Genomic DNA, 60,244 nt, shown 5'->3' with positions numbered 1-60,244 from the left:
TCCGATCCCTCCGATGATCTTTGTCTTGCAACTGTTGACCAGCTCATGAAGGAGTATTCTGATCTCTTTGAATTTGACCTATCGTCTGGGGCCAAGATTGCCATACGTCATCCCATTCCAACTGGGGATGCTCGTCCAATTAAGGTTCCTGTTCGTCGTCGGTCACCCAAGGAGATCAAGATTTTACGTGCAAACGTCAAGGAGATGTTGGAGGAGGGTGTTATTCGGAAGTCGCGGAGTCCTTGGGCATGTGAACCTCATCTTGTGACGAAGCCTGATGGGAGTATTCGTTTCTGCATCAACTATCGTCCGTTAAATGAAGTGACGATCCCGGACGTGTACCCTCTTCCTCACACTGCTGATCTCTTGGATCGTCTGGGGCGAAGTCGTTGGTTCACCAAGCTAGATCTTGCTTCTGGGTATTGGCAAGTACCGATGGCTGAAGAAGATATTCCTAAGACTGCTTTTCGTACACCATTTGGTTTGTACGAGTTTTTGGTGATGCCGTTTGGTTTGAACAATGCTCCAGCAACTTTTCAGCGGATGATGGACGAGGTTCTTTGCGATATGCCGGAGGTGACGGCTGACTTCATTGATGATGTCTTGATCCACTCGGAGGGGACGTGGGAGGAGCATGTTCGTGATGTTTGTAAAGTGTTGGATCGGCTACGCGATGTTGGTTTAAAGCTGAAGCGGTCGAAGTGCGTGTTTGGGTCCAAGGACACAACTTATCTTGGGTACCATATTTCTTGTGAGGGTTTGCAAGTTGATCCTGACAAACTTGTGGCTGTTCTAAAGTTCCCTACTCCGAAGTGTGTGAATGATGTGCAGCGCTTTTTGGGTAAGGTGCAGTATCTCGGTCGTTTTGTGGATCATCTTTCCGATCGCACTACACCATTGCGAGTGTTGCTGAAGTCATCAACGTCATCTTTCATCTGGTCTCCCGCTTGTGAGCGGGCGTTCGTGAATCTCAAAGAGCTATTGACGACTCCTCCGGTTTTGGCATATCCTGACTACACTCGACCTTTTATTTTGCGCGTGGATGCTTCTGACATTGGTCTTGGAGGTGTGTTGATGCAAGAGAACTCGAGTGTGCCTGGTCAACGCCATCCCATTGCATATATAAGCCGTACATTACAACCAGCGGAGATGAACTACTCCATGACAGAGAAGGAGTGTTTAGCAGCAGTCTGGGGTTTCGAGAAACTTCATGCATATTTACATGGTTCTCGGACGTTACTTGAAGGTGACCATGCTGCTGTTACTTCATTATTAAAGCGGAAGAACCTGGTTGGTCGTACGGCTCGATGGGCTTTGAAGCTTCAGATATATGATTTCGATGTTGTTCATCGCCCAGGGAGTTCTATGGCTGATGCTGATGCCCTTTCTCGAGCTCCTCTTCCTTCTCCACTCACTTCTCATGTTTCTGACGAACCTGTTGTTCCAGCATCTGTGGATTTTCTAGATGAGGATTCTGTGCCGTCGGCGGTTGCTGTCCTTGACGTTCAGTGTCCATAGGGCGTAGAGCAAGATCTACCTTCTCTGGATGAGGTTCGCGAGGCTCAAAAGATTGAGCCGTGGATTCAAAGGCTTCGAGATGGGTTTGAGAATCCTGCATCACTTGCTGATGACTTGCCTTTTCGGCATTTACATTCTCAATATCGCCTTGAAGATGACCTTCTTTATTTTGTGGGGACGGATCCTGATGATCATTTACGGCTGGTGGTGCCTTCGGTGTTTATTCCGCGGTTTTTCCATGCCTACCATGATTCTTCTATTCTAGGTGGGCATATGGGACACCGTCGTGTCACCGAGAAGCTGCGCAGATCTTTCTATTGGCCAGAGATGCGACGTGATATTATCCGGTATGTGCGTAGCTGCATTTGGTGCCAAGCTCGTAATACTCCCCCTTGTGCTGCAGAAGGACGGTTAGAGTCAATTGCAGTTTCTCGTCTGTTTGAGTTGGTGGCGTTTGATCTTATGGGACCTTTTCCGCGATCGACTGCTGGCAATGAGTATGTTATTATTGCTTCTGACTACTTGACTCGTTGGGTGGAAGTTGGTGCTCTTGCTAGTGCCTCTGCAACTGCTGTTGGATACTTCCTCCTCAATCGAGTGGTGTTCCAGCATTCTTGTCCAGAGCGGATTCTTTCGGATAATGGTCCTGCATTTATGGCTGAGGTATTTCATGTTTTGACATCTCGGTTGGGGATACGCCACACTTTTACGAGTGCTTATCATCCACAATCAGACGGTCTGGTGGAATGGCTCGTTCGGACATTCAAAGGGATGATTGCGAAGTATGTGAACTTTCAACATTCGGATTGGGATAGTTATTTGCCGTCTCTTCGGTATGCTTATATCACAGGGGTGCAGAGTTCTGTTGGTGCTTCACCATATAAATTTCTATATGGTCATGATCCAATATTACCAACATAGCTGAGTTTACCTTCGCAATTGCCATGAGCTCCTGATGCTAGGTCATGGGATCAATATTTGACAAGCATTCTTCCACTTGTCCGAGCAGAGTCTGCTGAACACTTAGGCCGCGTACAAGTGGGACAATAACGGCGCTACAATTCCCATCATCGTCCACCTGCGGAGTACAAAGTGGATGATTTGGTGTTAGTCCGTTTTCCCCATCTTACGGTACGTGGTTTATCTAAGGGGCTCCTTGCGCAGTGGAAAGGACCGTATCGGGTGTTGCGGCAAGTTGGACCACAAGTTTATGAGGTTCGGCATGACGTTCAGCAGGCCGATCCTCCGGAAATTGTGCATGTGCAGCGGTTAAAACGCTTTATACAAAGGGATCAGGAGCAATTAATACCGTCTACAGATCCACCGATGCCTCCTCCTGACGTTCCTCCAGATCCCGGCCCATCGACAAAAGAACCCTAACGGCCTTCCATTATTCCGAGAGGAGGGGATGATGTGAGGGCCAAGTGTACGGCTACGATGCCGTATACTAATATTAGCGTAGTGGATTTTGGTAGCCGTCGGATTGGTTTCAATCCGAACCACTCGCTCCTGTATATAAGCTAGGGTTTTTGAGCTAATTAATATGCACATTTCTGTATTCCCTTTCCATATTCCATGCACTCACATATATGTATATATATATATATATATATATATATATATATATATATATATATATATATATATATATATATATATATATATATATACATACATCATATCACCTTTGGATGGATCAGCCTCAAAATAAATCCTTTCTATTAAGAAGTGTCCACAAAATGGCTGTGCACCCTTGCTTGGCTTGCCACTGAAACAAAAGAGCTAAGCCCCATCTTTCTCTGTGAATCTCTCCTAGGATTGTGAATTTGCCAAACGTTTTACCTGATGAGGTTGAGATGGGAATGGTGGAGCACCTCATGAAGTGAATGGAGTTTTATCAATTGTGGTTTCGATATCTGGATGATCTGGATCTGGGAGCTTTGTTACTGCCTCTGCTAGCAACTGAGGCTCACGAAGAGCTGCTCGTGGCCGAAAACTAGCTTTCTAAAGCAGACCAAAATTACAATTCGTCCATACATTTCAAAATTGGCTTACACAGAACTCAGAAGAAAATATATTTTCAAAGCTAAGTATCGACAAAAATTATCCCACCGAAGTTTTACTCTGGGCCTTCTAAAAGCTTTCTCACCATTATCTTGTGGATTGCATGAAGCTGCTGAGATCTCACCATGATTCCCTCCACAACATCACGCTGTGCCCTCCACTCCTCTATGACCATCGTCAGCTTACTCAGGTACTCGTTTAGATTCGTCACATCCGAGCGCCCGAGCGTGCAACAGATGGCATGCAGAATGGATATCTCCTGTTCCAGGTTCCATTGCAGCAGCTCCCGCGAGCCACTGGAGACCCCTTGAGAGCTTTCCAGCATCTTGAGCACGTCCACTCGCTTGGAAGCCTTTTCAGAGTCGAGCTTGGAGCAATGCGCTGCGCTGCTTCGTTCTTCACACTCTGCCTCGGCCGCCGCCAGTAGCTGCTTCCGATTCTCGACGTTTCTTACGCTGCTCAGCCACTCCGAATACTCTGCCTCAGCTTTCTTCTGGAGATCCATAGCTCTCGCTTCTTCCTCGATGAGCGTCCCCGCTTTGGACCCTTCAGCCAGTAGCTCCATTAATACGCCTTGGTCTATCATCTTATCATCATAATCTGGATGCATAGCACGACCAACCTGAGAAAAATCAGGTCAGCTATATGAGAGAAACTCACCATCTAAGCGCTGCCAATCGTTAAAAGAATCAACCACCTGTTCCAAAACTTTGTGAAAGTCGGGACATTCCTGGTGAGACGCGAGGTCCCTCACCAGCTCCTTCACCCTCAAGTGCGCGAGCTTGTACCAGCTCGAGCCCAGTTTCTCCATCACCTTCACTGCCGACGACAGTTGCAACTCCAACACCTTCCTGTCCGTCGTCGCCACCGCTTCTTTTATCATCGTCTTCCAGAATACCACCAGATCACTCTTCTTCAGGCAAGTGACGCACGAGGAGCGCCGATCAGACTCCTTGATGGCTTGCAGCGCACAGTCCAAGTGCGCGAGGTGGTGACAAGCGTCGCATCTCAAGTAGTTCCAACTCTTTCTCGCCTCGACTTCGCCGTAGCAGATGTTGCAAGTGCATCCCGGACAGAAGTCCCGACCCGAGCAGCAAGCCTCGATCTTACAGCTCCCACAGTCGAGCAGCACGATCTCGGCCGTCTTCTTGTCCATGGGAAAGCTCTCGAGCGTAACGTTGTCTTGTTCCTCGGCGATGCACTGGAGTACCAGCTTGTGAGCCGCTTCGAGAAAGCACGACGGACGCTGGCGTCTGCACGACCAGCTGCTACACATCTTGACGAGCTCGTTCACTCCAAAGCTTGATGGAGCCACTTCACCCCGCAGGACATGGAAAAACATGCGCAGCGCTTCCCTGGAATGCTTGCGAAACGTGTTCCCGTCACGGGCCTTTGCAGCGATGGCCTCCTGGAGTTGTTTGATCTCGTTGGCGCTCTTGTCATCAAAACGCGATTCTTCTTCCAGCAGCTTGCTCATCACGTAGGACTCTTGAACGAGGGCGTGACTCCTTGTGGAGGCCAGTATGGTTGCCAAGCTCACACTGTCCGGGATGATCATGTCGCTTACAAGCGGTGGAGATCTCAAGTTTTCTTCTTGAGTAGTCTCGTTGTCTGGAGGGGGAGTTTCATCTCGAGTTCCATCGCCAAAGGCCGAAGGCCCAGGTGTCTCGTTGTCTGGCGGGGGAGTTTTATCTCGAGTCCCATCGCCAAAGGCTCCAGGAGATACTTCGTCCTAGAGAGAGCAACGTGAAAGACAAGAAAAAGCGCAAACTTTCAAACCTCGCTGATAACCATCGTAGCTTCGTAGCCTTCGTCGAGTATCTAGATGAAGAACAGCACCGATAGAAAGAACAAAGATCTCTTCCAGAGGCGAACCTTTTCAACGCTTATTAGCTCTTGTCTCTTCGAGACTCTAGTCGGGGACCCCATTTCTAGGCCTCTGGACGATCGTGTTCGCTTTCTCGTAGATCGGGCATTGACCTTCTGCCGCTTACGCTGCGGAGCGGTGGTACTCGAAGTAGGAGTAGCTGCGATCTTATCCTCCGGCGCGGGAGCTCCACCCGGCTCGCTCTGCAAACCTACAAGAGAGCTAGAGCAAACAAGAAAAGAAGAGAAAGAGAACATGCTACCGCTGCGTTCGAAATTCCAGCGGAACTGCGATGGCGATGGCGTGCCCGGCGTGGATTCCAGATATGCCCGGAGCTGGACCTGCGATCGAAAGCACTGGCCATCCGGAGAGTAGAAATAAGTGTCGCTCACGCGATTCCCCACTCGCCATCGCCATTCCGGCGGTGCGATCGGCGGCCCCGTCCCGCTCTTTCCAGCGAGCGGATGGCTGCGAGCTCGCCGGCCGGAGGAGCCTGCCATGGCGAACGAGGAACCCTAGCGGGAATTGCCACGTGGATGGCACTTGGCTCGGTTTACTGCCAACTAGGCGCCACGTAGCGCGGAGAGGTTTGCAGTTTTTGGGCGCGGCCAGTAGGGAAAGAGAGCATCCATCGCGATGGGCTAGGCGCAGGGTGTAGCAGCGCGATGAATCCTTCCAATGCGGGGCGAGAGGAGGAGCGGGATCGCGAGCGCGGTGGCGGCGCCGATCGCCACCACAACAGCTTGGAGGTGACCATCATCTCGGCGCAGGGATTGCGCGACACTTGCATCTTCGGGCGGATGAGCCCCTACGCGCTGGCCTGGATCGATCCGGAGGTGAAGTACTGCACCCATGTCGCGCACAACGCCGGCTCCAATCCAGCTTGGGATCACAAGATGTACATCCCCCGCCCGGGCTCGCTGCGCGGGGTGGAGCTGTGCGTCCAGATCTTCAGCCGGGGCAGCGGCACCAACGATCCCATCGTGGGCAGCACCAAGATCCCGCTGGGCGACGTGAGCGATGGCGGGCTCCAGTACATGGCGTGCCAGTTGCAGCGGCCGTCGGGGAGGATCCACGGCCTCCTCAACATCTCCGTCCAGACGTGCCACTCGGACCGCGAGGCGCTCGAGAGCTCCACCCTCAAGCGCAGCCTCGAGGTGTCCGGGTCTTTCAAGGCGCCCAGGAGCTCCTCCTCGTCGGACGAGGATCGCGATCAGCTGGACACCACGCCTGAGGATCACCCCGAGGAGAGGGAGAGAGCCCAGCTCCACGATCATCTGGCGAGATTGCGGGTGGATCCGGGCACCACTGCGGTGGCAGCATCCACTTCGTCGTGCGCCCCGACTCCGGCGGCGCCCGCGCGGTCCCGGAGAGCGTCGGCGATCCTCACAGCACCCGACATTCTTGATCTGGGCGAGATCGAGGACCCCAGGGATCGGCCGCTGGGCGAGAGGGACCGAGAGCGCGAGCGGGAGCGCGAGCGCGAGAGAGACCGAGACCGCGAGCGGGAGAGAGAGCTGCGGGAGAGGGAGCGGGATCGAGACAGGGAGCGGGAGAGGGAGAGGGATCGCGAGCGCGAGCGCTTGAGATCCGGGCAGTATGGCGTCTTTGCCGGTGGCGGAGGCGATCAGCCCGGCGGAGGCGGCCACCAAGGCGGCGCTGGCAGCGGCGGCGGCGATGCCACTGGCGTGGATCTTGGGGGTGGCGGTGTAGAAGGCGGCACCATTGGAACGTACTATCTAGGATCTCAAGCGACCTCGGCTATGGATCATCTGGCTGGCCACTAAGTGGGTTGACGAACTACTATTCTTCCCAAGATCTTGGAGGATCTGACGCATTCTTCCTTGTTTGCTCGTGTGCCAGGTCCTTGCGAGAGATATTTGTGACGTCGCCATCGCGTGCTTGCTCGCTTTTATCTTCAAAGGAGAAGCGAGAAGAGTGACACCGCCCCATAGAGAAATTATTTCATTCATCAATCTTCACGGGTTTCGAGCAAAATATTGTTTTACCTAGGGTCCGCTCGATCGATGGCGGTGCGTCGCCGGCGCTAGGCGCGAGGCGCGCGGCGGGCGGGGCAGCGGCGCGGTAAGAAAGATTGCGTGACGGTTTGGGATTAGAATTCTCATCTGGGAAAGAAGACAGAAATTCTCCGATTTCTTCCTCCGCCCTGGTTCCTCGATTTCCTGCTGTTCTTGATCGATCCGGAGCGCCAATGAAGCAGCTCGTAGATCTCCTCCACCGGCGCAAGAAGGCTTTCTTGATCGCCGCGGCGCTGGCTGCCGGGGGCTGCGCGTCCTACTCGTATTACCGCTCGGAGTCGTTTCAGAGAAGGAAGAGGCAAGTAATTCTCATCTTGGATGGATTGGGGAAGCTGCTCCAGGCGGCGGCCAGCGCTGCCGACTCGGCGTCTCTCATCTCCGGTGATCTCAAGGATTTTCTGGAATCGAGCAACGAAGAAGGCGAGGTTCCTCGCAGCATCCGGCAGCTCCTCAAGATCTTGCGCTGTCCGGAACTCCAGGATCTTGTCGCAGTCACCACTTCTAGCGTCTGCAAGGTGATTATGGCTGATACTTCTCCTGAGGATACTTTTCCTTCCAGGGCTCATCGTGAGAAATCGCTAGACAGGAACAATCTGGTCATGTATAGGGACAGGCTCCAATTCAGGGCAGAGAGCAGTGACGGATGGAGGCGTGAGAGATATGAGAACTTCGAGGTGAAACGAACAGTTCCAGGGAGCTCTAGCAAGCCTAGCAGAACAATGAGGCACGAAGGACTTTCAGAGAAGTTGCTAAACAAGCTTTTCAGTGACCCCGGGAAAGGTTTTGCGTCAGCCATTGTTGGAAGTGCGGTGAGAAACTTGGTGGTGTGTTACTTCGAAGAGATGGAGCGCAAGGCGGAGCTAGAGAACGAGTCGGCTCCAGAGATCTTCGAGCTGGGAGCCAACGGGATCGTGCGAACTCATGGAAGATTGAGTGAAGAACCAGGGGAATGGAAGCCCGCCAGGCTTTTGGATCTGGCATGCAGCACCAAAGGAAAAGCCCTTCTCGCGGAGTGCATACAGATCTTTGTGGAGGCCACGGTGTCGACGTACTTGGACAAAACGCAGGAGGTGAATATGTTTGAGGAGATGGTGGAAGCGGTGACAAAACCCGTCCACCGAGTTCCGGCCCAAGAAATGATCGTGAGTGTTTGCAACGGGGCCGTGGATACGTTCGTACGAACTTCATACGAGGTTCTGTCCGAGAGCTCGAAAGAGACGACGCGCCTGGACATGACACCGGTGAGTTTCAATAGCAGCGAAGCGGTTTCGGCCTTGCAACAGGATCCTGGGAATTTTCTCGAGAAGATATTCGGTGCCTTGACGATTCCAAGCAATCGCATGCTCGTCATGGATTTAGCTGGAAAAGTGACAGCCGAAGCAGTGAGATCCTTCTTTGGCCTCGTCATAGCCGTCTCCGCTCCATATGTGAGAAGTTCCAGGGACGTGGTTCATTCCAAGGCGGCCGTGGTCAGGACTCGTTTCTCTCAAGACGCTGCTACCAAAGTTCTGGTGTGGGTCACAGTGTGCCTTGCCCTGTTCTTACACATATTTGTCAACACCAGCATCTCACTGAAATGAGAAACAATCCAGGTATGTGTGTTTTTGTTTGTCAAGCTCGTGCTTTCTTGGTTCTCATCTCCTTCATGCAGGCCCGGCATAGATCCAGCCCAAGCACGATGTTTAGAACGTCCAGGCCGAGCATTCCTGAGCTAGCTAGTAGCAATTCAATCTTACTGGGGAACTTGGTGGCATCCATGTAGAGCTTCACGGATATGACTCCATGCACTAGTAATCTGGAAGTGAAGTAAGTGATCCAGTTGAGAATCCATTCCGTGATCACGGCGACGCTACCGAGCTTTCGTATGCCCGTCATCCGGCTTATGCGTCTCCAGTGCAGGAACACCGAGTGCATCTGTTAGAAGCTAATGAAGTTGGTCCAGGTGAAGGTAGCAATGCAAGGGAAGTTTTAGTCACCTCGCAGAGTAGCGTGAGAACTAGATAGTTTATAGAAACGTTCCGGAGGAGTGCCAGGGTGAAGCAGTTTAGCAGCAGCCAGTGATGGACGAGAAGCGGAGGAAACCATCCTTGATAGAGGTGCCTGCGAATCATGTCGACTTGGTCATAGGCGAAGTAGCCACAGGAGAAGGCTAGCACCGAGTACGCTCCAGGCCAAGAGCGAGAGTACAAGCTTTCAAACTCCAGCATTTTTGCGACGGATCCAGTGCGGTAGAGCTCGACGAGCACGCAAGCTCCAACTGGAGGAAAGCCAAGTTTCTAGCGCAATGAAGAAAGAGATGTGGGAAGGAATTCTTCGCGTACCAGAGAGAGACACGAGCAACGAGTGCAGCAACGAGACACCAATGTTCGTGAAGTCGTGGGGTGAAGAAGCTGGTGTGAGACGAATTTTGTGCCTGGAGAGGGAGGAGCCGAGAGCTCCATTGAAAGACTGGAAGAACACGAAACCGGCGATGATGGGCAGTAGCCGCGATCGACCATTGAGCAATTCGCTAGCTACGACCAGCAGCCACACAAGCATCATACTTCCAAACAGCCAGGCGGCGAAGTCGGGGACCTTGTTCTCGCGCTCGGCCATGGTTGGGACTGTGATTTAGCTTGCGAGCTCGCCCTAAAGCTAAGAAGTGAGGCTCATGGGAAAGACGAAGGTGTATGCCGTTCGCAAGGGGAGGCAGCCAGGTATCTACGAGAGCTGGGATCAATGCAAACGCCAGGTACTCGATTGAGCTCTTCTCTTTCTCTTCTTTTCTAAAATCTTTCGTTTTGTTCTTCCTTTTTGGAGACTGATGGATTCAAAGGCTGTGAGTACAAGAGCTTCAGCTCCTTCAGTGACGCGGAGAGCTACATGAACGGGATCAGCCCAACCAAGACCGAGGCCGTACTTCGTTCGGTGATGGGTGATGCAGCAGTCGCCAAGCCAAGACCGAAAATCGCTTGCATCTCCGCTGATGCCGTCTCTGCCGAGGTAGCTCAACGTCTTTCTTTTGAAACAAAGTTGGAACTTTCTTTTGCTCCAGGAACTAGTCCATGTTTCCTCGTCCAGCTGCTCCAAGGTCAAGCAAGGAGCTGTACCGATTCAAGCCGGACGAGTGTACCAGGTAGAGTTTGATGGTGCATCGAAAGGGAACCCGGGAAGAGCTGGAGCTGGAGCTCTTCTCAAAGACCCAGATGGCAATGTGGTAAGATTTTTCCTGTTAAAAAATTGTGTTTTCTTGGGTACTCACTCGCAGCTTATTATGATCCAGGAATGTGAGATGAGCGAAGGTGTGGGTCACGCAACCAACAACGTTGCCGAGTACCGTGGCTTGATCCTGGGCTTGAAAACAGCACTAGACAAGGGGATTAAAAAGATAATTGTGAAAGGAGATTCCAAGCTAGTCTGTGAACAGGTAAAAGCTTTTCTTACAGTTCTTTCATTCTACGGACGAGTTTCATCAGATAATGGAGCACTGGAAAGTTCGGAATGAAGGGCTCAAAGATCTCTGGCAGGAAGCAATGTACCTCAAATCGCAGTTCTTGGAGTTTAAAATCCAACACGTCGATAGAGTGAGCGAAAGCCCAGGTTTTCTTGTTTGATCGAAAGTTTCTCCTGGCTGGTATCAGGAATTTAATCCTCTAGCCGATCAGCTGGCCAACATTGGAGTCACACTGCCAGGTAATGAAGCTCGAGTGTATTGAAAATGGAAGCCTACTTACATTTCTTTCATCTCGTGATTCTAGAGACCAAGTTCGTGAGCTCTTCAAGGAGTTGAGACGCTGTTATTTTTCTGGAGCGCGATCATCCTTGCTGGGGCTGTTGCGGGACTTGGATTTCCTCCTTTGGATCGTTCTGGTAGAAGAAAGAAGAAGAAAAAATGCTGCATTTTAAGGGCAAAAAGAAAGAGCGCCTTACTCTGTGCTCGATGTGCCACTGGATCGCGGAATACAAATTCATGGAGAAATTGATCCCGAGGTAGATGGTCGCGACGCCCAGCAGCGATGTCACCGTCTTGTACCCGATGTCTGCGATCTTCCTCATGATGCCGCGCCTTCGCTCTTCGCAAGAACCCTAAAGTATGAAATAGGGTTTATGGGAGCTTCTTCTCTATTCGGGTTTTAGGAGCTCTCATGGATCAGCAATCCACGACGATGGCGGCTGCGGAGGAGGCGCCTGCGCCAGTCGATCGCTTCGATCTCAATGTAGGTTCTCGATTCTCCTGGAGTATAGCGGATAGAGAATTATGCGGAAATTTTGCAGTCCAAGAGGGTCCAGGATGCGTTTGAGGACTGGGGATCCAAGACGACGATCGGTATCGTGGCGGGCATGATCTTTGGAGGGCTAAAGGAGGGTCGAGCATCCGCTGTGAGATTTTACTTCATTTGCTCCCTTTAGATTTTCATTCGTTTGGTGTGTTGTTGTAGCACTGGCAACCTTTTCTTCCATCCCAGGCCGGAAGTAGCACTTGGAACGAGCGGCAAAGAGTTTGGAGGAACGTTTGGGAGCAAAGATTCGTGAGAGTCGCAGGAGGAACGGTGTCGGGAGGCGCCAAGCTTGGATTCTTCACGTCCATGTACTGTGGCCTCCAGCACGCTCTTGCGATCTACAGAGACGTGGATGATGCTTTCAACACCGCCATCGCTGCGAGCGCCACCGCTGCAACCCTGGGACTTGTTTGTAAGTTTCGCTCTTTCGCAGGCATTCGTTTTCACTTCGCATTTCCTCTCTAGAGCCTCCGCATTTCTCGTTCTCGCTCGATCTTTCTAACGATTTGATCAAACAGTGCCAGGATCGTTGAGATGGCGATTGAGGACATCATCTCTGGGGATTGTTCTTGGAGCAGTAGCCGGGCTTCCCATCGGTGAGCAAAAAAAGAAATCCAAGCTTTCGATCGCTCTTCATAGCTGACTTTGAGCATGGTTCCACAGGCTACATCCAGACCTCGCTCAACAAGAAAGCAGAAGAGCTCATGAAAAACGCTCCAAGCCCAAGCTCGTAAAAAAGCTGCCGTATGTAGCGTGCTAGAAATACGATGCACCGTATGATTTTCGTACTGCTTGGACACGTGTTGGCACCCAACGCGGTGCACGGGGGCCAGGCCGCGCAAGAAGCTCTAGGGGGTGACACCTGCCCCTATTTCCGTACGACTCGATTCTCATGGTTTACCTAGGGTTTGTGCTCTTGCGTGGGGAAAGCGAGCCTTCTAGAATGTGGGCTATGGCGAGCGTGAGCGACATGGATCGCGGAATCTAGCTGCTTCGGATGCCAGATTGAGGTGTGTATCCAGCGCGCGGATTTGCGATGGCGGCGGCAGCGGCGGGCGAGGATGGGGCGAAGCATGGGGCGGGATCTATCGCTCGGCAGACCTCCATTTACTCGCTCACGCTGGACGAGCTCCAGACGACGCTCGGCGAGCCGGGGAAGAATTTCGGATCCATGAACATGGACGAGTTCCTCAAGAACATCTGGACCGCGGAGGAGAGCCAGGCAATGGCGGCGGCCATGGCGCCGGACAACAGCGCGCTGTGCCGGCAGCCCAGCCTCCGGGCGCCGCTGCCGAGGACTCTGAGCAGGAAGACGGTGGACGAGGTGTGGAAGGGCATCCATCGGCCGGGCGAGGAGGATCAATCGCAAGGCGAGAATGGGCGAGAGGCGGCGCATGCAACGCAAGCCACTCTTGGAGAGATGACTTTGGAGGATTTTCTCATCAAGGCCGGGGTGATGAACGAAGAAGCTGGCGCTGCTCAGGACCCAAAGCCTGTCGTGGCTACTGCGAATGGAGGCGGAGTTCCTCACGCTGCTGCGCTGGGTATGGAGTCCAACCAGCAGGGAGATTGGCTGGCGTCGAACCAGTATGGGAATACTGCGACGATGGCTGCCGCGATCTCTCAGCAGCAGCAGCAGCACCAGCAGCAGCAGCAACACCAGCAGCAGCAGCAGCAGCAGCAACGCCAGCAGCAGCAGTTCCTCCAGCAGCAAGTGGAGGTGGCGGCTTACATGAACGCTTCAAAGATGGGAAACGGAGGAGCTATGACTGCGCTTGGACAAGCTGGGATGTTTGGAGCGAGTTCTCCACCGAGCCCCGGATCGGACAGCCAAGGGAATGGTTTTGGGCTTCCTTCGATGGGATTCGGGATGGAAGGAAGGGGTCGGAAGAGGGGACTGGACGGACCGGTTGAGGTGGTTTTGGAGCGGAGGCAGCGACGGATGATCAAGAATCGCGAGTCGGCTGCGAGGTCTCGAGCTCGCAAACAGGTTGGTTCTCTTTCTTCCTGTCTACTCTTGATATTTAGCATTGATGATGTCAAAGCTGAGACAAAGATTTGTTTTATGTTTTTCCAAGGCTTACACAGTGGAGCTGGAAGCCGAAGTGAGCCACCTCAAGGAAGAGAATACGAGGCTCAAGAAGCAACAGGTCAGATCCTTGGACTTTTTGTCTCCTTGGTTTCTAAAACAACGAGGAAACTTGCAGGAAGAATGCGAAGTGAGGGATAGAAAGCAAGCAAAGGTACTGGAAAAGAAATCAATCTTGCTGAGATTTATTTTCCTTTCTTCGCAGATATTGGAAGCAATTGTATCCAAAAGCGAGCCTATGTGTTTACCAAAGCCAAAGCCATTGAAGAGAACGCTAACTGGGCCCTGGTAGATGTTAAGTCACTGCTCCTCTTAGCTATTAATGTGTACATTAACATTACATTAAGTTAACTGGAGTCAATCTCATCCAACGGCGTGGATGTGCCAGTAAACCATAGCCACAAGCTTCCACGAGCGTTTAAAGGCCGTTTGATCCAGTACGTGGACGGTCCAGATGATGGCGTCCATCCAAAATCCTCTATCCCAGACCTAGGTCTTTGGAGTGGAGGAAGAATGGCGATTGCTGTGGTGGACGCGTCAGGTACGTGCACGTCTTCTATGTTTTGCCCCGCGGCAGCTGCGTCGTCCTCGAGCGTCGCATTCGCAGCGTTGCCTTCTCCATCCTCGTCGTCGACAAGAATCAGCGCGTCGTGGAGGAAATCCGCGAGCTTGAAATCGCAGCGGAGAGGCGGCACAGGCACGGGAGCTCTCAGGCGCCGATTCTCGGCCGCTTGCATCGTTTCCGAGACCAAGGAAGCCTCTCCAGGTGGATTTCTCTAGATTCAATTGGATTCCAATGCCTGATCTGTAGCACTTTCATTTTGAGAACTTTTAGTTTGTCTTTTCTATGATGTTTTCCAATGCTGATCTTCGATTTTGTGATCTCCAGCTGGAGCTGTGGATGACACGACCTTTAAATCTCTAGTGCTCGAGTCTGAGATTCCCGTTTTGGTGGACTTCTGGGCTCCCTGGTGCGGGCCGTGCCGGATGCTGGACCCGGTGATCGACAGCATTGCCGAGAAATACAAGGGCAGGATCAAGTGTTACAAAGTTAACACCGATGACAGCTCCAAGACTGCAACGGAGCTGGGAATTCGCAGCATCCCGACGTGCATGATCTTCAAGCAAGGCGAGAGATTGGACACTGTCATAGGCTGCGTTCCGGAGACCACTTTGATTACCACCATCGAGAAGTACATATGAAGCAAACAGGGGGGTATAGCCTTTGACGTTTGCAGCTTGTTGCTCATCCGACCAGCCAAGAAGCCGAGAGAAAATAATTACTTTGGTCAATTGAGCATCTTCTGTATTATACTTTGTCTACCTTCATTGCCAAGACAAATTTTATATTTAATCTTGTTGATATACTTAAGGTCATATAAAAGGGGCAATGATGTTGTAGCTCTTTTAAACACTGTTAAAATATACATTGTGAGAAATTAATTAGTATATATGCATTTAGATCGAAGGAAGGAAATCATAAATTGTCCTTAAGTCAAATATACTTAACACAGTGATGAGAATTTATATTATTAACTTGCACTTGCTAGTATTAAAAACCCCTGCAGTATTAAATTTAATCCTTTAATATTTACTAAGTGATAGTTTACCATGTCTACCAAGACACTCTTACTATCATACCCCTTAGTCCTAAATAGACATTTTATATAATATATTAATATAATTAGCATATTATCTAACTAAGGTAATACATGACATGAATCTTATAAATTTAATTTTTAATTTAACAAAATTATAACAATCAAAATCTAACTGGGCAGCATATGCTATTGTTTCTAGTGGTCTAATCCTCAATTAACAGATTTATTCAATCACACTTAGTATGACCATCTGTAAATAATTTCTCCCATTAGAAACATAGACATTTCATATAAATATCACTCGAGCTATTTCAGGCCAAGGTAGATAAACAGATCCTCCTCTGACGCAAAAGTTAGAAGTCTACCGTCGGCACTATATTCCATTTTCTGCAAAACACCAAACTCAAAATCAACACATGCTCACAAAGAATCTTAGCGTACATTAGAATCAATGCGAGGAGGCTGAACGTTAGAATCCGACTGCTGGGGTGTCACCAGATGATCTACAGCATCCGGCACTTCCGCCTGATCAGAGGGGGGCATCGCTTTAGAATCAGACATCAATGCGAGGTAAGTTTCCGCTTCCGCGCGCGTCGCAAAACCCTTAAACAGAGCACCAGGGGTAGCGATGAACCTAGAAAAAATGTAAGCCCAGAATGAAGCAAGCGCAGCAAACCTGTGCACTGCAGTCCTCCCATGTGTGGTAGATCCCAGGCTGACACAGCACGGCATACACATTCTTGGGCGAGTGAAGACTTAGGGTTATTGGGTTTAGGGTTTTGTTGAGGCGCGATGAGCGGCAAATGCGATGAGTGTGGGCAGAGCGCCGCCAAGTACAAGTGCCCCGGCTGCGGCTTGCGCTCGTGCGGCTTACCCTGTGTGAAAGCGCACAAGGCTCGAATCGGCTGCACTGGGAAGCGCGATCCGACAGCGTTTGTGAAAATCTCGGATTTCGATGACAATCGGATCATGTCGGGTAAGTGGATTCGATTTGCACCTAGTGAGGATTCTTATGTGGAGTTGTAGATTATAATTTTCTCGAGGAGGCTCTGAGAGTGGCTGATGTTGCGAAGCGATCGAAATATAAGTCTTTTGTGGGAGGCCGCAAGCCGGGCGTGTTGAAGGAGCTGATCTACCAGGCTCGCTTTCGCAAAACCAAGTTTGTTCACATGGCAAATGGAATGTCGAGAAGGATAGCTAATACCACGTACTTCAACAGGAAGTAAGCTCTCCCACTTTCCTCCTCACGGATTGTTCTTTGCTAAAGCTTTAAATGCACTCTAGGCGGAAGTGCATGTACTGGAGAGTTGAATGGATCTTTCATTCCACCGACATTCGCCTTGTTGACGAGAAGTATGTTCATCCCTGCTCGACTCTTCAAGTGTATTGACTGACACGATTCCTCTATTTTTTCCAGTTTGGACGAGCATGTCAACCTTGGTACTGTGCTTGAGAAACATTTATCGCCCCAGTCGCACAGTCCGACTGCTCGACACCAATTGCGGGAGTTTTTGCAGCAACCAGTAGATCAGCTGAAGCTTCTCTTCAAGAAAGAGCTCGATGATGTAAGAACTTGTGTGTGTGTTTTGTATCCGGTTGCTAATTCTGGTAACCATCAGGCCAAAGAATCGTACTACGAGCTAAACATCAACGAATCTCTTCGCCAGCAGCTTTCTTTCAAGACAGTATTGGAGTTTCCAGAGATCAGGGTCGTGCTGCCGTCCGATATAGACAGGTTTTCCATGGTAGAAGAAGAGCCGAAGCCCGTCAAGCTTGCTGTTTCGCCTGTTAAATCAGTGGCGGAAGAGTTGGTCGAGCAAACTGGTAAGACGTTTCGAGAAGAGGAAATCAAGGACGAAGAGCAGGACAAAGAGCAGGACGATATGAAAATGTATGATTTCCTCGGAGATCTACCAGGACAGGCAGACTTGCTATGGAAAAGTATGGAGGTCCAGCCGCCAAGTTTGATGAATGACGTGGAAGACGGAGAACTCTCGGGCTAGTTTCTGGGACGCACAGGCTTTCTTTTCCAAAAGTTTTGTAGAATTCGCATTAGAGTTCGATGAAAGCAAAGAGAACAGATGAGATGAAGATGAGGAGACCAGAGGCCGACAAAACTATGAGGGGGATTCCAGCGCGTTCCGTCCAGCTGCTATCACAACTAAAAGGCCCCAACCTCAGCTCGATGAGACTAATCATAGACAGCATGAGGAAGATCGTCCCAGCGACAGAGCCTATGGCCGACGCCAGCATTCCGAGCCTCAAGAGGCGGTTGTTAATCTCCGCGGCCTGGGATTCTTCGATGTGTGTGCTGTTGGCGAATATGATGTAGAGCTTGAGTCCGTGAGCTACAAGGCTTGAGAATAGGAAGGAAGCAAACGCGAGAACTTCGTAAAGGAAAAGGTACTTCACTGCATCGGGTCCGACGGGGCAGTCTGTTTCCAAAGCGGCTGCTTTGGTGCTGGAGAACGAGAGGCCCAAGAACACAGCTATGGTGAAGAAGGAATTCACAGCTACGACTTCGTCCAGCGTGGTGACATGAACCTGGGTGGCTCCTTTGAAGGAAACCATTCTGCGGGAGGAGCTCGATGGGAGCAGCGTCTTGCCGTCCATTGGGAGAGAACGCAATAGCAAAGGTGTCGAATTACGTGACAAAGTTCTCGACAGTGACAATTCCGTGGGGACCGTGTTTACGTTCTGACCGAGTCACGTTGGAAGAACACGCTGTCTCCCGGGTGCCTTGTCAGTGAAGGAAAGCATAAAAGACAGCCGAGATGAAGATGACAACGCCAGTAGAGACGAGAACGATGAGCGGGACGGCAGCCTGAAGCACCCAGGAATCGCCGCAGACGAGGCTTCCAAATCTCAACTGGACGTAGTTGATGAGGGAGAGCATGAGGAAGACGGTTCCAGCGCCAGATCCGACTGCTGACGCGAGTATCCCCAGGCGAAGCAGCTTGTGGTTCATGGTTGCCGAGTCCACCGAAGCCTCTTTGCTGTTCTTGAAAACCATGAGGAGCTTGAGGCCGTGCGCCACGAGGCTCGAGAACTGGAAGAAGCTGAAAGCGACGACTTCGTAGACAATGAGACGCTTGAAAGTGGAGGGGCCGGGGATGCATTCGTGCTTGGCGTCGTTGGGAGAGCCAACGTGGAGGTTGGAGGTGGTGAGCGTGATGCCGACGAAGACCGCGACAGTGAAGAAGGAATTGACACTTACGACTTCGTCCAGGGCCGTGACGTGAACCTGGCTTGTGCTTGCGCTGAAATGCCGGCGAATGCTCTCCAGCTCCGATGGAGTTCTACAGCGAGAAGGAACTGCTTGAGGAGGATCAAGTCGGAAGAAGCTGTTACCTGGCTACTCGGTAGGGGATTTTGTCCATCGCCTCGCCATCATCTTCCATTTTTTGCGGATCGACCTCTTCGTCAACAGGGCACATAGGAGATTCGCAGATGGTCCAGAGGAATCCAATGCTTTTTTACGCCGAGATTAACGGGTGACTTACGGGCTAAAGGACGCTACCGTTTTCGCATGAAAGCTTAAAGAGGAAAGTCCAGATTTACGATGACACTTCAAGCAACGCATGCAAGCTACACGACTAAGATTTAGTAACTTCAGTTTACGGCAGTTGGAAGATCTGAGTTTCTTGGATCCGTATAAATTTCGAGCTCAGGAGATGGCACCGCCGCGTCGCGAAACCAACCAACCATGGGTGGAAGAACCACGCAGATTGTTGCGGCCGTTGCGTTTCTATGGCTGGCTTGTCTAGCTCGCGACCGCACTGCTGGTAAGTCATTCCTTCCTTGTATTATATTTTTCCTCTCGTTCTTATTGAGTCTTGTTTTGCTTGCATCCATCAGATGCACAAGGAATGGGAATCAACTATGGAACTCTTTCAAACGAGATTTTGCGTCCGCCAGAGGCTGTTGGACTGATCAAGGACCTCGGGTTTGACAGAGCCAAGATCTTTAGTGCCGACTCGTCAATCATCCGGGCGTTTGCAAACAGCGGCGTGAAGTTGTCGGTGATGGTGGCCAACCAGCAAATCCCGGAGATAGCATCAAGCCAGAGCAGTGCAGACGCATGGGTGGAAAAGAATGTAGCTGCGTACTATCCAAAGACAGCCATAGAATCCGTTCTGGTCGGCAACGAGATTTTATCAGACAGTAGCATTCGAGAGTCGACTTGGCCGAAGTTGGTTCCGGCGATGGAGAAGATTCAATCAGCGGTTGAGAAGTTTGAGCTAGCAGGTTCCATCAAGGTGTCAACGCCCCTGGCTTCCGATGCTCTGGGAAACTCTTATCCTCCATCGGCTGGCTCGTTCAAGAGTGACATTGCAGAGTCCATCATCCAGCCGCTTCTCGAGTTTTTGTCCCGAACGAACTCCTTCTACTGCGGGAACGTCTATCCATACTTTGCTTGGGCTGGCAATCCTGGCGAGATCCCACTCGACTACGCGCTCTTTGGCTCGCAGCAGGAGGTGGTGAGAGATGGGTCACTCAGGTACACAAACTTGTTTGATGCGATGGTCGATGCCACCATCTCTGCAATCGAGAAGCTCGGCTTTAGTTCTCTCGATTTTGCTGTGTGCGAGACCGGCTGGCCGAGTAAAGGTGACGGTTCTCAGCCAGGCGCTACAGTCTCCAATGCTGCTCGCTACAACAACAGGCTGATCGCGAAGACCCTCAGAGCTCAGGGAACTCCCAAGAAGAGAGGCTACTTTCCGACGTATATCTTCGCTCTCTTCAACGAGAACCTCAAGAATGGTGCGGTCACTGAGCGGAACTTTGGCGTCACGTATCCGAATGGAGAGCTGGTTTACGCTTTGGATATCGCGGGTGGTGAGCGTGACACCCATGATGACGCTGGTTCTTCTGGTGGTGGAAATCGTACTGAAAGTCCTCCCGGCGGTGAGAATGGTGGTGGTGGAAACGGTAGCACAGGACGGAAGGAATGGTGTGTTGCCAACTCTGATGCTTCTCAAGCGGCGCTTCAGGCTGCTCTAGATTATGCTTGCTCCAGTGGAGGGGACTGCACTGCGATTCAACCCAACCAGCCGTGCTTCTTTCCGGAGACGATGGTTTCTCGTGCCTCGTATGCGTTTAGCAGCTACTACAACAAGATGAAGAGCTCCGGCGGCACTTGCGACTTTAACCAAGCAGCTCACGTAACCCAAACAGATCCAAGTAAGTTTTTTGTTTTGTTTTTCTTTTCTTACGAGCTTCTTTACGCAGGCTATGGATCTTGTGTCTATCCCAGTGCAGCATGATCGACTCTTGGACTCTTAACTATTACAATGGCTTACGAGCGGTTCGTTTATCTTTTATAGACTTACATCGTGTCACGTCTTTGCTTTGAAGTTCCAAGCCAAGCGCCTTGACAAGCTTTTGTGATGGATTTCAGAGGATTGCCATTGGCTTGGTCTTAATTCTCTAAGTTCTGGTGGTTTCTGCAGAGAATGAGAACGATCCTGTGTGCTCGAAGGAATCGTCTACTGTCCTGTTGTCCATGGCGTACGCGGTGATCAATCTGCCTTGTCCTTGTAGACAACGCTCAGAAGAGCATAGAGAAAAGGGAGGAAATCCTGACGAGAATGGAACTTTCAAAGTACCTGAGATCTTCTTTGTCCAATGCCCTTGACAATCCTACGACTCCGGTCAAAGTTCCAAGCCTCCACTAAGAAAGCACAGCTCGACACAACATCCGACAAGACTTGCAACAAAATGACCAACGAGGGATACGGTGCTCAAGGTGCCAAGCTGCGTCCATTCACTTCTTACTACAACGAGATGTTCTTCAGAGTCGGGCCATTCGCCTTCACTCCACACTCCGTACTTCAACAGGAATTAAGCTTTCCCACTTTCCTCCTCACGGATTGTTCTTTGCTAAAGCTTTAAACGCATTCTAGGCGGAAGTGCATGTTGACTGGATCTTTCATCCCACAGACATTCGCCTTGTTGATGATAAGTATGTTCATCCCTGCTCGACTCTTCTCTCGACTCTTCAGGTATATTGACTAACACAATTCCTCTATCTTTTCCAGTTTGGACGAGCATGTCAAGCTTGGTACTGTGCTTGAGAAACATTTATCGCCCCAGTCGCACAGTCCGAAGATCAGCTGGCTTCTCCTCAAGAAAGAGCCTCGATAAGAGTTTCTTTATATCCGGCTGCTAATTGTGGTAACATCAGGCCAAAGACTATGAGCTAAACATCAACGAGTCTCTTCGCCAACAGCTTTCTTTCAAGACAGTATTGGAGTTTCCAGAGATCAGGGTTGTGCTGCCCGTCCGATATAGACAGGTTTTCCATTGTAGAAGAGTTGCCTTGCCTGTTAAATCAGTGGCGGAAGAGTTGGTTGAGCAAACCTGTAAGACGTTTCAAGAAGATGAAATCAAGGACGATATGAAGATGTATGATTTCCTGAGAGATCTACCCGGATAGGCAGACTTACTATGGAAAAGTATGGAGGTCCAGCCGCCAAGTTTGATGAATGACGTGGAAGACGGAGAACTCTGGGACACAGGGAAACGGGGTTTCTTCTCCAAAAGTTTTGTAGAATTCATATTAGAGTTCGATGAAAGCAAAGAGAACAGATGAGATGAAGATGAGGAGACCAGAGGACGACAAAACTATGAAGGGAATTCCAGTGCGTTCCGTCCAGCTGCTATCACAACTAAAAGGTCCCAACCTCAGCTCGATGAGACTAATCATAGACAGCATGAGGAAGATCGTCCCAGCGACAGAGCCTATGGCCGACGCGAGCATTCCGATCCTCAAGAGGCGGTTGTTAATCTCCGCGGCCTGGGATTCTTCGATAAGGTTGCTGTTGGCGAATATGATGTAGAGCTTGAGTCCGTGAGCTACAAGGCTAGAGAATAGGAAGGAAGCAAACGCGAGAACTTCGTAAAGAAGAAGGTACTTCACTGCATCGGGTCCAACGGGGCAGTCTGTTTCCAGATCGGCTGCTTTGGTGCTGGAGAATGAGAGGCCCAAGAACACAGCTATGGTGAAGAAGGAATTCACAGATACGACTTCGTCCAGCGTGGTGACATGAACCTGGGTGGCTCCTTTGAAGGAAACCATTCTGCGGGAGGAGCTAGATGGGAGCAGCTTATCGTCCATTGGGAGAGAACGAAATGACAAAGGCGTCGAATTGCATAACAATCGAACTTAAAGTTCTCGACAGTGACAATTCCGTGGGGACCGTGTTTACGTTCTGACCGGGTTGCGTTTCGTCCGGGAGAGCATTCGCCGGCATTCCAGCGCGAGCACAAGCCAGGTTCACGTCATGGCACTGGACGAAGTCGTAAGTGTCAATTCTTTCTTCACGGCATCAGCATCACGCTCACCACCTCTAGACTCCTTGTTGGCTCTTGCAACGACGCCAAGCACGAATGCATCCCCGGCCCCTCCACTTTCAAGCGTCTCATTGTCTGCGAAGTCATTGCTTTCAACTTCTTCCAGTTCTCGAGCCTCGTGGCGCACGGTCTCAAGCTCCTCATGGTTTCAAGAACAGCAAAGAGGCTTCGGTGGACTCGGCAACAAGCTGCTATACTCGCGTCAGCAGTCGGATCTGGCGTTGGAACCGCTCTCCCACATCAACTGCGTCCAGTTGAGATTCCTGGGTGCTTCAGGCTCCCGCTCATCGTTCTCGTCTCTACTGGCGTTGTCATCTTCATCTCGGCTGTCTTTTATGCTTTCCTTCACTGACAAGGCACCCGCGAGAGAGCGTGTTCTTCCAGAAGGAACTGCTTGAGGAGGATCAAGTCGGAGGAAGCTGTTACCGGGCTACTCGGTAGGGGATTTTGTCCATCGCCTCGCCATCATCTTCCATTTATTGCGAATCGAGCTCTTCGTCTAAAGCAACGATGACACTTCAAGCAACACATGACTAAGATTTAGTAACTTCAGTTTTTTCTTGGATCCGCACCGAGTTCGTATTAATTTCGAGCTCAGGAGATGGCATCGCCGCGTCACGAAACAAACCGAGTCGGGCTCCGTCAGCTGTCCTTCGACACTAACATTTTCAAAGGCAAGGAAAAGGAACGAGAATGGAAGACAATACCAGAATTCCAGCACGTTCCTCTGCTATAGAGCCGAACAAGCAACGAAAGAAATTGCATCACCTTCAGAATCTGGAGATCTTTGGCAGGTCGTCAGCCCCGGTCCTGTGGTTACTTACAAGAGGAAAAGTGAATATTAGGACATGAAATGAGACGGTCAAGTGAAAATTAAGACAGGATAATGAAAAGAGACATACCAATTTTCCAACAGGTCCAGTTTGCCCTCTTCGCATGGCTCCTCTCACCTCGCGATTGCCCTATCCAAGGCCATGGCCATTCCTGTCGACAAGAGGTGAAACGACGGGTGAGCTAGGCCTGCAGCAAAATCCAAACCGATCTCTGCCCAGAAGGTGTGATGACACTGGTTCTGGTGGTGGAAATAGTACTGAAAGTTCCCGGCGGTGAAAATGGTGGTGGTGGAAATTGTAACACAGGACGGAAGAACTCTGATGCTTCTCAAGCGGCCCTTCAATCTGCTCTAGATTATGCTTGCTCCAGTGGAGGGGGGACTGCACTGCGAGCCATGCTTCTTTCCGGAAACGATGGTTTCTCACGCCTCGTATGTGTTTAGCAGCTACTACAGCAAGATGAAGAGATTGCAACTTTAACCAAGCAGCTCACGTAACCCAAACAGATCCGAGTAAGTATTTTCTTTTTCTTTTTCTTGTGTCCATCCCAGTGCAGCATGATCGACTCTTGGACTCTTAACCATTGCAGTGGCTGCTGTAGGCTTGCATCGTGTCACGTCTTTGCAAACTTGGGTTTTTAAAGTTCTGGGCCAAGCGCATTGACAAGCTTTTGTGATGGATTTCAGAGGATTGCCATTGGCTTTGTTAGCGCTCTCAATTGTGGTGGTGTTTGCAGAGAATGAGAACGATCCTCCTCCAGTTTCTGTGGTCGAAGGAATCGTCTACTGTCAGGATTGTCAAGGGCACTGGACAAAGAAGATCTCAGGTACTACTTTGAAAGTTCCATTCTCACCAGGATTTCCTTCTTCTTTTTCTGTCTTCACAGATGCTCTTGTGAGCGTTGTCTGCAAGGACAAGGCAGGCTTGATCACAGCGTACGCCATGGACAACAGCGACGACTCCGGTTACTTCCAGATCAAAGTTCCAAACTACGACTGCCTCCACCAAGAAAACACGACTTGCGTTGCACAGCTCGTCACAACATCCGACGAGACTTGCAACAAAATGACCAACGAGGGAGACGGTGCTCAAGGTGCCAAGCTGCGTCCATTCACTTCTTATTACAACGAGATGTTCTTCAGAGTCGGGCCATTCGCCTTCACTCCTTACACTTGCAACGAGTAAAAGCTAAAGAATGTGTCAAGGATGTCAGCTTTTTTACATACACACTTTGGAGAAATCATGTCTAGATGCTCGACTCGCTCGATTTTGCTCCAAAGATCCGGTTGAGTATTGACGCCAGCCTGACGCCACCTTGAGCTAGACGTTGCTCCACGATTGGAAGACGTGAAGAGAAGTAGTCATCTATGTAAACAATCAGTGAGGAATCGTCCTCGGAAGAAAACTAGAACGATTTGAAAGTGACGACTGACCTTCGAGATAGCTTCCTTCGACGGCGTCTTTGTAAGCCCATCTGCAAGAAGCGTGTATACTTTCTGTGGCATAGCTGCACGAGGAAGAACAAGCAAAGAAGTGTGGTTAATAGCTCAAACTCGAGGAGATTATTTTACCTGTCAATACAAGCTTCTGGATCGGTCTCACAGCTGCTCCACGCATCAAAGTTTTCCTTCTGGAAGAAAAAAGATAACACGTTGTTTTCAAGCAAGCCAGAAGAAACTAGGTCGAGTTCTTACGGTTATGCTCATGCTTATGTTACGAAGCATCCTGAAAATGTCGTGGTAGTATAGACGCTTGGCTCTATCAATAAATTCGGTATCCCAGATCTGGCACACAAAAAATCAGCACAAACAGAAAACTATGTTCGCTGGAGGATTATGAACTTACATGGTGTAAGTTTGCCTTTCGTCCAAACCAGTGGACATGGACGCCATTCCCTCCAGCATCAGCCGTAAAGGCTACGTGCAGAGGCTATACACAAAAACGCATGTTTTAGATCCTTTCGAGAGAGCAAAGAGGAAAGAAAAAAGAAGACCAACCTGGTGGATGTCTCCAACATAGTGAGCCAGGAAGAGCAGTGCCTCGGTCAAGTTATCTGGATTTAGAAAGAACATCAGACACTCAACACTGATCCAGCCAAGAACTTACATGATTTGTGCAAAGAGAGCTTTGCTTCCTGAAATGTTTCTAGCTGCCGTGAGTAATTGTTGATGGCACCGGCGACACACATATCCTTTTCTCCACGAGAATCGTGGCAGTCCCCTACGAAAAACCACACAAGGCCATGAAACTACCAAAGAAGAAAGTTTCCAAAGAGCTTACGATCGTAGTCATAGCCACAGAGATTGTCGGGCGTGTCAATGTAGTGTAGCGGGCCAGTCCATCGAAATCTATATGATCTGCGAATATCATCCGCCCAGGAGCACAATTCTGGCAAATCTCGTCCAGGGAGAAGCTCCTCCAGAGCGACCTTCGATTCGGAGCTAAGAAAAGGCTGCAAAAGGAAAGAAGAAAACTATGAATCTCCAAACGAATTGGAACTAAGCGCTGTACCTCAGCGATCATACAAGTGAGACGATGGCCTTCTCGCCCCCACGCCGCAGCTCCCACTGCTATGGAAGCAATCAAGATCACACACAGCGCCATTCCATACGCCTTCTCCGCCATAGCTCCTTACGCGAAGCCCTTGAAAATCCCCCTTTTTTTGCGCTTAGAAAACGCTTAGATATGCTTGCTGCTACGGCAAGAAGAATCGACCGGTAGCGAAAAGGATGGAGAGCTTCCATTCGATCACGCATTGGCATTCGATCGCGTATTGGCAAGAAAGCTTCCAAAAGCTTTAGCTCGATGAACAAAGCCATGAGTAAACCCTAAATATCGGGGACAATGAAGAAGAGGCGATGGCTGGAGCGCGATGGCGATGGCGCCACCGGGCAGTCGACTGAGGATTGCATGGCGTTGGTCGCGGATCCAGAGGTGAGAATGCGCTCCATCGCGATCTCTGGAATGATTGCCGGGGCGCGCGGTGCTCAGCTGGGGCCTGTGAGGGAGGCAATGCAACGGAGGCTGTGGGAGGAGCAGGAAATATCGGTGATCCAGCAGATTATCTCCGCTCTCTCGTCGATCTTCGCGGATGAAACGACCACGTCGTGCCTGCAGAGGTACTATCTCTTGGATGGCTGCCCCGAGCCGATCAAGATTCGCATCCTCGCGTCCCTCGTTCGGATTTGCAAGACGAGCAACGAGCATTCGGAGGTGGTGGCGGCACTCCAGCCGGCATTGTTGCAAGATCTTTACGGGAAGAATCCGGTGCTTAGAATGTGGGGCTTGAAGTTCGCGACGAAGTTCTTTGAGCAGCAACGAAACAAGAGCTGGATCATCGCTGCGCTGCACAAGAGATTTTTTGATACTCATGCTTTCGTGAGGAAAGCTGCCTTGGATGCTGTCATCTCCCTCGACGCGGTGGGATTTAGCTTCCTCGATGGTTTGAATGCTATTGCGCTCCGGCTCTTGGAGGATCACGTCTCGGAGTCCGTTCGACTGTCCGCCATGGAGCTTGTAAGTTTCTTTGCAAGTTTCCTTGTCCTCTGATATATCTCGTTTACTTTTGGCAGCTCCGGCTATGGGTGATGGAAGTTCAAGCTGGAGAAATCACGGCATCGCAACAACGCGAGACAAACTATACTTATCTAGAGGTAAGCCTCTTTCGCGCTCTCGATTAGAACTTTCAAGACTTCACTACCCAGATTTGCACCATGCTCACAGACCCGTGCACGCGAGTAAGGAAAGAAGCTTGCCGTGTGCTTGGCACTATGACATCAGTAAGCCAGAAAATTAAGTTGCATTCGGTGAATAAGAAGTCAGTGCTAGTCACCAGTGGTGATCCTTTGATCTCGTGCAACATTAATGGTAAATCGCCACGGACGGCAATTGTGGCGGGTGCTTTTGTTTCTGCTGTCGAGGATGAGTTCCCAGAGGTAGTGGACTTTCTTTTATCTTTCTTCTTATTACCATCTCGTGTTCGCCTGTCCGCAGGTGAGATCTGCTGCTGTGCAAGCTCTTTCCAGCTTGAGTCTGGGTTCTAAAGAAGTCGCAAATGCCGGTGTACTTGGGCTTTTCCTGGACATGTTGAACGACCAAGATCCCGCCGTTCGCAGGGCTTCGATTCAAGCGCTATATGACCTTGCTGACTGTGGCGTTTTCTGCGTGGAAGACAAACATCTGCGTGTGGTATGTGAAATTGGTCTTTTTTGCTACATGGTTATCACATCACTGATGTTCCAGATTACTGCTACGCTGGAAGACCAAAACAACGAGCTCCGACATGCGGGTCTAAAACTTTTGTCTTCCTTGAAGCTCCCGACGCTTGTCATGTTCGAGTCTGCAGTCCAAACTTTGATGAAGTGCTTAGATCGTCATCCGCAGGTGCCTTTGGTATCTTAATTTCTTTACATGACACTCGATGCTTCAGGATAGGAAGAACGTCTATGAGGCGCTATTATGCCTGGGGAAAGGACACGGCTCTCATGTAGAGGCTCTAAAGTCTGAGCTTTTGACTCAGGTAGCAAGCTTCTTCTTGGAACAATGCTACTAACATTGCTACTACTTTCGCAGGTTAAGTTCGTTGTGAATGGAGAGAAGGGGTTAGATGATCCCAGGTTAAAAGCTATCCTGAACCTTTGCTTGCCAGCATTGCGATCGACAGGCTGGATTTCTTCGTTGCTTCCCAGTGAGATGCTCTCCTGCAAACGAATTACGGATTTTACAAAAGAGCATACCCCTGTTGAATCTGGTGACAGTTCCAGTACGGTGTTGATTATGGTGCAGCAAGCTATCAAATGTGCTCTACGTGCAGGGAGCGTTTCAAACGACAACCAAAGAGAAACCATCCGGTAAAGAACATCTCGTCTGCATTGTTCACGCTAACCTGTCAAATTGTATCTCCAGCGGCTGCAAGAAGTCCTTACTAGTACTGGAGCGCACTTCGCTCGTCAATTTGGGACTGCTGTACATGGACTGCCTGCAACTGGTCGCACAAAAAAACTCGGCAAAAGAACCTGACCATCAGAAGCTTGGCTCGGTACTAGGACGCATGCAAACCTGTTTCTCTGGATTCTCAGCCTCAGGTGCTCTACAGTTGCTGGAGCTCAACGCGTTTTATATTGTCATCCAGGTGGAAGACGACGCCGAGCTCGTCCAGCGCTTCTCTCAGCTGGCTTCAATAGTCGAGGAAAGTAAGAGCTTGTCGAGCACTTCGGTAGCGTCGTTCTCGCTCTTGCAAGCAGTGGAGGAAAGTTTACGCAATCAAACAGATCCGGAGAACGTGAGCACTCTCAAGGCAGCTGCTGCTTCTTTCTGGCCGAAGCATGATATTGTCAGTGCCAGTGTCGAGGAAATGCGAGCCGATCTCGCAGTAAATTCCAGCAGCTTTGAGCACCGGCTGAAAGTTTTGACGGCGACGTATCCTTTTCACTTCACTGCGAGCGGTGCTGTGCACCACATTACAGCCGGAAGTAGAATCTGGGTACAGATGGAGCTGGAAGGATTCCCGTCTCAGTACAGGTGCTTGGAGCTCGAAAGGAAATCCAAGGAAGACAAGTTAGTCGAGTTTAGCGAAGAGCTCGGCTTTTACAACGTGCCATCGGTTAGCAAAGCGGCCTTACGAGTTTCCGTCGTTGTGGAACTTGCAAAGGGGAAGCTTCCGGCTCTGCGCGGCCCTCAAGCTTGTCTAGCTCCAATCTCTCCGGAACGAGTCATCTATCTCGAGGGACGTTAAGTAAAGGTTCTCTCGTCCATATTATTCTTCTCAAGTTTTTCCAGTCGCTATACACGTCCTCGTCAAGGAACGAACTCTATACGAGAGGCGGATCAACACTACAGACAGCGTCCGGTAGAAAATTGCCATCCCGGCGAGAATGAGAAGGCTCCACCACTTTCCGGGGCTTGCGGGAAAGTTGTACTCGCCGTAGACAATGTAAGCTCCAGTGTGACCACCGTAGCGAGACCCCAGGAACTCGTTTTGAAACATTCCCTGTGAAAGTAACCCACACATCAACAATCCTTGGAATCCTGGAAGAAATCTTTTTACCCGCAGCGAGTGTGCATGGAACGAAATGTAAGACGATGGATACTTCCAAAACGCCTTCGGCAGATTGTTGTCGTGACGAACGTATCCTCCGACCAGCATGAACAGCACCTGTGATCGTTGCAAAGAGTTTTAAGAAAACTTGGAAATGTGGAAGACTGCTTTGCAAACCTGGACGCACGATCCTATTATCATTCCAGTGTAGGCGTTTGGAACAATGCAAGAGATGGCCATCATGAGGCTCTCGCTGACGATCAAGCTGAGGTACAAGTTGACGACGAAGTAGATGAACTTGAGTGCTCCAGAGTGGAGACCCGCCAGGAAGTACATGCTGCAAAGCGGGACGAGGGAGATGAGTAACAGGAATGGAAGCGACGCGATTGAGTTGGCAACGACGAAGTTGGCGACGCCGTAGTGACAATTAACCATTTCTCTCACGTGCATCTGATGCAAATAAAATAAAATACTTCAAGCCACCTCTTAGTTTATGTTTCCAGTTCGTCTACCTTGACCTCGTTGTACATGTAAGGCACGCCTCCAACAGACAGGAACATCATTCCTTCGAGAGCGAGAAAGATGCACGCTGCTCTGGCCTGGGGGCGGGGGGGACAACAGCGAGGATTAGAATATCAACATTTTCGGATCAAACCTCTATAGAGCTCTTCGAGTGATCCAGCCTCAGGAAAATTGTGCCGATTGAAAGCATGTACAGGAACGAGAGAAGTATCCGGATCCAATAAAATCCAAGAGCTCTCGTTGTGTTCAGCAACGATCTGTAGCTTAGAGTGAAAAATTCAGAGCGTGAGGCAGGGCGCTTTATCCTGTTCACCAGTACTCCTCCTTTCTGCATCACGTAGCAGTGTGTTCTCCGCGTTAGTATATAAACATAGAAAGCTCTCGAAGTTTTAAATAAGTCTTGCCTTCTTGACAAGCATATTAACTTTAGAGACCAATGCTGCATTGAAATCGGAACCTTGATAGGACGCTGATAGGAAATTAACTATCTGGTGATGGTCCTCCTTTGCAAAAGCTTCAGCTTTTTCCGCGTCCTGCACGGATTGATTGATACATGCCTTACGAGAATGAGAAACAGGGTACTAATACCTGAACGTAAAGAAATGGAGCACGAAGCTTCTCGAATTCGGCACCGATCGTATAAAGGAAGTGATCACTAGGATTATGATTAGGGGGGCAAGGAAATCCCGCCGTGGAGAAATGCTGAAGAAAAACCACGTAAGTAACATACAGATATGTTTGAGATGTTTACCTCCACTGCTGCGATGTTGTCACCAAAAAACACCATTTTCCCATTGCTTAGCAAGCACAAATCATCCAGAAGTTCATAAACCTGGCTCGAGACATGCTCAGTGCACATAATGACAGTAGCTCCACCTCTGGCCAATCCCTTCAGCTTGATAAGCAAGGAGAGCACAGAAGCTCTAAGAACGTAATATGAGTAACTTAAACCAACAAATATTTGAGAAGTAAAACATACCCCTCCAGGCCTTTGAATGCATCATCAAAGTAAATCAAGCTGGGACCAATAAGCAGCTCCACTGCAAGGTTGACAAGTCTTCTTTCACCCCCACTGATTCCCTTGTGAGGGCACTTTCTAACATATCTGTAAGCCAACTCAGTGAGACCCATTTCTGACATTACGTGCTCTGCCACCGCCAACTTCTCTTTACGGGGAAGGTTAGACGGAAGTCGCAAAAACGCAGACAGAATAAGGTGTTCTTTGACGGTAAGACTGTCTGGAAGAACTTCATCGTCCGGAGTGAGAAACGTCTGAAACAAACAGCAATTCGTGAGGGAAAAAGCAGAAAACAGTCAGCATACAAGGAATTTGTGTGGCTTTGCCAGTATATGCAATGCTAGAGGAGAACCTGAGGATTAGAAAGCATACAGAAGTGCCATATGTGAGCTGCTGCCTTCTTCCATTGATTCGAATGTCGCCTTGGTACTTTGCTTTGCGACATAGCCTCCCTGCAAACATACAAGGAAGCGAGCTGTGAGAAAACCGATGAAACTCTAGTAACACCAAAAGCTCTACCGGAAAGCGCTCGAAGTAGAGTAGATTTCCCGGATTGAGAAGGACCCATGATAGTAAGCATTCTGTATGGCTCTGCATACCCTGCGACTCCATCCAAGACGACCTGAGGGGACGAACTGCGCTGCTCAAAACTCACAGTGACATCTTTCCAGGACAAGCTCGCAGCCGACTCTGTATCGACTTGCGAGAGTGGTATGGAGGACGCACTCTCTGGAGGTGGACTCGTGATGGGGCTGGCCTGGCTTGTCAGCGGAGATGGAGAAGGCTGATACTGAATGCTGTACTGCCGCAAAGGTAAATTATCACCAGTAGGACTCTGCGCCATCTTGAAGCCAGTTGCTTGAGCTGAAAATCTGTTACTCCAGTTTTCTGCTGCTTCCCTGTTTGCTGGAGAATGCTGGGCAATTCCTAAAGTGGCTCGCCTCTAACAGACACTTCCTTCGCCTGTTATCTGGGAGCTCCACTCCATCCTTCCAATCACTCCGTGTTTGAAGATCTTTCATATCTTCCATTCTTATGAGCAACCAGCCGCATTTATCTGAAAGTCCCAAATGCCAGCTTGAGTCCACAAGTGAGCGACTTCCCTCCGGTTATCCAAATAATATCTTCCATCGTAACTGTTAGCATGCCCCTGATAAGACACCAGCCTTCTTTCCAAAAGGCTGGCAGATGTCGAGACAGAGACAATGGTCTTAATCCCTGCTTTTGAATGACGCGTTGTTTTCTTCTTTTCAATCCAGAAACTTTGCCTGTCCGTGTGAATGGAAAAAATAAACCTTCCATCCCTGTCTATCTGACACAAGGATTGACATACGCACCTGTTGGCCTTTACTCACCACCACCGCAGTTTTACAGAACAATTCGGCAGCGGCACCCGGAGAATTATCCGCTGTCTCAAAATTCACGAGCAGCGTTTTCTTGACTTGACTTCATTACGTACATCTGGTGAATTAGTACCTGATAATCTGGCCTGCAGAACTTAGAGAAACATCTAAATTCTTACAGCTCACAGTTTCTTACCAGGTCTACCAGCCGCACAAAATACAAGAAAGGTATATTGTACACGGTCGAACTTGAAAATGCTCACGAATCCATGTCATGGTCATTATCGTTGTCGCCATCGTAAAACTCTTCGTCACGCTGCACACTTTTATCTTGCGTATGTTCTACAGACAAAGCTCGAAAATAAGACTACTGACAAATGCTATACACCAAACTTACGGTCTAGTCGCTCATCGGGATTAAAATCCCCCTCGTCGAAGTCTGGGAAGTAGGTGTCTGGCGGAACCTGACCCAGATTTTAGAAAGGAGAAACACTAACACACTCGCACAAAAAAACAAATAAAATAAAATAGAAACATGTAGTACCTCATGCATCTGGACCCCTGGAGCATGCTGTATATGACGAAGATTTTCCAGCACTTGCATTTTTATGGCGCTGAGATAAGCCTTTGTATTCAAGTTATCCTATATAAAAACATGCATTAGGCCGATAAAATTTTCCATATCATTTTTGAATTACCAGGTTGAGTCCGTGATTGGTTTTCAAGGTGTAGTCGGGCTTGAAATACTTGATATAATCGTTGGACGGTATTTCTGTAAGCCATGTTCATGTAAAGGAAAAAAAAAGATTAATCTGGCATACTTACCATTCGGAAGCTCCGTATCCAAAAGCACACCCGTTTCCACGGTCCAGCAACGTGCAACATTTTCCTTGGTGTATCCTCCTCCACCGGTTACCTTAAAAACCAAGTGAGCTTTGCAAGAGCAAAAAGAAACGGTCCAAAGCATACCAGGAGAGGAATGCCAAGTTTCTTCACAAAATTCACGCACTCCGCATGCCCTGTTAGAATACGTAAGCAAATGTAAGACTGAAGTTGGGAAATAAAACCTTGAATGGAAAGATTAAAGCATCCTAGGCGATCTCCAGCAAGCGAATCAGCTCCACATTGCAGCACCACCGCCCCAGGTTGATAGAACTCAACGACTTTTGATATTACTACTCGAAACAGCCGTATGAAGCTTGAGTCGTCTATTCCATCTTTAAGAGGAACATTAACAGCGTAATATTTCCCTTCTCTCTCACCAACATCCTGAAACGGTAACAATCAAGACGCGTACAAAATAAGGAGAAATACCGACCTTCACGTCCCCAGTTCCAGGAAAGAAATAATCACCGAACTTGTGAAAGCTCACAGTCATTACTCTGAAACGATGGAGGCGTGAGCATGTAGCAAAGCTAGAAAGCGCAACAAACCTGTCAGTGAGGTAGAAGGCTTCTTCAACGCCGTCTCCATGGTGAATATCGATATCTATGTATAGCACTCGCGGGAAGTACTTCAGAAGCTCCAAAATCCCAAGAACCAAGTCATTGACATAGCAGAATCCCGATGCCTCGCACTTCTTGGCGTGGTGCAAGCCTCCGGCCCAGTTGATTGCAATGTCGCAGAGTCCGTGATTAAGCCTATGTGCAGCATCTGCTTAGCATTTTTCCACCATGGAGCATTTATCAGAGAGCAAGAGAGAAGAAGAGACGTACCAATGGTACCACCCGCGTAAATCTGGCAGAACTCGAAGAGGTTGTCAAATACTGGACAATCTTCTCCCATGTTATCTACATCGCACACACATCTAGAAAATCAAGCGACAGAAAACTCAAAGGAAGATCTTACACATAAGAAGCTCTTTCGCGTATTGGTCTTGCATTTCTGGAGTTATTCTGTGAAGAAAATCAATGTAGTCTGTAGAATGGAACTGCGCAAGCTCCGCGGGATAAGCTTTCCGAGGTCTCTGTCGAAAGAAAGAAAAAAAATGCATCATCACCAGACGAAAAAAAGCAAAGAAAACGTACATAGATTTCCATCTTGTGGTGGAGGCCATAAGCTAGAACAAGGCTATGCGTCATACACAAGCGATGGGGCTTCATCGGATGATTCGGTCCATAGTAGACGCTTCCAACATCACCTGGAAGGAATCTCGCGAAATCCGTGAGCCGCGAGAGCTGCGTAACGCGCTTACCGTCGTAGAAGTAGGACACTCGATCCTTCGCCGGTGGCATCGATCGGCCGAAGCGCTTTGACGCGCCCTAGCGCCTAGACACGAAGAAACAAAAACCCTACACTAGTAATAGGTCAAGCAAAGTTCTCACATTTTTATGCGAAGCCGTCTCTCCGCGTTCTTCCGGAGCTTGTGCTGCCGCCAGGGCCGCCGCGCCGCCCCATTCTCATCCTCGCCACCACGAATGGATGCGCCGCTGCCGCTGCCACAGCTCCAAACACCGGTATGTATCATTGGATCCGGCCCCGCTGCCCACACAGCCGCGATCTACACCTCCCGCGCGGAGCTCCAGCCGATCCTCTTCGAGGGATGGATGGCGAACGGCGTAGCGGCGGGCGGGCAGCTCACGACAACGACGGATGTGGAGAATTTCCCCGGGTTCCCTCAGGGGATCATGGGAGGGGAGCTTACGGAGAAGTTTAGAGAGCAGAGTCTCCGGTTTGGGACGAGGATCTTCACCGAGACTGTGGACAAGATCGATCTCTCTAAGCGGCCGTTCGAGATCTCCAGCGAGGAGAGAAAAGTCCTGGCGGAGACTGTGATCATCGCTACCGGAGCTATTGCCAAGAGGCTCGACTTCAAGGGCTCGGGGGAAGGAAGTGGTGGATTCTGGAACCGCGGCATCTCGGCGTGCGCTGTTTGCGATGGAGCGGCTCCACTCTTTCGAAACAAGCCCCTGGCAGTGATCGGAGGTGGCGACTCCGCCATGGAAGAGGCTTCGTTTCTCACGAAGTATGGCTCCAAGGTCTACATCATCCATCGCAGGGACGAGTTTCGAGCCAGCAAGATCATGCAAAAGAGAGCTTTCGACAATCCAAAGATCGAAGTTCTTTGGAACACCACCGTGGTGGAGGCCGTTGGTAACGAGAGTGGCAGCCTCGCGGGGCTCAAACTCAAGAACACCGTGACGAACGCTCTGACGGACCTCCAAGTTTCGGGATTGTTTTTCGCGATTGGGCACGAGCCGGCCTCAAAGTTTTTGGGTGGTCAGCTCGACACAGACAAAGAAGGATATATACTTACTACTCCAGGAACCACAAAGACCAACATTCCTGGTGTGTTCGCTGCTGGGGACGTCCAAGACAAGAAGTATAGGCAAGCGGTGACTGCTGCCGGTACCGGTAAGTTTTATAATCTCTTTCTTTTGTGATCACTGCTAAACTTTTTGATTCACAGGATGCATGGCTGCACTGGACGCGGAACACTTCTTACAGGAGTATGGAGTCCAGCAGGGAAAGTCGGATTGACAATGACAGGGCTCTAGCCGCCTATAAGCTCGCAAAAACGGTCTAGTTTTTCTAAGGAGGCACTCTTTCATTGTTTGCTCCTCTTCCTTCTCTTTTTGTTACGAGGAGAGAGGTTTCTGGCTTTTGAACGAATTCTTCTTATTTTTCTAACTCCTTTTCCCAAAGCTACTGGTAAGTAACGTGTGATTCGATCTTTCTGACAGTTCGGTGTTTACATTCCAGGCAAAAAGGCTGGCTTGTTACATACAGTTATATGGCTTATATATATTATAAGTCGATGGAATCAAGTGCATTGCCTGGGAGCAAAACCAACCCGAGACGAATCCAGATCAATGGCGACACGCATAGTCTGCTGCTGGATGTTCCCGATAATGGACAGATCCAACGAAGTCTTCGAGAAGGCAAAGCAAAACGTCCCGGACGTGTCAACCGGCACTAAGTAGTTACTCGGCGGCAACTGGACGCTCGCCCCGCCTTCGAAGTGGAAAGACACAGTCGGGATGGTGACGGAGGTCAGGGCCGAGAAGTCATAGCACGTATCAAACAGCGAGAAGTCGGCTGCCCGAGGCAACTTCTGCGTCGCCGACCGGAACGCGTCCCTCATGACCGTATACGCGTACGTCGGCAGCCGGGTGACGGAGGTGCCCGAGTCGATGATCACGCCCCCGCGTCCGGTGCTGCTCGAGAGCTTGAAAGCCGTGGAAGGGATGGACAGAAGCGTACCTCCGATGCTGATCCCGGACAGGCCAGCGTAGTAGAAGGTGTCGAGCTTGGGATTCTTGAGCAGCTGCGTGTAAGCAAACGAGGCCGAGGTGGGAAGAGCCGAGTCCCCGAAGAGCAGCGCGCTCGAGGCCCGGACGCCATTGTCGCGGCTGACGAGACAGTAGGAGAACTTCCGGCTGGAGAGCTGGGATGGAAACGAGAGCTTCCCAGCGCCGAGGCCGAGAAGCCCGGCGGCGCCAACGAAGAGTCCCTCGTTATCATGGCCACAGCCGAAGACCACCGGGCTCGTCCGGCCTCGGCTAACCGAGAAGGAGTCCGAGGCGAGGTCCCCGACGGTGAAAGAGCCGTCGCCGTACGAGACCTGGTAGAGGCAGCGATTGTCCGTACTCGCGCAAGCTTTGACGTCGAGGAGCTTGCACTGCGGGGTGGAGCACGAGAGGCGGCGGAAGGAGGAGGACGCGCGTGGATCGAAGACGGCGTCGTTTTGCTTGTAGCAGCTCTTGCAAGGCGAGCACTGGATCCAGGGGACGTCGCTGCCGGTGTCCATCACCAGGTACTGGAGCTTGGTGGGCGATCCAATGCCGACGCGCACGAAGTACTCGCCGGATCCAAACGCGAGGCCGGACGTGACCTGGCTGCCCGAGGAGGAATCGGCCTCGGATTGCGAGAAGACGGTGGCGGGCGACGAGGATGCGTTGTGGACGAGCGTGAGATCGCGGTGCTTGACGCCGTTGAGCGCCATTTCGAGGCGCTGGGCGATGGCTTCCACCCGCGCGGCGTCCATCTTGAGCCGCGCCTCGAGCACCTCGCGGTGGGATCTGGTGGAGTGCGCGGAGAAGTGGCTCGAGTGGACGATGGACATCACCTCTTCTTCCTTCTCCGCTACTGCATTCTTCTCCTCCTCGTCGATCGCTCCTTTGGCCGGGCGATGGAGGAGAGATTGGCGCACCGCGTCCACATCCAGCACTGTGGATTCGTGGCTGCTCTTGAGCAATCGACCGCTGCTACCAGCAATCGCAATTGGCGTCGATCCGGCGAGGAAGAGAAGAAGAGCAAGCGCCAGCATGCACCACGCCATTGAATTCTCTTCCTAGCGCCTTCTATCCGCGACTGATTGATCCGAGCGAGCTCGGCCTAGTACTAATGATTGGAATGGAAGCAATGCATCGATTCAATGATCTCAAATTCTCTCCGCCAGGGCGGGCATGCATTCACTCTCTCGCCAGGATCAGCTTGGGAGGAGCTGCCGCTGCCCTGCCCCCAGGCTTTACAAAGGAGAAAGAAGGGTATTTTCTTACTGTACACCAGTACGGAGGTATATGGGCTTGACCCGATTCGATCCCGTGACCCCTGCTTTTGTTTAAAACCTCTTCGGAGTCTTAAAAAAAATTGGAGCGACCACAAATCTGGTCTTCGCCTTTGGATTTGTTAACGAATTTCTTAGATTTTTTCGTGGCACCGCTATTGAGAATCGTAACCAAACCACCACTTTGGCCAAGCTTTTTGTTAAAAATACGATGATCCATCATAGCTTTTGTATAAGCGGTTGCTTCTTTGCTTTGTGGATGGGAGGCTTCCAAAAGGGAAGTCTTGATAAAAGGCAAAGGTGGTGGGCTTTGTAAAGCTGGAAGTGGGGAGGGCCCGTGAGGAGCAGCAGAGATAATGCAGAGCTCCAGCTGGTTTCACAGTCAGGCCTCGCGCGCAGGCTAATGAATGAATGCAAAGGAGGAAAAAAATGGCTCACGCACCATCGTCAAATCCACCAACAGCACCTCTCCTATGTGCCAAGAAATGAAAAAGCTGCTGCTGCTGCTGCTGTTCCTGTTGCTGCTGCTGCTGTGCAGCCCCACCAAAGAGAAAAAAGAAAGAAGAAAAAAAAGGAGGTGAAGAAACCAGATCAGAGCTCAAAAATGTGAAAGATGGTACGGTACCTTCATCTTTGTTCCCAAATCTCTGGTGGATTCCTCTTTAGCATCTGGAGCACGAAAGCCAAAAGAAAAAGGAGGGGATCGAACGCGTCCGCCGAGACGGGATGAAACGTCAAGTTTGCTCTTCTGTTATGGCTTTGTCCTCTGTGTTTGCTTGCTGCTACTGCACCTACGAGATGGTAAAGGCTGACAATAAGAAACAAATGCGAAAGAAAGACGATACATTTCATGGAAAACTTCAGCTTGCTCTGCTCCTCAATGCAAACCGATTGATTTCGACTGCTCACTGGTCATATTCTTCTTTGATCTCATCCTCCTCGCCTTCAAGGAGAGAGGAGGTACTTCTCCATTCATTGCCAACTACACCAATCAAACAGTCCCAATCGGTCAGTGAAGTTCCAAGTTTTATCTCAGACTTACTTGTTGCGGTCCGAGACGCAAAGGCGCTCGTCTCGAATGATGGAACTCGCTGCAACACATTTTCCAGCACTTAAAAAAAATGCTGAAGCAATAGAATGATTTCTACCAGTATCGCCAAGAGTGGTGATCCACTCGACGAGCAAAGAGGCGTCTCTAGAGAATCAACTTTAAGCACTCAACTCGAGAGTTGAGATTTCTTGAAAGCAACAGCTGACCATGGAGGCTTTCTCCTGATAAAAGAAATGATCTAAGGACAGCTTGGTCTTTGTCTCCTGGTAAGGTATCCAACTAAGACTGAATAAAATACTTGAGCTACCTTGCTGTGTTGCGCTAATAGAAGTGTACGTAGGTAAAATATCTATCTCGCTGAATGGTGGAATACTCTAGGATGGCTATGTATTTGCTTCTTTCTGCGAACACGATTGATTTCATTAGTTGCAATAGATTTTAAAAATCAAGACACTGGATAGTGCTTTCCACTCGACAACAAAAAAACTTAAAAAGTTTGAGAACAAAAAGCGAGGCTTACTGGCTACCTAGAGAGCAGAGACGATCTCAAAGCTGTGTGAAACCAGATCGTGTGTGTTTTCGAAAACAAAACTGCCTCGAAACATTGATCCTGCTTCACAGACAAGAGCTCAGATAAAACAAATACCGTGCACTGCTTACCTTGAAGAAAGTGGGGGTACCAGATGGGATCGTCCTTCCACATTTTGTCTGGAAAAGAAAAATAAAAAACTAAGAAACCGAACAGTTCCAAAGGTCAATCTTACCAAAGGGGATGTCTTGAGTTAAGAACCAACGCGGGGACATTTCTTCTGTTTCGCAAGGATCGCCAACAAAATGCTCGACATGGTAAACATGGACCTAAACATGAACAAAACGGCGAAGTATTTACACAAGAAAACTCCTGAAAGCCGCCAATCTTACCTCCCATGGCACTGGCTTGTCGTCGAAATGGAAAGTGAGAATGCCACGCTTGTCCATTTTCGTGGGAGTAATTCCAGCTTCTTCCTCCAGCTACAAAACCAAACCACATTAATAAGATTCTCACTTTCTCGTGCCTATAAAACAGCCCAAACAAACCTCTCTTGCCGCCGCCTGTTCAATCGTCTCCCCGTCCTCTACCTTCCCACCAAACCCATTGAAATACCCTTCTCCGAACCTACACACGAAAACTTAGATGAGTGCCAGAACCAACAAGCACAAAGCCATACCCGCGCTTCTTCATACCAAGAAGAACTCGTCCGTCCTTGTGAACAATGGCCAAAGTCAGAAGCTTCACTTTCGCCTTGGCGGTCATCGCCATAGCAAACAAGAGCTTTCGTCTGAATGGACTGCGCCCTACCAAGGGCGAACTCCTCGACTTTGGTGCCGGACAAGCAGAGGGTATCCAAGGAGCCATCATATCTACAAAGATTTAACCGGCTGCTGCCCTGGTGTCTTACTGGTCCCGTATCGAAAGTTCGTGTTTGCCTCTCTGTCACACATACTATCACGGTCGCAGTCGTCGTAACAGCCAAAGGTCTATCACTTTCGAACGTTTCCCAGCATCCACCAACCAAGTAGCCAAATAAGCTAGCTACCTATAGCTTTCTCCATCTCCGGTGTCTCACATTCTCGCAATGCTGTCGGTCGATCTGATGCTTCGGGGTAGCTTTGAGAAAGTTGTAACTGGGCGGCCATTTCCTCCTATCGAACTATATAGTGATTCGGCTGTTGTTGTCATCAATGTCTTTTATCTCGGCTCAAAGATGCGGCTCCAACCAACACCACGGGGCCGAAACCAATCCCTCCGTGACAGCCGCCAAGAAGCTTTCAACTGACTCACTGACTGCCCGAGTAACTCCCGCTACGAAGTTGTGTATCTGTGTAAATGCGTCTTTGTCGTGTGCCTAGACTATCGTTGCGATTTAAAGTGCCACCCAACCCAAAACTGACTGACTGCTGTAGTGTTGGAGTGTTTTTTTGTTCTCTGCCACCCCTGTTTTGTTAGTTTCCTCAGATCCGCAACAGAAAGATACTTAGCTCGGGTCCCCCAGTTCCATCCGGATTCATCATGTAAAACGCTTCCGAGTCCTTTGATCCCACCACCCTCTCGAAGCGGGCTCTCATATACATGAGCTCGCCATCAGCCCCTTCCTCGTCCATTGGCAAAACCCCGGCACCCATCGAAACCGCCTGGACCATCCTCAGTATCTGTAGATCTGAATCGGAGCAAATCCTCCGCAGAGCGTAGCCACTCTTCCTGCCGTTGCAGTACATCGTCCACACTTGCTCCAGGAAGAGCTTCCCCCGATTCATCGTCCTCTCGCATTCTAGAGCAATCCTGACAAGCCCGGACGCCATCTCTTTCACCAGCGTACTCGTTGGAGTGGTAAGTTCCAGCAGCAGCACTGGAGGTGACTTTGGATCCTCTTGCACCGCGAAGTGGACATGGCCTTTCCTGTTGCCAAAGAGAGTGCCAGTGACGCGGCTCCCTAGAGCGGAGGACTCGGACGGCCCTCCGGGAAGTGACATCCGGCGGCACGCGATCTGGACGGGCAGGAAGTGGAAGAAGGAGCGGAAGGCCGAGAAGAGCTTCTTGTGGCGATTGGATGTGGTCCTGGAGAAGGGAAACATGGCCGAGAAGGCCGCGTACTTGGAAGGATCCCTGGAACTCGGCGAGCTCTCCAGCTTCTTCTGGTCCGATGCTGCGCCATCGCTGCCGCTCTTGGATTTCGACTTGTCCATGGCGATATTCTCCTCTCCCTTCATCATCCCGGGAGAGAAATGCGGCGACTGGCAGCCGATCACGACGATTGCCCTTCGATCCCGGAAGAAAACCGACCGAATTCCCTCGAACGGACGAAATTCCAGGCACTAAGCGGTGGCAGCTCCCACGCCGACGCGAAATCTAATCTGGGATCCAAGAAACGAGCAAGAATCATCCAGCTCTCTCGCGAATGCTGCCGATTGCCGATAATCTAGCTAGAACAGTACCAGCGCATCGAGATCGATCGAGGCCGAGGCTCTTCGTCGTCGTCGCCTCCGCCTGGCTTCTCCCCAAACGCCAATTTAGAGAGGAAATAAAGTACCCTAGCCTCCCATTGACCCCCATGGTTTAGTTAAGCCTTCTTTAGTTAACAGTGCCGTTAAATGACAGCATGATGATACATTAGATGGCGTGCATGGATGCGCATGCATGGATAATGATGTTTTGGGCCATGGCCCATTAGGACATCCCATACCATGATCTAACAACAATGTATAGATTTATCAAATGATCATAGAATTATGTTTTCAAGCACATGCAAGCGTAAGGAGATTCCAATTGTTTAATCAGGCGGGTTGGCTAAGCAACCAACAATGCTATTAAATCAGACTATTATACACGAGAAGAGCTTTTCTCTCGGCTTTTGGCCTTAGTTTAGAGCCGACGCTTTGTTTTGAGGTGTTTGGAGGAACACGAGGACGAAAGAGCGGCGAAAAGAAATCCAATGTATGTGCTTCCAATGTTCGTATTTTCTCGCACACTATTCTCTCCCGATGGCTCCCAGCCTTGTTTTTCTTCGCTTTATACTTTTTATCTAGTGCTGGATTGCACCAAACTCTTTCATGTGCAAGGTCGATCATGTCCAGCATTTAAGCTCCCTTTTTCTTTAGCAAAAATCCCCATCAGGATTTCCAAACCTATGAGGGTTGATGCCGCAGGGAATCGAACACTGACGGATCCATTCACCCTCACGACATTCCTGCTGCTTGGATCGAGCATTCAAGAGCTCTTCAGGCATTTGTTAAAACCCATGGTACTGTACCCCCGGAAAAAGTGGTACGGCAACTAGAAAAAATGGAAGCTACGAAGAAAAAAAGCCCCACGAGGAAAAAACCTGTTTGGTACCACTCGCCTGACTCACTTGTTTTTTAAATGTGTTTTTCTTCTGAATTCTATATTAGTGAAGAAAAAATATTAAGATCTGGTCAGGAGATGATCTGATCTATATACATTCTAGACGAGCTATAGTTCTGTCCCAGTTTCGTCTTGTCTGCCTAGGCGTGAAGTGAAGGTTCCTTTTTCCCCATGCTGCGCCTGCGTCCTTTTGTTCCCACACATTTTATGGATTAGTTTATAATCTCTAAACTATGATAGAAGATTACTATTTAAATGTAAAGGCCTTTAACTTTTAAGAAGTGACCTTGCTGAAGTCTAGAAGCCTTGTGATATCCAAGGTGGGCGCAATGTCTCCAAGTAGCATGGCCACCACCCACGACATTGCCGGATGGGCCACTGCAGATCAACGAAATTGTCAGCACCCTCTGCAGCTCTTCCTTTGGGCATGTCTCTGGAACAAGTTTCTCGTCGACAGATCCACCCATCGACGCTCCTCATATAGCTCCCAAGCCCGTTGAAAATGTTCACTCATGAATGAATTCACTTAATAGAGTTTTTACATTCCAGCAGAAATGACTTTGCTACCCGGCCCTCCACGTGTAGCTCCAGCCTTACACTACCGTTTTAGCAACCCCCAAATTTTAAACCTAAGAAGAATTGTCCTCGTGAATTCCACGAGCAACTCCATGCAAATGTTGTAAGATTTGGCCCACAGGATGTTGTTGGGGCCTGCCTCAAGATGTATAATATATTGGAGTATTGCAACATAATATGTAGACTTAAGACTACTCGTAGACAAGAAGCTGGTGTTCTCCTAGTTGGAAATAGAGTGAGCTTTTATTTGCAAGCACTTGATGGCAACTGGTCCAATTTTTTGTACATTTCACTGATTAATACAAAGTTACCATCTACACTGTTGACTCGAATATTCTTTGAATATTCTGGTACAATAAAAAATATTTTGTTAAGATTTTAGCGGCATTATTATCTGTATTAAGCAGATATTTCAAACATAATTAATAATTTTAAAAAGTTTTAGATCTGGGTAAACTACCAGTATTTAATTTTAGCAGCAATAGTTGCTATTAATAGAGGTTTTGCGTCCAAATTTAAAAACTAATTTATTATTTTAATATTAAATTAATAATTTTTATTTATAATAAATATATAATTTAGCATTCTATAATATATATTTATATTAAATAATTTATTATTAGCATAAAATAAGTGTAATTATAAGAATTAGCTGTGATTTATAAATAAAACTTTAATTTTAATTATACTAAATTTGAATAAAATATTAATATTTAATTCTTTTTCAATGTCACAAACACTTTATATTTGAATATTGCAAAGTGATGAATCCAAAGGTTAATATTTAGATCCATCCTAAGAAGTATATTATATATAAAATATATATATTTGTAATAGATTTACTAAAAATCTAACATTGAAGAAAGTATGTGCAAGTGTAATTTAAGTGTTAGTTGATTGTGATGTTGTGAACCTTCCCATTTACCATATCATTTTATAATTGAGAACTGTATACTTTTGTTGTATTGCTATTTTATGTTGACACTTTTTTAATCTTCACCTTCAATTGTAATGTCTTTAAGTATATTGCATTTTCTTCCTTTGACCAAATATTTATAATCTTGTACATTTATTATTTTTATTTGTATAACTTCTTGGGAAAAGCATTAAGGTTGAGCTTGTAATTGTGGTTGTAAAGTGTTCTCTTCAAATTTAAAATTTACTTTAATTAAAATATAAAACTCTAAGCATTTATATATATTAGCATTAGTATTATATATATTAATCAAAGTTTTGAGAATATGGATTTTAGATTATAGTAAAACAATAAGAATATGATGTTATTTTATATGTTTTTGTAAGGTAAAATCAGTTTAAACCAAGGTTGATGTGATATTAAAAACTTCTTAAAGTAATTAGAACATATTCTAAAAACCTTGAAGGCTCCAATTCACCATAAATATATGCACTTATATTAGTTCGTAAAAAATATGACAAGAGAGCGAAGAAGGAAGAAGAATTCAAGAAAAGTCATTAGCATCAGCCATAAAACTCCCAATGTGAGACATAAATCCCTAAGCCCCAAAGTAGAGCCGAAAAGGTGCCATATGGTAGTGGTCGAAGTAGAAGTCCAACAACTGTAACATGTTTGAACCAAAAGCTCTAACTTGGAAAGCTGAGAGCGGGAGTGGAACTCCAAACAAAGTGCTCAAAGAATAAACATGAAGCAATTAGTGAATGAATCTCTAAAAAGAGATCCAAGAAGGATTAACACATGGCGAGTGTTGTGACATATGGAAGTGTTAGGAACGAATCCAAAATGGGACTCAAGAAAGAGTCTGAGATGGAGTCTAAAATGAAGTCTGAGAAGGAATTTGAGAAGGAGTTGAGGAGTCTAAGATGGACCCAAAATTGACTTGAGATGGAGTTTGAGATGGACACAAGATGGAGTCCAAAATGGACCCAAGATAGAGTTCGAAATGGAGTATGAGATGGACCCAAGATGAAGTCCAAAATGGAGTCCAATATGAATCCGAGATGAACCCGAGATAGACCCGAGATGGACCCAAAATGGAGTTCGAGATGGACTTGAGATGGAGTCCAAGGTCGAGTCTGAGATGGACTTGAGATGGAGTCTAAGGTTGAGGCTGAGAAAGAGATCAAGACTGAGACCAACACTGAGACCAAGACCAAGACCGAGTCCAAATCCGAGTTTGAGTTCGAACCGAGTCCGAGTCTGAGTTCGAGTCCAAACTCTAGTGGAGCCAATTTGACTAGGAAAGGCTAGTGTGACCAAGGAAGGCTAGACTTTTGTGTTGGGTGATGATATAACCATTAAAGAGTCCAAGGATAGAATGAATACGGACAAACAAGTGGGGTAACTTAGTGAAATGTTCAAAAGTCAGCTTTAGCTCCCTTAGGAGATTGAATGGTCAATACTTTTAATACAATATAAGTAATATCATCTACTTTAATACTTAGTGTGGCTTATCAAAACCTTGTTTTAGCCATATGGCTAAGGCATTTAAAGGTGGAAAGTGGGGAGAATACCCATGAAGTTTGCATAGGGCCATAGTGTTTAGAAATATCATCCCAAAGTCCCAAACTATGGAAAAGAAGAAGAGCAATCTTCTAGTGTAGTGACCAAGGATATAGTTACATGGTGAGGAAGGCCCAGAGGACAATGGGAATTAGTGGTCAGGCTTTTTGGTCAGGCTTTTGGGTGTTAACCCAGTGGCAATCTTAACGAGCAAAACCATGGATGAAGAGGGACTTGGTGAGGATAGAGGAAGAGTTATTAGGGAAGGGCGTTCTTTATATCTTTGAGCATCCTAAGAGTGCTAAAATGTGGTCAAGGGATGACCACTCATGGATGGATTGCCTAATTTTTGAGAGATAGAACGGTGATGCAAGTGGTTTTGGACTATCAATATGACAAGGGTGAATGAGCATGGCCTTAGCATAATAGGCTGATATATCAATAGTACCTTTAGGTGTCAGTCATGGGCTCAGACATATGAAGCACTTGGACCAAATGCAAAGTTTAAATGGCATAGATGCTATTCATAGGGTTAGCATATCCCCAAATACTGAATAGGACTTATGGAGGTTGTGAGTGAAACTCCTCCAAATGATGAAATATGTGGTTAAGTGACTAAAGTAAATGGAAAAATTACTCACTTACAATTTGGTATTGGAGCTATTCCTTAGTCTAACACTTATTGACAGTTAAGTATATCATCATTTGATAGTGATATTTGAATGTTGCAGAAGTGGGGTTATACTTGAGGAGTAGTAGGTCAGGAAGATATAGCACTCCCCTATAGTTCATGTGTGAACTGGTAGGCAATATGGTGGATAGAAAGGGGCTAATAAGAGAATGATTTGGGATTTTAGGAATAGTAGAAGATTTTTTGAGTTAAGGATGTGATCTATAATTTAACTTAGTAAATTGACTAGTATAGTTGTGGTAAACAACTACAATTGAGATTATGGGAATAATGGAAACTCTTAGATGATAAAGGAGTCATAAGGTTATCCTCATATAGTTGAGGATGGTGTTTAAAAATTTAGACTGGAGTTGGTGATAGTAGGAGGTCAAATACGGATAAAGACATAAGTTCTTGAAATGGTAGATAGGGCTACCTTTAATAAATGTTGGAACAACCTAAAAAGTTGTGTATTTAGAGAATGAGTTAGTATTTTTATTATATGGACAGATAGTCCTAAGGGGTGAAAGTAGCCCATATAGAATAAAGTATCATTAAGTGTTGGATTAACAATTGCCAAGATGGTCCTTGTGAGTAAGATATGAATACAAAAAGTTGTATTCCAATGAACTAGCATCTCAAAAGTAGTCATGAGGCTAGGACCTTATGATTAACATCTCAGATTAGCAAAGTCCAAAAAGCTGAATGACTCAAGTGGAATCAAAGAATGGTCCTAAAAGATCAGTGGAAACATTTGTACTGAGGTGTGTTTTACCATACGAAGGATGGGGAAGATCATAAAATCCAAGTATAGAGTATTTCATTAATGAATATACTATACTAAAGTCATGGGAAAGGTATTCCTGGAAGAAAACAACTTTGGTGCAAAGTTGTGTATAAATGTTATAGTGTAATACTAACTGATAGTTGGTATGAGAAATAACTACTTTGGTCTTAACAAAAACCTAAACACAAGTGAAAAGTGTCATGAAAGTAGGCTTGTGGAAATAATGGGGTGGAAACCCCAAGTGTTTCAAGGGATGAGGCCTTGAAGTCAAATTAGTTGGTTTATAAGAACTTTTTCCCAAAGGAATCCCAATAAAAACAAGATTGATATAATTTAAACTAAAAGGCATATGATTTAAGTGTGTGGACCCAAATAATGATGAAGGTGTGGAAGAATTAGTAATGAGTTATAAAACTTGATGACTATAAGGCAAGTAAGCACTAATTGAAGTAGTGGAAATCAACTTCTCAAAACTTCCTATTGGGATAAAAAGGAAAATAGATATATCCCTCAGGGGATAAATTACTTATATTACAATATAGTGAATCAAGGCCATAAAAGAAAATGCTCATTGTTAAAGAAGTCTATTATTAGGACATCTAAGCATGCTTGAACACCCAAGAAGTGGTGTTTAGGGCATTAAATAAGGCCCTAAGGACTAAGTCCTTAAAGAATAATAGATACAAAGTGTTATCCAATGTCTAAAGTAGTGAAAAGGTAGAAATGGGAAAAGCCCGTCTATCCAAAATTGGACAAAGCCAAAAAAAATCTTGGCAAAGCTAGCAATGGGCATAAAGAGGGCTAAATTTTTTTTTAGCAGGGCTAGCAATGGGTATAAAGAGGCCTATGTGTAGCGATATTAATTTTAGTGTGTGGGATTACACAGTAAGCATATCCAGTTTGAAAAACCACTCCCTAAATCATTGAGTAGGTTCATCTTTAAGAATATTTTGCTAAAGTATGGTAGAAAATGCAAAGCTACCCTCCTAGTTGGGAGGAGAATAACCAAAAGAAACATATAAAGCCAAAAGCAAATAATAAAAGGATAAAACCGAATCATAAAAGTTGAAAGATATAACTAAGGATGGTTATGTAAATTGAGAGTGGAGAATCAAATAAGTGCTCGAAGGTGTTATTACTAACAACTGTGATACTATGAAGAGTTTAAAGTATGAAATTGGCTATATTAAACCATATGGCAATTAAAAAACTTGAGAAAGGAGAAGCTTTAGCAAGCTAAGGGACAAAGTCCCTTTAAGGTTCCTAAAGATGATTCTAAGTAAGTTAATACCTAGAAAGATAAGTGTAAATGTTTTATAGAAACATGCAAAATCAAAGTAGCATAGCAGAAGTATGATCTTGAAGCTTGAGGAACCTAGTTTTTTTGAACTGCCAAATCTTCTCACTTAACAAGTCTGTGATCATGCATGGACTCCTCCATGTTTAGCCCTATATGCGACCCCTTTTGAAGTCAACACCTTCAACTAGGGTCTTCATTCCCCTCATTTGCCAATATCAATTAACAAGTCACCCAACTAGCATAACATAGTTTTATACATAAATATGTAAGTCCTTAACTATTGACTTTTATTCAAAGCCATCTCTTTAAACACTCAGGAACTACTTCCCCAACTTTAATAGCTTTACCTTTTAAAAGCTATGATCCATAATGTGCTTTGGGTATAAGTTGGTGCACTGGTGTAGAGAGTCACGCCAGGCATCCTGGGTGATGCTATTTATAAATGCATATACAAAGGTTAGGTTCGAGTCCCAACCCTTTAGTGTTTGGGTTCGAGTCCCAACTCACTAGATAGTTTGGATCATGAAAACACTCATTTTTCAATGGTCATGGACTCTTAATGAAGAGGCTGGTTTAGGCACGCTGCCAAGCACAGTTAGATTGCTTAGTGCGAAAGCTTAGCATATTTAACTTAAACACTTTGGTGCAATTGACACCAAGGACATGGTGAATGAAAGTTCTAAAGTGTGATGGTTATATTAATAAAAGCAGAAACTACTCAAAAATGAATAGTGGGATTGAGATAGAGAAGGTGTCTTTAACAAGTTTAGCAAAACCTAAACTAATGAAGGGAAAGAACTATCATAAGTGGTCTAATGAGTCTTTAAGTTGGAGAGACTATGCTCCTTAGAGGATGGGCAAGGCTTAGTGAGCGTTTGGTGTCAAACCATCATCAAATATTAACTTGGTATTAAGGATGAAAAGGGTAACACATGATGGTGTTACTTTATAAAATGGTTTATCGTTTGATAAGGATATTGAACTTCATTCATGGGTGGAGTTGTGAGACATAAATCCTTAAGCCCCAAAGTAAAGTCGAAAAGATGTCACATGATAGTGGTCAAAGTGAAAGTCCAACAAGTGTAACATATTTGGACCAAAAGCTCTAATTTGGAAAGTCAAGAGTGGGAGTGGAACTCCAAATAAAGTGCTTAAGAAATGAGCATGAAACAATCAGTGAATAAGTTTCTAGAAAGGGATACAAGAAGGACTGACACATGGCAAGTGTTGTGATACATGGAAGTGTCAGAAACAAGTCCAAAATAAAACATGAGAAAGAGTCTGAGATAGAGTTTGAGATGGAGTCCAAGATGGACCCGAAGTGGATTCAAGATGGAGTCTGAGATGGACACGAGATGGAGTCTAAGATGAACTCGAGATGGAATCCGATATAGAGTCTGAGATGGACCCCAGATGGAGTCTGATATGAATCCGAGATGGACCCAAGATGGACCCTAGATGGAGTCCAAGATGAACCCGAGATGGACTTGAGATGGAGTCTGAGGTCAAGGCAAAGAAAGAGACCAAGACTAAGATTAAGACCGAAACCGAGTCTAAGTCTGAATCCGAGGGTGAAAGCCCAAAATGATCGTCTCCTAAACCTTAAGGGGATGAGCTCCTAAAGTATAGTAGGGGGAAGACTCTAGTGGAGCCAATTTGGCCAAGAAAAGCCAGTATGACCAAGGAAAGTTAGACCCATATATTAAATGATGATATAACCATTGAGGAGTCCAAGGCTAAAGTGAATAAATATAGATAAGTAAGGTAGCTTGGTGAAGTATTCAAGAACTAACTTTAGTTCCCCTAAGAGATCAAATGGTTAATGCTCTCAATCTAATGTGGGTGGCACTACTTACTTAGATACCTAGTGTGGCTTATCAGAACCTTTCTCTAGCCACATGGTTAGAGCATATAAAGGCAGAAGTTGGGGAGAGTACTTATGAGGCTTGCGTAGGGTCATGGTGTTTCGAAATGTCATCCTAAAATCCCAAACTATAGAAAGGAAAAAGAGCAATCCTCTAGTGTAGTGACCAAGGACATTGTTACATGGTGAGGAAGTCCCAGAGGATAATGAAACTTAATGGTTAGGCTTTTGAGCCTTGATCCAGTGGTAGTGTTGGCAAGCATGGCTATGGATGAAAAGGGACTTGGTAGGGACAGAAGAACGGATATTGAGGAAGGATGTTCCCCATATCTCTGAGCATCCTAAGAGTGCTAAAGTGTGGTCAAGGGATGACCACTCATGAATAGATGACTTAGTTTTTGAGAGATAGGATGGTGATGCAAGTGGTCTTGGACTACCAATGTGATAAGGGTGAATAAGCATGGTTTTAGTGTAACGGGCTGATATGTCAGTAGTGCCTTTAGATGTAAGTCATGGGATCAAACACATAGAGTACTTGGATCAAATGTAAAGGTTAAGTGGCATAAATGTCATTTACGGAGCTAGCATGTCCCCATGTCCTAAATAGGACTTATGGATCCTCTAAATGGTTAAAGGTGTAATTAAATGACTAAAGTAAAATAGAAAAATTAATCACTTACACCAGGCAATGAACAACATCAAAATTATATATCTAAAGCTTCAAAGAGCACCGAGCAATACAACTAAATTCTTCCACTTCAATAATGAAGTAACTATGGTACGATCACCTTTTAATAACATATGAAAACCATATAGATATGCATGAAGTTTCTTGAAAGTCTAAACTATTGCTAAACACTCTTTCATTGTCATGGAGTAATTCACTTCGGCTAGTTGTAATATACGGCTGATATATGCAATGGGATGGCATTAACCAGGCACACTCAGGCTCTCTTGCATCAACACACTGTAAGGAAACAACTCCCCGAGGTGTCAAAAGCTTAAAGATCCCTGAAAGCAGGATTAAAATGATAAAGATTTACCGGATGAGATTGAGTCTGAGATCAAGTTTTAGACCGACTTTAAGACCAAGTCCGAGACCAAGTTTGAGACCGAGTTTGAAACCGAGTCTAAGATTCGAGATCGGGTCTAGAACCGAGTCCAAGATCGAGTCCGAGACAGAGTCCAAGGTCAGGTCCAAGATCAAGTCTGAGACTGACTCCAAGGTCAAGTCCGAAATCGAATCCGAGACCGAGTTCGAGGTTGAGTCCGAGATTGAGTCCAAGATCAAGTCCAAATACTAATACAAATCATGGGGTGAAAGCCTAAAGTGTGTGTCTCCCAAGGGGTGGGGGGGGGCTGCAAGGGGTTCCAAAAATATAGTAGGGATAGTGAGGTCCAGAAACCAATCTCAACTGCAGTGCTCCCGGCTCATGTGGAGTGGTGCCCCACTTGAGTACCTTGCAGCTCATTGGTCCTTGCCCTTCCTAGAGGCTTGGGCCTTCCCTTTGGGATGGAAGTGGGGGAGTGGGGGTACCCATACCAGGCCGTTAGGCCACGGTGTTTCCCCCTGGTGTCCCAAAGCAAATGGTGCACCCAAGGCTTGGGATTTAGGGGGTCCCATAATCAAGTCATGTTATATTAAGGGATGTTAGGAACCTGTGGCTTGGTGTGCTTGGCTGCTTGTGCCTGCGGGGAGTGTAACAAAACCTTAAGTCTAGTCTAACCCAAGGAAGGGGATTGGGAGAAATTTGGGAATCCATGGATGGATGGCTAACACTCTATTGTTTGTGTAGTGAGTAGCTAAAACCAAGTAAGACCAAATAAAAGCTAGTACAATAGCTAGGAACTTTGGCAAGGGAACTTAACTAAAGCCAAGGAGTTGACAAATTAAAAAGGAAAAATTTGTGGCTTACAATTTGGTATCGAAGCTTTTTCCTTAGTTCTAGTGAAGGATAGAGGCAGATTGTTGGGAGATGGCAAAAGTAGGGCGTAAAAGAACCAAGGCGGAGATGAAATCTTTGCCAAAATTGGAGCCTCCGATCGAACAAAAGGCTAGGGATGAGGAATCCTTGCATGAGGAGGACTCCAGTGAGGAAACTTCTAAACAAGAGTCCAGTGGTGAGGTTTGATCGTCCAAGGCTCAATTGGATGTTCTAGAAAGACAATTGGCATAGACCAATGCCTTGCTGGAGACACTCGTATGCAAGCTAAAGCATGACGAGAAGCAAAAGAAAAAGCAAAAGACTACAGATGCTGGTAGCGTAAAAGGAGTGGACCTTCTGGCGGGGACTAAGGTAGAACCGAACAAAATTAAACAAACTGAAGTGGAATCAATTCCTCAAGTAATTCCGAAGTACAAACCAAAGCCCCCATCAGTCTTTAAGGGAGTGAATGACTATAAGGTGGTGAAGGATTGGTTTTATTATATGGAGGATTATTTCCGAGTGTTGCGGTTATCAAGCTCAGAGAAGGTCCCATGTGCAAAACCATACTTGGCAGATAATGCTAAGTCTTGGTGAAGAACAATAGAGGCCAATGAACGACCGGTGGCCACTTGAGAAATGATGAAGGCGAGGATCTATACAACTTACGTTCCTCCAAGTGCTACTCTACACCTAAGGGATGAACTAAGTAGGCTAAAGCAAACCGGAACCATTCAAAAGTATGTGAATGCATTTATGGCAAAGAGGATACTTGTTATAGATATGGGTGATATAGATGCGTTCCATACCTTCATATCAGGCTTGCAAACCTGGGCTGGCGGCGAAGTGATATGTTCGAACTTGACCAACTACAAAGAAGCGTTGGATGCAGCTATCAAGGAGCATTTCAATGATAACTTGCAAAAGGGGAACACAACAAAGTCAGGGTCCACATTTAGTAAAGGGGACAAACCAAAGGGGACATATAGCAAAAGGAAATTCAAAAAGAGTTTTTCTAAGAATGAGTCCTAAGGGTTCCAGAAAGGTAGATCTGGGGGCCTGCAAGCAAGTATATGGGGGAGTCAAGCAAAAAGGGACAAACCTATAGATAAAAAAGTCAAGTCTATTAATAGCATGGGAAATAATATATGCTTCAACTGTGGTGAAGTGGGACAATTTTTGAGGGAATGTCCCTACTCGAAAAAGGCCAAAGCCAATATATCCATTAAGTCAGGTGAAATCTAAATTAAGGTACGTGATCCAATCCTTAACTCAAAGTTACTCATTACATGAGCAACTTTGGTAAAGAGTCATTCACAACATCTATTAGCCTTCCAAGGGAAGCTCGGAGGTAACTTTGTTAAGATCTTTATTGACATAGGTGCTTTAGATAATTTTGTGGTTGCAGACATAGTTTAGCAAACTAGACTAACGGTGAAGCGGTTGAGTGAACCAAAGATTATAAAGTTTGTTCAAGGTAGCCAAAACACTGATGGAGTACTTCAATAAACAAGAGTAGAAGTAGAGATATGGAAAGTAGATATAAATTTCATTGTATTGGATATGGCAGGATTTGATGTAATATTTGGGATGGATTGGTTCAATCAGTTTGTAGTAACCCTGCATAAACAAGGTAGGAACCTTGTGGTACTGGTGAATGCCCAAGGAGAACTGTAAGCGACTAAATTTTCCATTCAACTTTAGTCACTTAACCACACCTCCGACCACTTGGAGGAGTCTCATTCACAACCTCCATAAGTCCAATTTAGGACTTCGGACTTGCTAGCCCCGAGAATGGCATCCATGCCACTCAACATTTGCACTTGGTCCAAGTGCTCCACGTGTCCAATCCCATGACCGACACTCAAAGGTACCACCGATATGGCAGCTTGTTACGCTAAGGCCATGCCCAATCACCTTTGCCACACTGGTAGTCCAATACCACTTGCATCACAGTCTTGGCTCTCCAAGACTAGGCAAACCATCCGTGAGTGGTCATCTCAGATCCACTCCTTAGCATCCTTAGGATGCCCACCGACAAGGGGAATGGCCTTCCCCAATATCCCTCTGTCAATCCCCACTAAATCCCTTTCTGCCCTTGGCCGTGTTTGCCAACACTGCCACTGGATCGAGGCCCACAGGCCCGACCACTAAGTCCCACGGTCCTCTGGGACTTCCTCACCACATGACTGCGTCCTTGGTCACTGCCCCAGAGGACTGCTCCTCTTCCTTTCCACAGTCTGGGCCTTTGGGACAACATTTCGGAACACCGTGGCCTTACACGAGCCACCTGGGTACTCTCCCCGCCTTCCGCCCTTGGGTGCTCTAGCCATGGGCTTAGAGCGAGGTTCCGTTGAGCCACGCCTGGTATCCAAGTAGGTAGTGCCACCCACACTTGGATTGCGAGCATCGGCTAGTCGATCTCCCGGGGGAACTAGAGCCGACTCTTGAACACTTCACCAAGCTACCCCGCTTGTCGGTCCATGTTCACTCTAGTCTTGGACTTCCCAGTGGTCAGCTCATCACCCAACACTGGGTCTGGCCTTCCTGGGCCAAACTGGCCTTTCCTGGCCAAACTGGCTCCACTGGGCTCCAACCCCCACACTCTCCCTACTATACTTTTGGAACCCCCCGCAGGCCCCCCCCCCCCCTGGGGGACGATCGCTTTGGGCTTTCACCCAACTGCCTGTATTAGTATTCGGACTCAGACTCGGACTCGGACTCGGTCTTGGTCCCGGATTCAGACTCGAACTTGGTCTCGGTCTCGATCTCGGTCCCGGTCTCGGTCCTGGTCTCGGTTCCATCTCGGACTCCATCTCGGACTCCACCTTGGGTCCATCTTGGACTCCACCTCAGGTCCATCTCGGACTCCATCTCGGGTCCATCTCGGACTCCATCTCGGTCCATCTCGGACTCCATATCGGACTCCATCTCGGACTCCACCTCGGGTCCATCTTGGACTCCACCTTGGGTCCATCTCGGACTCCATCTCGGGTCCATCTCGGACTCCATCTCGGACTCCATCTCGGACTCCATCTCGGACTCCATATCGGACTCCATCTCAGGCTCCATCTCAGGTCCTTCTCGGACTCCATCTCGGACTCCATATCAGACTCCACTTGGGGTCCATCTCGGACTCCATATCAGACTCCACTTGGGGTCCATCTCGGACTCTTCCACGTGTCATGTGTTAGTCCTTTTGGGTCCCTTTTTAGAGCCTCGCTTATGGCTCGCTTTGTGCTCATTCCTCGAGCACTTTGTTGGGAGTTCCACTCCCGCTCTCGACCTTTCAAGTTGGAGCTTTTAATCCAAACGTGTTACACTCGTTTGGCTTTCGCTTCGGCCACTACCACGGGCACCCTTCCAGCTCCACTTTGGGGCCTAGGGATTTTGTGTCTCACAACTCCACCACCCATAGACGAAGTTCGATGTCCTCATCGAATGGTAAACCATTTTATAAAGTAACACCCGCATGTGTTACCATTTCCATCCTTGGCACCTAGCCAATATTTGTCAATGGTTTGACATTGAAGGCTCACCATGCCTTCTCCATATTCGTCAATGGTTTGACATTGAAGGCTCACCATGCCTTCTCCATATTCATCAATGGTTTGACATTGAAGGCTCACCATGCCTTTTGCATATTCCTTAATAGTTTGACACCAAAGGCTCACCATGCCTTGCCCATCCTCTAAGGAGGGTAGTCTCTCCAACTTAGAGACTGATTGGACCACATGTAGTGGTTCTCTCCTTTTATTGGTTTAGTTCTCACTAAATCTCTTAGAGACCCTTCTCTAAGTCAATCCCACTACTCCTTCTCGAGTAGTCTCAATTTCCATCTATTGAACGTTTGCACCTTGGAACATAGCCTCAAGGTATCACACCTTGGCACATTTGGTGTCTCCACACCATCGGCTCCACGAGCCTACCTCTATGACACTACTTATTAGTGTCTAGGTCTTGCCAAGGCCAATATAGTTGTTCCTCATGCTAACTATTCGTTAGCACCGCACCATAGTGTTTGCACCCAACTCTGGGTCAAAGTTGTCTTCTTCTGGGAACATCTTTCCCACAACTTTAGTATGGCACATTCTGCCATCAATGAGATACCTACTGTTCTCATACTTGGATCTTATGATCCCCCCCCCCCCCCATCTTTCGTGGGGTACCACACACCTCAATCCAAATGCTTCCATCAGTCCTTCTAGGACCATTCCTTGACTCTACTTGAGTCATCCAGCAGTTTTGGACTTGGTTAATCCACAGACCCGTAAGGTCCCACTTGTGAGGCACTAGCTCACTAGAATACACTTCCTGCATTCCTGTCCTACTCAGAAAGACTATTTTTGCAAGTGTTACTCTGACACTTGTTTTTGTTCTCTGGGGCAACCTCTGCCCCATAAGACTACTTGTCCATGTGATGAGAATACCAACTCATCTCTAAGTACACCCCTCAACTCCTTGGGTTGTTCCAGCATTTAATAAAGGTAGCCCCGGCTACCATTTCAAGGACTTGAGTCCTCTTCCGTATTTGACCTCCCACGGTCATTACCTCTGGTCTCACATTCATGAGCACCAACCTCAACTATATGAGGATAATCTTGTGACTCCTTTATTGTTTTGGAGTCTACATCTTTCCCATGATCCCAACTATAGTTGTTTATTACAACTACGTTAGCCCGTTTGCTGTGTCAAATGCTCATTTGAATCACATCCTCAGCTCTCTGAGGAGACCTTATACTGTTCCCAAGATCCCAAAGTCGTTCCATTATTGGCCCTTTTCTATCCACCACATTGTGCCCAAGTTCACGCATGAACTTGAGTGGAGAGCTATGTCCTCTCGACATGCTACTCCTTAAGGATAGGCCCACTCCTAGGACCTTCCGATGCCAACATCAATGGTGATATACTTGAGCACCAATAAGAGTCGGACTAAGGAACAGCTCCGATACCAAGTTGTAAGCGACTATTTAGATTGATCTTGTGATTTTAAATGAGGTGCACTAGATCTTGGCAATCAATTGGTGGCCCTGATGCACATACAACGAGAAGTAGCATTTCCATAGGCTGCCCTCAAGCTGGTCTTAAGCATCCTCAATACTGTTTGTCCTAGGCATTAGAGATCATGTTCTATATCAAGACATGATCAGTCTACTTTAGTCACTTAACCACACCTCCGACCACTTGGAGGAGTCTCATTCACAACCTCCATAAGTCCAATTTAGGACTTCGGACTTGCTAGCCCCGAGAATGGCATCCATGCCACTCAACATTTGCACTTGGTCCAAGTGCTCCACGTGTCCAATCCCATGACCGACACTCAAAGGTACCACCGATATGGCAGCTTGTTACGCTAAGGCCATGCCCAATCACCTTTGCCACACTGGTAGTCCAATACCACTTGCATCACAGTCTTGGCTCTCCAAGACTAGGCAAACCATCCGTGAGTGGTCATCTCAGATCCACTCCTTAGCATCCTTAGGATGCCCACCGACAAGGGGAATGGCCTTCCCCAATATCCCTCTGTCAATCCCCACTAAATCCCTTTCTGCCCTTGGCCGTGTTTGCCAACACTGCCACTGGATCGAGGCCCACAGGCCCGACCACTAAGTCCCACGGTCCTCTGGGACTTCCTCACCACATGACTGCGTCCTTGGTCACTGCCCCAGAGGACTGCTCCTCTTCCTTTCCACAGTCTGGGCCTTTGGGACAACATTTCGGAACACCATGGCCTTACGCGAGCCACCTGGGTACTCTCCCCGCCTTCCGCCCTTGGGTGCTCTAGCCATGGGCTTAGAGCGAGGTTCCGTTGAGCCACGCCTGGTATCCAAGTAGGTAGTGCCACCCACACTTGGACTGGGAGCATCGGCCAGTCGATCTCCCGGGGGAACTAGAGCCGGCTCTTGAACACTTCACCAAGCTACCCCGCTTGTCGGTCCATGTTCACTCTAGTCTTGGACTTCCCAGTGGTCAGCTCATCACCCAACACTGGGTCTGGCCTTCCTGGACCAAACTGGCCTTTCCTGGCCAAACTGGCTCCACTGGGCTCCAACCCCCACACTCTCCCTACTATACTTTTGGAACCCCCCGCAGCCCCCCCCCCCCCCCCCCCCCCCTTGGGGGACGATCGCTTTGGGCTTTCACCCAACTGCCTGTATTAGTATTCGGACTCGGACTCGGACTCGGTCTTGGTCCCGAATTCGGACTCGAACTTGGTCTCGGTCTCAGTCTCGGTCCCGGTCTCGGTCCCGGTCTCGGTTCCATCTTGGACTCCATCTCGGACTCCATCTCGGACTCCACCTTGGGTCCATCTTGGACTCCACCTCGGGTCCATCTCGGACTCCATCTCGGGTCCATCTCGGACTCCATCTCGGACTCCATCTCGGACTCCATATCGGACTCCATCTCGGACTCCACCTCGGGTCCATCTCGGACTCCACCTTGGGTCCATCTCGGACTCCATCTCGGGTCCATCTCGGACTCCATCTCGGGTCCATCTCGGACTCCATCTCGGACTCCATATTGGACTCCATCTCGGACTCCATATCGGACTCCATCTCGGACTCTATATCGGACTCCATCTCGGGTCCTTCTCGGACTCCATCTCGGACTCCATATCGGAGTCCACTTGGGGTCCATCTCGGACTCTTCCACGTGTCATGTGTTAGTCCTTTCGGGTCCCTTTTTAGAGCCTCGCTTATGGCTCGCTTCGTGCTCATTCCTCGAGCACTTTGTTGGGAGTTCCACTCCTGCTCTCGACCTTTCAAGTCGGAGCTTTTAGTCCAAACGTGTTACACTCGTTTGGCTTTCGCTTCGGCCACTACCACGGGCACCCTTCCAGCTCCACTTTGGGGCCTAGGGATTTTGTGTCTCACAAGAACGATCTAAAGTGGAATCCCAGGATCTAAAGGAAGGGCAATGTAAGGCTAAAGACTCTTGCTTGAACCTAGTATCCACGAAAGAACAACTCACTAAAGGAACCAAGACAACATTTTTGTACTTACTTTCGGTGAGGAGTGACAAAAGATGGGAATAAAAGAAGTACCTTTAGTGATTTAGCAGGTGTTGGACCAATTCCAAGATACCATGATGGACGGGGTTAACCCCTGAATGACCAATAGAATATAAGATCGAGCTAGTCAAAGGTGCTAAGGTGGTGGTTCGTCTCCTTTATCGACTGAATAAAAAGGAACTCAAGGAGCTCAAATGTCAACTTGAGGAGTTGGGGGAAAAAGGGTATATTAGGTTGAGCAAATCATTGTATGGTGCACTGGTGTTATTTGTGAAAAAGAAAGATGGATCTATATGTATGTGCATAAACTACCTGTTACTTAACAAGTATACAAAGAAGAACAAGCACCCTTTACCAAGGATTGAGGATTTATTTGATAGGTTAGGAAAGGCAAAATATTTTTCAAGGATTGACCTAAAGTCAGGATACTACCAGATTAGGGTAGCAGAGGAAGATGTTGATAAGACAACCTATCAAATAAGGTATAGAAGCTTTGAGTTTTTAGTGATGCCCTTTAGGCTATGTAATGCACCAGCAACATTCTCGGCGTTGATGAACCACATTTTTGTACCCTACTTGGACCATTTCGTGGTTGTCTACATTGATGACATCTTGATCTATAGCGAAACACTAGAGGAGTATGAC

The 60,244-nt window shown here is 47.8% G+C and overlaps 21 protein-coding genes and 1 long non-coding RNA gene across 32 annotated transcripts; 10 read left to right on the top strand and 12 right to left on the bottom strand.

The window, feature by feature from the left end:
• Positions 1 to 3,564: 3,564 nt before the first annotated feature.
• Positions 3,565 to 5,952, bottom strand: LOC9640197. The gene is made up of 5 exons (XM_024676214.1): positions 5,712 to 5,952; positions 5,458 to 5,660; positions 5,362 to 5,403; positions 4,243 to 5,314; positions 3,565 to 4,182 (listed from the first exon to the last, which is right to left on the bottom strand). The coding sequence occupies exons 1-5, from the start codon at positions 5,947 to 5,949 to the stop codon at positions 3,638 to 3,640; spliced, it is 2,100 nt and encodes a 699-aa protein (XP_024531982.1). The 5' UTR covers positions 5,950 to 5,952; the 3' UTR covers positions 3,565 to 3,637.
• Positions 5,953 to 6,985: 1,033 nt separating this feature from the next.
• LOC9640196 (protein PHLOEM PROTEIN 2-LIKE A10) lies at positions 6,986 to 9,318 on the top strand. Its single transcript, XM_024676215.1, has 3 exons — positions 6,986 to 7,236; positions 7,313 to 9,080; positions 9,140 to 9,318. The coding sequence occupies exon 2, from the start codon at positions 7,662 to 7,664 to the stop codon at positions 9,066 to 9,068; it is 1,407 nt and encodes a 468-aa protein (XP_024531983.1). The 5' UTR covers positions 6,986 to 7,236; positions 7,313 to 7,661; the 3' UTR covers positions 9,069 to 9,080; positions 9,140 to 9,318.
• LOC9640195 (TLC domain-containing protein 2) lies at positions 9,066 to 10,103 on the bottom strand. Its single transcript, XM_002971420.2, has 3 exons — positions 9,810 to 10,103; positions 9,465 to 9,745; positions 9,066 to 9,402 (listed from the first exon to the last, which is right to left on the bottom strand). Exons 1-3 carry the CDS (start codon positions 10,081 to 10,083, stop codon positions 9,100 to 9,102), a joined length of 858 nt encoding a protein of 285 aa, XP_002971466.2. The 5' UTR covers positions 10,084 to 10,103; the 3' UTR covers positions 9,066 to 9,099.
• A 16-nt stretch (positions 10,104 to 10,119) lies between these two features.
• On the top strand, positions 10,120 to 11,313 carry LOC112346706 (ribonuclease H-like). Its single transcript, XM_024676216.1, has 7 exons — positions 10,120 to 10,219; positions 10,288 to 10,470; positions 10,523 to 10,684; positions 10,751 to 10,894; positions 10,944 to 11,051; positions 11,109 to 11,160; positions 11,226 to 11,313. The coding sequence occupies exons 1-7, from the start codon at positions 10,139 to 10,141 to the stop codon at positions 11,255 to 11,257; spliced, it is 762 nt and encodes a 253-aa protein (XP_024531984.1). The 5' UTR covers positions 10,120 to 10,138; the 3' UTR covers positions 11,258 to 11,313.
• On the bottom strand, positions 11,155 to 11,514 carry LOC112346707. The gene is made up of 2 exons (XR_002992548.1): positions 11,398 to 11,514; positions 11,155 to 11,334 (listed from the first exon to the last, which is right to left on the bottom strand). It is a non-coding gene; the product is annotated as an uncharacterized LOC112346707 (long non-coding RNA).
• Positions 11,515 to 11,578: 64 nt separating this feature from the next.
• On the top strand, positions 11,579 to 12,540 carry LOC9640194. Its single transcript, XM_002971623.2, has 5 exons — positions 11,579 to 11,684; positions 11,743 to 11,847; positions 11,907 to 12,159; positions 12,266 to 12,343; positions 12,411 to 12,540. Exons 1-5 carry the CDS (start codon positions 11,613 to 11,615, stop codon positions 12,479 to 12,481), a joined length of 579 nt encoding a protein of 192 aa, XP_002971669.2. The 5' UTR covers positions 11,579 to 11,612; the 3' UTR covers positions 12,482 to 12,540.
• Positions 12,541 to 12,658: 118 nt separating this feature from the next.
• Positions 12,659 to 14,202, top strand: LOC9640193 (ABSCISIC ACID-INSENSITIVE 5-like protein 7). Its single transcript, XM_002971622.2, has 4 exons — positions 12,659 to 13,737; positions 13,826 to 13,897; positions 13,955 to 13,990; positions 14,042 to 14,202. The coding sequence occupies exons 1-4, from the start codon at positions 12,784 to 12,786 to the stop codon at positions 14,126 to 14,128; spliced, it is 1,149 nt and encodes a 382-aa protein (XP_002971668.1). The 5' UTR covers positions 12,659 to 12,783; the 3' UTR covers positions 14,129 to 14,202.
• Positions 14,050 to 15,203, top strand: LOC9640192 (thioredoxin 1). Its single transcript, XM_002971621.2, has 2 exons — positions 14,050 to 14,602; positions 14,726 to 15,203. The coding sequence occupies exons 1-2, from the start codon at positions 14,350 to 14,352 to the stop codon at positions 15,037 to 15,039; spliced, it is 567 nt and encodes a 188-aa protein (XP_002971667.1). The 5' UTR covers positions 14,050 to 14,349; the 3' UTR covers positions 15,040 to 15,203.
• A 438-nt stretch (positions 15,204 to 15,641) lies between these two features.
• On the bottom strand, positions 15,642 to 16,211 carry LOC112346793. Its single transcript, XM_024676444.1, has 3 exons — positions 16,114 to 16,211; positions 15,879 to 16,071; positions 15,642 to 15,824 (listed from the first exon to the last, which is right to left on the bottom strand). Exons 1-3 carry the CDS (start codon positions 16,173 to 16,175, stop codon positions 15,744 to 15,746), a joined length of 336 nt encoding a protein of 111 aa, XP_024532212.1. The 5' UTR covers positions 16,176 to 16,211; the 3' UTR covers positions 15,642 to 15,743.
• LOC9642986 (box C/D snoRNA protein 1) lies at positions 16,202 to 17,528 on the top strand. 2 transcript variants are annotated; one of them, XM_002971620.2, is made up of 5 exons: positions 16,202 to 16,413; positions 16,464 to 16,659; positions 16,722 to 16,790; positions 16,855 to 17,002; positions 17,057 to 17,528. In XM_002971620.2, exons 1-5 carry the CDS (start codon positions 16,230 to 16,232, stop codon positions 17,438 to 17,440), a joined length of 981 nt encoding a protein of 326 aa, XP_002971666.1. In that variant the 5' UTR covers positions 16,202 to 16,229; the 3' UTR covers positions 17,441 to 17,528. The 2 variants fall into 2 exon arrangements, with proteins under 2 accessions (XP_002971666.1, XP_024532211.1); XM_024676443.1 differs by having other exon boundaries at positions 16,855 to 17,528.
• Positions 17,459 to 22,651, bottom strand: LOC9642985. The gene is made up of 2 exons (XM_002971419.2): positions 22,612 to 22,651; positions 17,459 to 18,094 (listed from the first exon to the last, which is right to left on the bottom strand). The coding sequence occupies exon 2, from the start codon at positions 18,048 to 18,050 to the stop codon at positions 17,490 to 17,492; it is 561 nt and encodes a 186-aa protein (XP_002971465.2). The 5' UTR covers positions 18,051 to 18,094; positions 22,612 to 22,651; the 3' UTR covers positions 17,459 to 17,489.
• On the bottom strand, positions 17,463 to 19,119 carry LOC9640191. Its single transcript, XM_002971418.2, has 2 exons — positions 18,789 to 19,119; positions 17,463 to 18,736 (listed from the first exon to the last, which is right to left on the bottom strand). The coding sequence occupies exons 1-2, from the start codon at positions 18,872 to 18,874 to the stop codon at positions 18,181 to 18,183; spliced, it is 642 nt and encodes a 213-aa protein (XP_002971464.1). The 5' UTR covers positions 18,875 to 19,119; the 3' UTR covers positions 17,463 to 18,180.
• On the top strand, positions 19,119 to 21,066 carry LOC9642984 (glucan endo-1,3-beta-glucosidase 12). Its single transcript, XM_002971619.2, has 3 exons — positions 19,119 to 19,222; positions 19,296 to 20,621; positions 20,670 to 21,066. The coding sequence occupies exons 1-3, from the start codon at positions 19,144 to 19,146 to the stop codon at positions 20,702 to 20,704; spliced, it is 1,440 nt and encodes a 479-aa protein (XP_002971665.2). The 5' UTR covers positions 19,119 to 19,143; the 3' UTR covers positions 20,705 to 21,066.
• On the bottom strand, positions 22,000 to 22,557 carry LOC9640190. Its single transcript, XM_024676633.1, has one exon. The coding sequence runs from the start codon at positions 22,555 to 22,557 to the stop codon at positions 22,000 to 22,002; it is 558 nt and encodes a 185-aa protein (XP_024532401.1).
• Positions 22,652 to 24,234: 1,583 nt separating the features above from the next.
• Positions 24,235 to 24,859, top strand: LOC9642983. Its single transcript, XM_024676508.1, has 2 exons — positions 24,235 to 24,452; positions 24,513 to 24,859. The coding sequence occupies exons 1-2, from the start codon at positions 24,302 to 24,304 to the stop codon at positions 24,809 to 24,811; spliced, it is 450 nt and encodes a 149-aa protein (XP_024532276.1). The 5' UTR covers positions 24,235 to 24,301; the 3' UTR covers positions 24,812 to 24,859.
• LOC9640189 (endonuclease 4) lies at positions 24,715 to 26,411 on the bottom strand. Its single transcript, XM_024676507.1, has 9 exons — positions 26,138 to 26,411; positions 25,907 to 26,078; positions 25,733 to 25,846; positions 25,624 to 25,679; positions 25,472 to 25,555; positions 25,321 to 25,410; positions 25,198 to 25,256; positions 25,060 to 25,133; positions 24,715 to 24,991 (listed from the first exon to the last, which is right to left on the bottom strand). The coding sequence occupies exons 1-9, from the start codon at positions 26,249 to 26,251 to the stop codon at positions 24,873 to 24,875; spliced, it is 882 nt and encodes a 293-aa protein (XP_024532275.1). The 5' UTR covers positions 26,252 to 26,411; the 3' UTR covers positions 24,715 to 24,872.
• Positions 26,412 to 26,434: 23 nt separating this feature from the next.
• On the top strand, positions 26,435 to 29,381 carry LOC9642982 (integrator complex subunit 4). Its single transcript, XM_024676498.1, has 8 exons — positions 26,435 to 27,142; positions 27,199 to 27,279; positions 27,331 to 27,561; positions 27,620 to 27,814; positions 27,869 to 28,009; positions 28,056 to 28,145; positions 28,199 to 28,476; positions 28,532 to 29,381. The coding sequence occupies exons 1-8, from the start codon at positions 26,471 to 26,473 to the stop codon at positions 29,358 to 29,360; spliced, it is 2,517 nt and encodes an 838-aa protein (XP_024532266.1). The 5' UTR covers positions 26,435 to 26,470; the 3' UTR covers positions 29,361 to 29,381.
• On the bottom strand, positions 29,357 to 32,333 carry LOC9642981 (ABC transporter G family member 11). 2 transcript variants are annotated; one of them, XM_024676501.1, is made up of 11 exons: positions 31,723 to 32,333; positions 31,576 to 31,655; positions 31,165 to 31,457; positions 30,937 to 31,108; positions 30,774 to 30,887; positions 30,590 to 30,718; positions 30,319 to 30,513; positions 30,176 to 30,262; positions 29,841 to 30,113; positions 29,673 to 29,780; positions 29,357 to 29,615 (listed from the first exon to the last, which is right to left on the bottom strand). In XM_024676501.1, the coding sequence occupies exons 1-11, from the start codon at positions 32,045 to 32,047 to the stop codon at positions 29,391 to 29,393; spliced, it is 2,001 nt and encodes a 666-aa protein (XP_024532269.1). In that variant the 5' UTR covers positions 32,048 to 32,333; the 3' UTR covers positions 29,357 to 29,390. The 2 variants fall into 2 exon arrangements, with proteins under 2 accessions (XP_024532269.1, XP_024532268.1); XM_024676500.1 differs by having other exon boundaries at positions 29,357 to 29,780.
• Positions 32,334 to 32,604: 271 nt separating this feature from the next.
• LOC9640188 (histone deacetylase 9) lies at positions 32,605 to 34,856 on the bottom strand. 3 transcript variants are annotated; one of them, XR_002992583.1, is made up of 14 exons: positions 34,741 to 34,856; positions 34,574 to 34,686; positions 34,395 to 34,512; positions 34,262 to 34,336; positions 33,980 to 34,199; positions 33,865 to 33,928; positions 33,614 to 33,815; positions 33,516 to 33,565; positions 33,372 to 33,462; positions 33,245 to 33,318; positions 33,091 to 33,189; positions 32,944 to 33,010; positions 32,743 to 32,888; positions 32,605 to 32,692 (listed from the first exon to the last, which is right to left on the bottom strand). XR_002992583.1 is itself a non-coding variant. In XM_024676506.1 (13 exons), the coding sequence occupies exons 1-13, from the start codon at positions 34,778 to 34,780 to the stop codon at positions 32,806 to 32,808; spliced, it is 1,296 nt and encodes a 431-aa protein (XP_024532274.1). In that variant the 5' UTR covers positions 34,781 to 34,856; the 3' UTR covers positions 32,605 to 32,805. The 3 variants fall into 3 exon arrangements, 1 of the variants encoding a protein (XP_024532274.1); XR_002992584.1 differs by having other exon boundaries at positions 32,605 to 32,687; XM_024676506.1 differs by having other exon boundaries at positions 32,605 to 32,888.
• An 8-nt stretch (positions 34,857 to 34,864) lies between these two features.
• LOC9642980 (thioredoxin reductase NTRB) lies at positions 34,865 to 36,176 on the top strand. Its single transcript, XM_002971616.2, has 2 exons — positions 34,865 to 35,900; positions 35,956 to 36,176. The coding sequence occupies exons 1-2, from the start codon at positions 34,877 to 34,879 to the stop codon at positions 36,024 to 36,026; spliced, it is 1,095 nt and encodes a 364-aa protein (XP_002971662.2). The 5' UTR covers positions 34,865 to 34,876; the 3' UTR covers positions 36,027 to 36,176.
• Positions 36,177 to 36,219: 43 nt separating this feature from the next.
• LOC9642978 (aspartyl protease family protein 2) lies at positions 36,220 to 41,155 on the bottom strand. 7 transcript variants are annotated; one of them, XR_002992582.1, is made up of 11 exons: positions 40,315 to 41,155; positions 40,184 to 40,262; positions 40,028 to 40,117; positions 39,871 to 39,964; positions 39,767 to 39,814; positions 39,627 to 39,716; positions 39,204 to 39,507; positions 39,098 to 39,146; positions 38,901 to 39,037; positions 38,681 to 38,846; positions 38,214 to 38,582 (listed from the first exon to the last, which is right to left on the bottom strand). XR_002992582.1 is itself a non-coding variant. In XM_024676504.1 (6 exons), the coding sequence occupies exon 6, from the start codon at positions 37,825 to 37,827 to the stop codon at positions 36,310 to 36,312; it is 1,518 nt and encodes a 505-aa protein (XP_024532272.1). In that variant the 5' UTR covers positions 37,828 to 38,582; positions 38,681 to 38,846; positions 38,901 to 39,037; positions 39,098 to 39,146; positions 39,204 to 39,369; positions 39,414 to 39,506; the 3' UTR covers positions 36,220 to 36,309. The 7 variants fall into 7 exon arrangements, 4 of the variants coding, with proteins under 4 accessions (XP_024532272.1, XP_024532273.1, XP_024532271.1 ...); XR_002992581.1 differs by having other exon boundaries at positions 39,634 to 39,716; XR_002992580.1 differs by having other exon boundaries at positions 38,217 to 38,582; positions 39,204 to 39,369; positions 39,414 to 39,716.
• LOC9642977 (protein MIZU-KUSSEI 1) lies at positions 40,611 to 42,173 on the bottom strand. The gene has a single exon (XM_002971411.2). It carries the CDS (start codon positions 41,855 to 41,857, stop codon positions 41,099 to 41,101), a length of 759 nt encoding a protein of 252 aa, XP_002971457.2. The 5' UTR covers positions 41,858 to 42,173; the 3' UTR covers positions 40,611 to 41,098.
• Between the last annotated feature and the right edge of the window lie 18,071 nt (positions 42,174 to 60,244).

Source organism: Selaginella moellendorffii, unplaced genomic scaffold (assembly GCF_000143415.4).
Source record: "Selaginella moellendorffii unplaced genomic scaffold, v1.0 SELMOscaffold_17, whole genome shotgun sequence".
NCBI lineage: Eukaryota > Viridiplantae > Streptophyta > Lycopodiopsida > Selaginellales > Selaginellaceae > Selaginella > Selaginella moellendorffii.
The sequence above is the reverse complement of the archived record's forward strand: the minus strand, read 5'-3'. Positions and strand labels throughout refer to the sequence as shown.

Bases quoted from the DNA above. Each gene is read 5' to 3' on its own strand.
- LOC9640197 (XM_024676214.1), bottom strand. From the start codon at position 5,949: ATGGCAGGCTCCTCCGGCCGGCGAGCTCGCAGCCATCCGCTCGCTGGA. The intron at 5,661-5,711 runs GTAGCATGTTCT...GCTCTCTTGTAG, and splicing joins CTGGAATTTCGAACGCAGCG to GTTTGCAGAGCGAGCCGGGT. The intron at 5,404-5,457 runs GTTCGCCTCTGG...TTCTTCATCTAG, and splicing joins AGCTAATAAGCGTTGAAAAG to ATACTCGACGAAGGCTACGA.
- LOC9640196 (XM_024676215.1), top strand. From the start codon at position 7,662: ATGAAGCAGCTCGTAGATCTCCTCCACCGGCGCAAGAAGGCTTTCTTG.
- LOC9640195 (XM_002971420.2), bottom strand. From the start codon at position 10,083: ATGGCCGAGCGCGAGAACAAGGTCCCCGACTTCGCCGCCTGGCTGTTT. The intron at 9,746-9,809 runs GTACGCGAAGAA...GCTTTCCTCCAG, and splicing joins GTTGCTCGTGTCTCTCTCTG to TTGGAGCTTGCGTGCTCGTC. The intron at 9,403-9,464 runs GTGACTAAAACT...AGCTTCTAACAG, and splicing joins TTCTCACGCTACTCTGCGAG to ATGCACTCGGTGTTCCTGCA.
- LOC112346706 (XM_024676216.1), top strand. From the start codon at position 10,139: ATGGGAAAGACGAAGGTGTATGCCGTTCGCAAGGGGAGGCAGCCAGGT. The intron at 10,685-10,750 runs GTAAGATTTTTC...ATTATGATCCAG, and splicing joins AAGACCCAGATGGCAATGTG to GAATGTGAGATGAGCGAAGG. The intron at 10,895-10,943 runs GTAAAAGCTTTT...GAGTTTCATCAG, and splicing joins CCAAGCTAGTCTGTGAACAG to ATAATGGAGCACTGGAAAGT.
- LOC9640194 (XM_002971623.2), top strand. From the start codon at position 11,613: ATGGATCAGCAATCCACGACGATGGCGGCTGCGGAGGAGGCGCCTGCG. The intron at 11,848-11,906 runs GTGAGATTTTAC...GTGTTGTTGTAG, and splicing joins AGGAGGGTCGAGCATCCGCT to CACTGGCAACCTTTTCTTCC. The intron at 12,160-12,265 runs GTAAGTTTCGCT...TTGATCAAACAG, and splicing joins TGCAACCCTGGGACTTGTTT to TGCCAGGATCGTTGAGATGG.
- LOC9640193 (XM_002971622.2), top strand. From the start codon at position 12,784: ATGGCGGCGGCAGCGGCGGGCGAGGATGGGGCGAAGCATGGGGCGGGA. The intron at 13,898-13,954 runs GTCAGATCCTTG...GGAAACTTGCAG, and splicing joins CGAGGCTCAAGAAGCAACAG to GAAGAATGCGAAGTGAGGGA. The intron at 13,991-14,041 runs GTACTGGAAAAG...CTTTCTTCGCAG, and splicing joins GGGATAGAAAGCAAGCAAAG to ATATTGGAAGCAATTGTATC.
- LOC9640192 (XM_002971621.2), top strand. From the start codon at position 14,350: ATGGCGATTGCTGTGGTGGACGCGTCAGGTACGTGCACGTCTTCTATG. The intron at 14,603-14,725 runs GTGGATTTCTCT...TGTGATCTCCAG, and splicing joins GACCAAGGAAGCCTCTCCAG to CTGGAGCTGTGGATGACACG.
- LOC112346793 (XM_024676444.1), bottom strand. From the start codon at position 16,175: ATGTGTATGCCGTGCTGTGTCAGCCTGGGATCTACCACACATGGGAGG. The intron at 16,072-16,113 runs GTTTGCTGCGCT...CATTTTTTCTAG, and splicing joins GGGAGGACTGCAGTGCACAG to GTTCATCGCTACCCCTGGTG. The intron at 15,825-15,878 runs GTACGCTAAGAT...GGTGTTTTGCAG, and splicing joins CTCCTCGCATTGATTCTAAT to AAAATGGAATATAGTGCCGA.
- LOC9642986 (XM_024676443.1), top strand. From the start codon at position 16,230: ATGAGCGGCAAATGCGATGAGTGTGGGCAGAGCGCCGCCAAGTACAAG. The intron at 16,660-16,721 runs GTAAGCTCTCCC...AATGCACTCTAG, and splicing joins ACCACGTACTTCAACAGGAA to GCGGAAGTGCATGTACTGGA. The intron at 16,791-16,854 runs GTATGTTCATCC...TATTTTTTCCAG, and splicing joins ATTCGCCTTGTTGACGAGAA to TTTGGACGAGCATGTCAACC.
- LOC9642985 (XM_002971419.2), bottom strand. From the start codon at position 18,050: ATGGACGGCAAGACGCTGCTCCCATCGAGCTCCTCCCGCAGAATGGTT.
- LOC9640191 (XM_002971418.2), bottom strand. From the start codon at position 18,874: ATGTGCCCTGTTGACGAAGAGGTCGATCCGCAAAAAATGGAAGATGAT. The intron at 18,737-18,788 runs GTAACAGCTTCT...TTCTCGCTGTAG, and splicing joins ATCCCCTACCGAGTAGCCAG to AACTCCATCGGAGCTGGAGA.
- LOC9642984 (XM_002971619.2), top strand. From the start codon at position 19,144: ATGGGTGGAAGAACCACGCAGATTGTTGCGGCCGTTGCGTTTCTATGG. The intron at 19,223-19,295 runs GTAAGTCATTCC...TGCATCCATCAG, and splicing joins AGCTCGCGACCGCACTGCTG to ATGCACAAGGAATGGGAATC. The intron at 20,622-20,669 runs GTAAGTTTTTTG...TTCTTTACGCAG, and splicing joins CGTAACCCAAACAGATCCAA to GCTATGGATCTTGTGTCTAT.
- LOC9640190 (XM_024676633.1), bottom strand. From the start codon at position 22,557: ATGGACGATAAGCTGCTCCCATCTAGCTCCTCCCGCAGAATGGTTTCC.
- LOC9642983 (XM_024676508.1), top strand. From the start codon at position 24,302: ATGGATTTCAGAGGATTGCCATTGGCTTTGTTAGCGCTCTCAATTGTG. The intron at 24,453-24,512 runs GTACTACTTTGA...CTGTCTTCACAG, and splicing joins CTGGACAAAGAAGATCTCAG to ATGCTCTTGTGAGCGTTGTC.
- LOC9640189 (XM_024676507.1), bottom strand. From the start codon at position 26,251: ATGGCGGAGAAGGCGTATGGAATGGCGCTGTGTGTGATCTTGATTGCT. The intron at 26,079-26,137 runs GTACAGCGCTTA...TTCCTTTTGCAG, and splicing joins TCACTTGTATGATCGCTGAG to CCTTTTCTTAGCTCCGAATC. The intron at 25,680-25,732 runs GTAAGTTCTTGG...TTCTAAATCCAG, and splicing joins GCTCTCTTTGCACAAATCAT to ATAACTTGACCGAGGCACTG.
- LOC9642982 (XM_024676498.1), top strand. From the start codon at position 26,471: ATGAAGAAGAGGCGATGGCTGGAGCGCGATGGCGATGGCGCCACCGGG. The intron at 27,143-27,198 runs GTAAGTTTCTTT...TACTTTTGGCAG, and splicing joins GACTGTCCGCCATGGAGCTT to CTCCGGCTATGGGTGATGGA. The intron at 27,562-27,619 runs GTAGTGGACTTT...GCCTGTCCGCAG, and splicing joins TCGAGGATGAGTTCCCAGAG to GTGAGATCTGCTGCTGTGCA.
- LOC9642981 (XM_024676500.1), bottom strand. From the start codon at position 32,047: ATGGCGCAGAGTCCTACTGGTGATAATTTACCTTTGCGGCAGTACAGC. The intron at 31,656-31,722 runs GTAGAGCTTTTG...GTATGTTTGCAG, and splicing joins TCTACTTCGAGCGCTTTCCG to GGAGGCTATGTCGCAAAGCA. The intron at 29,781-29,840 runs GTTTGCAAAGCA...CAACGATCACAG, and splicing joins TAATAGGATCGTGCGTCCAG to GTGCTGTTCATGCTGGTCGG.
- LOC9640188 (XM_024676506.1), bottom strand. From the start codon at position 34,780: ATGCCACCGGCGAAGGATCGAGTGTCCTACTTCTACGACG. The intron at 33,463-33,515 runs GTATGCTTTGGA...TTGGTTTTTAAG, and splicing joins AACTTGGCATTCCTCTCCTG to GTAACCGGTGGAGGAGGATA. The intron at 33,319-33,371 runs GTAAGTATGCCA...CATGGCTTACAG, and splicing joins GGATACGGAGCTTCCGAATG to AAATACCGTCCAACGATTAT.
- LOC9642980 (XM_002971616.2), top strand. From the start codon at position 34,877: ATGCGAAGCCGTCTCTCCGCGTTCTTCCGGAGCTTGTGCTGCCGCCAG. The intron at 35,901-35,955 runs GTAAGTTTTATA...TTTGATTCACAG, and splicing joins GGTGACTGCTGCCGGTACCG to GATGCATGGCTGCACTGGAC.
- LOC9642978 (XM_024676503.1), bottom strand. From the start codon at position 37,827: ATGGCGTGGTGCATGCTGGCGCTTGCTCTTCTTCTCTTCCTCGCCGGA.
- LOC9642977 (XM_002971411.2), bottom strand. From the start codon at position 41,857: ATGATGAAGGGAGAGGAGAATATCGCCATGGACAAGTCGAAATCCAAG.